Source organism: Mus caroli, unplaced genomic scaffold (assembly GCF_978045245.1).
Source record: "Mus caroli unplaced genomic scaffold, Mus_caroli_1 scaffold_10, whole genome shotgun sequence".
Lineage (NCBI taxonomy): Eukaryota > Metazoa > Chordata > Mammalia > Rodentia > Muridae > Mus > Mus caroli.
This window is the reverse complement of record NW_028227265.1, coordinates 109180009-109251827: the sequence shown is the minus strand read 5'-3', so window position 1 is coordinate 109251827 and position 71819 is coordinate 109180009. Positions and strand designations below refer to the sequence as shown.

Here is a 71819-nt window from a genome sequence, read left to right as displayed (position 1 = left end):
ATTTCACCACAGCTATCCTTGTCAAAACCGCAGGAAGTTGGCCCAGAGGAACTGGAGCTCCAGCCTGTGGGGAGCATGCCCTTTTCCTTCTTGCCCGTGTTGGTACTGTTGCCTGAGGATCTCTGCTGTCCAGGCACTTTGGGTCCCCAGAGCTGCTCTCCCAGTGCGGATCTACCTACAGGCTCCTGGGTTGTCGCTCATGTTCACCTTACCAGGCACATCAGTGCGTCCTCCAGTTCACCTGACCCCGCCTCCCCCAGCAGTTTCAATCTGGATCCTTTTCCTGTGTTGTTTTATCTTTTAGTGAGATCAGCCAGACCTATTTACGTAATGTTTTCATTGGAGAATGATATTTACTGTCACTAGGAGCTACTGAGCCTTCAGTGCTGGCCCTGCCTTGGTGGCAGGCGATGGGGTGGGGGTGGAGGCTGCTGTGATGGTCTGGTGGTTTCCCGTTGCTGCCGGGTTCCTCATTCTTAGACCCACTGCCATTTATCCTCTTCCTCCAGATGCTTGACTCCAGCATCCCAAGCTGGCAGGTCTTCCTTTAATTGTGAAGCCTCGCTCACTCGTAACCTTCAGATCTTTGCCCATTTTACACTTGCTGCACGCCACCAGCTACGGCTGCCCTGCCTTGTGTGTGTTTCACATGACGGTTAATGTATCAGTGGGTCCAAGATTTAGATCAAACACAATGGAGGTTTATTCCTTGCCTGGGGCACAGCCCCACGGGGCCTTCGGGGTCTGTAGTGGTCCTGGCTCCCTCCGACTTGCCTTCCAGACTGGTCTAGAGAAGACAGCCTGTGGGGGCGGGGAGCAAGTGCTTCCAAGGGTTGGGCTTTGAGACTGCACATCACTTGCTCAAGAGCGTGTGCAAGCACATGAAGCCTTGGCAGCCATAAGGATGGATGGGAACTGCAGGCTCCAGCATTTTCTAGTTACGGCATGTTCTGAGTAATGACAAAGTGACTGGAAAAGGAAGATGGTCGCTGTTCTCTTCTGCCTGGATCTGTCCGTCTGTCCGGATCCATCTGTCCTTGGCACGCTCTTGCTTGGCCTCTGTGTTGCTGAACAATTTCCATTTCTTTTCACAAAGAAAAGAGAGGAAGGAAGGAAGGAAGGGAGGGAGGGAGGGAGGGAGGAAGGAGAGGGAGGGAGGGAGGGAGCGAGCAAGGAAGGAGAGCGAATGGAGAACTCTAGAGCACCAGTTTCTAGAGAAAGCCATTAGTTGGACTCTTCATTTCTGCCTTCTAGGAGAATAGAAAGGACCTGTGGCAGTGTTCCTTCTGGGAGGCGACAAAGGGAGGTTGGGGGATGGCAAGGAGGAAGACCAGCAGTCACTGAGCAAGGCCTGCGTCCTCGGGAGCACCTCTTTAACTACCTGAGTCTCCGGACTCCCCTCTGACTGCGGTGTGACAACAGTGAGTCTCTGTGACAGCCTGTGGGTGCTGCTCCTGCTCCAGGCAACCTTTGAGATGTCGAAGCCTGAGCTACTGATCTGCCCCTTACACTCAGTACAGAATGTCTATAAGTGACACGCAGGCCTGGGCTTTGAGAACAGCCATTTGATTGTTCCCACCCCAAGCCTCCGTGACATGCTGGTTATCTGGTCACAGCCTGTTTTTGTTTAGTCTCTTCGTTCCAGGTTGAGGGCTCAGAGCAAATCCGAGGGACTCTGATAACCCTCTTTAATAACTCAATAGAAAGCAATCTCTTTCACAGACGGCATCTCTGCTCCAGAGTACAGAGTAAGTGCTTGCTGTGGGCTGTGGGGCTTATCTGCATTCTTAGCCAGCTAAACTCTGTGAGTTACCAACATGGCTGCCATTTTCTCTCTCTCTTTCTCTCTCTCCTCCCCTCCCCTCCCCTCCCCTCCCCTCCTCTCTCCCTCTCCCTCTCCCTCTCCCTCTCCCTCTCCCTCTCCCTCCTCTCCCTCTCCCATGTTACCTGTGGTATAGAGTTCCATTCACAGAGCAATTCTGTTTGATCGCTTTCCAAGGAAGTATCTCTACAGCCTTATAACTATCTCTGTGCGGATGGATGCCCTTACTCTGACCGTTGTGGTCTTACCAGTGCCCTGTAATATGGGATTTGGAGACGCTTGTTATGACTTGGGGGCTGCCCACTTCCACCTTCACCCATAGCCATCCAGTGCTCTGTATGTTACAGGATGTACCTGAAGTCTGCCGTCTTGTGGGTTATTATTGGTATGTCTGTGTATTTGGTCCTTCCTGATCTCTGTTATGTGGGTGGTAATCTTTTTGTTGGCCTGATCAGGGCTGTGGTAAGAGGCATAATAATTACTGCTTTGTTTCCATACAACAGCCTGAGAGGACAGGTGATACCCTCGTGTGAGGGAGTCACACTGTGTCCCTCAGTTCTGTTTTCCAGGCTCCCAGTTCTCTGCAGTGAGCCGACCTGTTCATCTCCCAGAGACATTGTGAACACAGGAGCTATCCACAGAATCCCCCCTTCCCCATGTGTGTGTATGTGTCTTTCTGTCCATCTATCTGTCCGTCTTATACATACACACCCCCCACAAACATGAGTGCAGGAAACAGAAGACTTTTGGGTGCCCTCTCTGTCGGGCATTTCACTGTGTTCTCACCCAGACACGGGTGTATGTGTTTGTGTTTCTCGTGGTTTATCTCAGTGGACAGGAGCCTGGGAGCACGCCCTCATGTGCTGCCCCTGGCTCTGTGAGGTCATTTGGAGGTCCATGCCACTCTGCAGCTTTTTCTTCTCGAATGTTGCGAGTCTCGTGAAAACTCTCCTGTAGCCTGATACTCTGGTTCTGATAAAAAGGCCTTGGGTTTGGTTTCACTGATGACCTAGAATCCTAAATTTCTCCAGAATACCAGTTTCTCTCTAACCTGAGTGTTTTAGCTTAAGATATTCTGAGTTCCAAATTCATAACTTGGGTCATCTCTCCGTATCATGATGAAACAGCCTACCTGGGTAGGTGGCACAGCCCGCCCATGGTCTAAACATTGCTCCACAGTGGCAATCCTATCTACATTGATCATGGAGAAGAACAGCGTGTTGACAGCTCTTGATGACATCCAGGAAAGTCTCTGGGAAGGCTTGCTTCTGCTCCCACCAGCCAGATCACTGCCTGCTGTGGGAACCCTTTCCCTGGGAATAGATAAACAGACATCGACCTCCTACTAGTGTATCAACAAGCCAAAGTGCAGTTTTATCAGCGTCCACCCTGGGGAGCCAGTGAGTTTATTGAGCTCAGTTAGAGGCATGGGTGACTCCAGAGCAGCAGCCTCAGCAAGGATGATGGCTTCCCAGTAGCTGCCTAGGTGAGTCCCCTCAGTTAGCTCTCTACGTTCTATATATTTCAGCACTTTGGAAGACTGAGGCTATGTACAGTTAGAATCACATAGAGCTGAGTGGGAGGTGCAGGCCGGAGAGGCCAAGATCTCAAGTGAGCGTCCCTGCAAGGACTTTCTTGACCCTCCTCTTCCTCGTGAGAAAGAGTCCACCCTTAAGAGGCTTGGTCTGAGGGTCCCTTGCCTAGTCAGGGCTGCTTTGATGAAAGTCACGGCTGCCCTGCTTGAAGGAGGATGCCCCACACATGCCCAGGCAGCAGGTCTCTTACTGCGCTACCACAAAGCTGCAAGACGCATTTCTATCCCCTCCTTGCAGATAAGATGCCAGCCAGCCTTGGGCCTTGTATAGGAAAGTCTGGAGTTGGGAGGAGCCCCAGCAGGATGTGGTCTCGGGCAGCTTTAGCCCCATCCACATGAGGAACTGTGGCGTGCTCGTGGCTGTGGGACCAGCGCGTCCTTTGGAGGTATATGAACAGTGACCCCTTCATCTGTCTGTCTGTCCGTCTTTGGGGGATTCCCAAGACGTCCAGCAGATGCCTAGAATAAAGCTTAATATGCACAGCGGATACAGTAAGAGATGGGCATCTACCTGAAGGAAAATAGAAACATAAACGCTACTCTGCCCCGAGCTCTGGGGAACCCAGAGGTTTGTGTTCAAAACATTGATGTTGTAGTGGGAGCAGAGGGTAGGAAAGGTGGCACAGTTTGGAAAGCCAGGTTAGTAGTGTTGAGTGTGTGTGTGTGTGTGTGAGTATATGTGAGTGTATGTGAGTGTGTCTGTGTGTGTTTGTGAGTGTGTGAGTGTGCAGTGTGTTTTTTGTCGGGGTGGGGTAGGGTAGGAGGACTGACTCCTCTTGAGTCCTGGCTGGCTTTGTACTTGCTGCATAGCTCAGGTTGGCCTGGAAGTGTGTGAGTGTGCTGTGTGTGTGTGTGTGTGTGTGAGTGTATGTGAGTGTATGTGAGTGTGCAGTGTGTATGTGAGTGTGCAGCGTGTGTATCTCTGTGTGTGTGAGTGTGCAGTGTGTCTATGTGTGTCTGTGTGTGTGTAAGTACATGTGAGAGTGCAGTGTGTCTGTGTGTGTCTGAGTGTATGTGAGTGTGCAGTGTGTATGTGTGTGTCTGTGTGCAGTGTGTGAGTGAGTGAGTGAGTGAGTGTGTGTGTCAGGGGTGGGGTGGGGGGCGGGGTCTGACTCCTCTTGAGTCCTGGCTGGCTTAGTACTTGCTGCATAGCTCAGGTTGGCCTGGAACTCATTGCTTTCCTGTCTCAGCCTCCCTCAGAGTCTGTCTTGAAGCTCTCTTGGGCATTTCCCTGTGTCCTGTGCTCCTGATGTCCCCTGCGACCTGTGGAATTTCCCCCGGGGCTCTTCTGCATACTTGACAAGCCCTTCGGCCTCACCACTCCAGTGAGAGTCCTGGGTAGCTGAGGCACTTCTCCCCACACACACACACCAGCTTATTTACTGAAGAACTGGGGAAAGAGCAGTTTGTCATTAGTCTGACAGAACTCTCTCTCCCTGTCTGTAGCTTCCCTCTCCTTGCCCTATTAGCCTTCGCTGTCACTGGTTTACTCACATGGGTTTTCCGATTTGCAGCTGCTTCTTAGGTTTGTCATGTCTTCCCTAAAGGGTAGCTAAAGGGCAGAGAGCTCAGAAGGAAATTTCTTAGAGGCCCACACAGTGGAGGGTGTACGTTCACCCCACAGAAGAGGAGGTGAGCCCCACCTCAGGTCCATATCTCCCGCCCCTGAACTATTAACATCTTCCAATACAACAAACAAGGCCTGCTTTTACCAGTCCTGCGGGATGCTCCTGTGAGGTTTTCTCTGAGTGAAACGCAGGGGCAGTCCCCCAGAGAGGAGCCATCTGGGCTCACTCAGCATGGCCTTCCAGGACCACTGAGGCAGTCCAGGCTGCATTTTTCTGATCAAGGACACTGTAGGGAGAAGGGTCACGATCCATCACCTCAGAGCCCTCCCTGGGCCCTGTGTAGGACAATCACAGGACAGAGTAGGGCCTTGGTGGCCAAGTTGACTCACAGAACACACAGTGACTATAGCAGGGATTTGGGTACAGGGCACTGATGTGAACATAAGCTGATTCACAGAACACAATGTCCAAGGGATGGCATTGCCTGGAGCACCCGAAGAACAGGGCTGTTACCTGTGACAGATGCGATTGGTGCTACAAATGAGGTGTTGTATGCTGGACAGAGACTGGAGAGTTAGTGTCTCAGCTCTCATGATCTACAGGGGATCCTGAAACTTCTGCACCACAGTAGTGGGGTGACCCGGAAGGATGAAAGAGCGCCTCTTCACGCATCTCTCCACTCCCCGGAGAAGCTGTTCTGCAGCTCTCCACCAGGGAGTCAGAAGGGCTGCCCTGCAGAAATGCTGAGTATAGTGTAGTTCGAGCCAAAAACTTGTAGCACAGCACTTTAGTGTGGGCTGTGCTGCATGCAGCTCAGAAACCTTGGTGGTGGCTTCATATGCCATACGTATAAGGAAGTCAGCCTCTGGATTGGTGGTGGGACCAGACTTTGCTCCTTGAGGGAAGGATGTGCCCTGCACGGGGACCTGGGAACATCAGTGCCTTGTTAGCTTTGTGTAAGTTTTATATAAGTTCTCGTCTGCTGTGTTTGATGGTGTTTGATGCGTTAATGTATAGACAGAGCTTCTCATTGGGCAGCGTAGGTAGGACACAGCCGCAAGCTTTGTGCATACCCCTTGCTGGGATGTCTTCTATTCCTGATGCCTAGGACACTCATTTGCCCAGTGTCCTCAGGTCCAGGGCATTCATGTGGCTTTAGCCTCAGGGTCAGTCTTCCCAGAGACTTTCAATGACTAGTATCTAACATTTTATATTTATTTAAGGTCCAATGCACGAAGTAGATGGAGCCCTCAGGCTGGCTGCTATGGGGTCTCCAAGAACTAGAACTAACTTACAGGGAAAACACCAGCACCAAGTCCTGGAGTCTTTTTTTGCCCCCCAATCCAGTAAAACATAAACTTAACAAACCTTGATAACTCCCTCAGTCTGAGCAGAATTGACACCACACAGGATTTGCCAGCTAACTGTTGGAAAGAATGTTCATCGTGAAAGGACCCAGAGAATAGAAAGCCCAAATTCCCTAGGACTTTTGGGCATTTTGACTGAGAGATGGAAAAAACCGTGACTAGGTTTTTCTAATATGCGTAGTGTTGACCAATGCAAGTGCTAACAGGCCAGGGGAAGCAAGAGGGGACTCTGGCCTGGAAACCAGTCCAGTGTGACATCAGCCATTCTGTTCTGCATGTATGTGAGTGTATGTGCCCCCTTGGCTTGATGCACACTTGAAGTCACACCAGAGGGCTCGGCTCGGCTGCCTGGCTCTTAGGAAACGCCAGCAGGTGATTACGGGGTGGACAGGAACATGGGAGACACAGCCGCCCACAGCCTGATAAGCCTATCTATATCAATGGTCTCATCACACCTCCAATACCCTGACTCTGACGGAGGTGCGTCCATCTGTCTGTCCTGAAAAGTGCCTTTCCCACTCACTTTGCATCCAGGAAGTTTTCCTCTTTGGTACATTTTCCCTTCCTTTGTTCATTTTCCCCCTCAGGGCTCTTTGTTTAAATCCCATTTACTGCAGACTGCCGCATCTTCTTCCTAAACAAGGTGTGGGTGGCATTCAGAGCTCCTGAGTCTCCCCTCTGCTGGCTTGTCTTACAGAGCCAACTGGCTCCCTGGCAACAGTGGTCAGGGATCATGGAATGCGCAGCCCCCGCTGGGGAGGAGCAGGCAAGATGGGTATTTTTGCTTTGTGATATCTGCACTGGAGGGTCTGGGCGTGGTAAACATCATAACCCCCCCAAAAATACCTTGGCTCCAGCTCCCCGTATCTGTGGATGCTGCTTCAGTCGAGTGCCTTGAGGCCTCACAGTCTGTACCCTCACAGGGAGTCACAGTTTGTTTTGTGGGTCTCTGTCTCCATTCCAGAGACTCTGGGGACAGTTTCTCCGTGCTGGCCACACAGTCTCAGTGGATCAGACCTAGACTGCCCCTGAGCAGCACTGGTGTGACTTGTGTTGCTTGGTGGGTATCTTTCAGGCACCCAGAATGGTAAACTCGCATCTCATAGCCAAGTTTTTGTTTTTGCTGCAATGACTTCTTTGGTGTGGGTACATCACTTAGGATTTAACACGGGGGCGGGGGGTGTTGATGGAGGGCCTGACAGTTGGAGACAGACCTCTGCCCAGAGTGGATTCCTAAAGTCCAGACTGACATGGGACAAAAAGATCAAGCCTGGTTCCTGGGCATGTTGGATTTTCCATTGCCCTGGTGGGTTTGCTGAAAATATATATTATATTGTCCCTTATCAGAGGCTTCTACCACCTCTCAGGTCCATTTTTATGACTCTCTTTTTGTTTTGTTTTGTTTTGTTTTGTTTTGTTTTATTTAACACCTCAAAGTACAACCTTGCTCTGTGATAGTTCCCTTCAAGCAAAACCTCAGATGCTGATATAGGGGGTATAAAATTAGATTTCCAGGGTCTCTCCATATTCCTTTCTGCTTACTAAGATACTTAATGATCTACAGTGACATTCATTGTAAGATCTTGATTTCATAAGTGAGGTTGCATAAAATGGTTTTCCAGAATCAACAAAACACCTTCTTTCTTCTTCATCTTTGTGGAGGTTGGGTAGGCATTGCCATCCCTGCAAGATGCTGGAGCCTAGGGGTAGTGCAGAACCTGTAAACAGCCTCCCAAGTCCAAAGGGCGACTCCTGAGCAGCCGTCTTGAGAGAGCGACATCACCAGGGATGCAAAGAGCTTGCTGGTACCAGGTCCAATTCCTTCCTGTTTGGTGACCTTTACTGGACTGGACTGAGCTTTAATGTGACTTTCCACAAGTACAACGTACTTGGCTAGTATGTTACAAGATGTAGTTTCCCCAGAGCATAGATGCGCGGGTAAGATATATTTTGTGTAGATATGGAAGGGTCTGGGATGTGCTCGACCTCAGACATTTCTGTCAACATGTCCATGAGATTATAATGGGACTGGAAATGCCCTTGGCCAACCATGTCATAGCCATTGACACCAGCACAGTCCATTCCTTCCATGAAAGCACAGAATGCACGTACACTTGTGCTTGTCACATAGCACCTGGACATGTAAGGTGTCGCCTGTTATCTGTTTCCCTGCTCAGTGCCTACACCATGTGACAGCCAAAGTGTGTCATAGATTATACCGTTGAGGTGTGAGTCAGCCACTTTTATGATATTAACAGTGATAAAGTCGCCTGGTGCTACATCTTCCAAGCTGTGCCACCATCTATGGACTCGTTGGCATAGGACACATCTATGCACTGTGGCATCAGCTCTGACCCTCTCTTTACCTTTCACTGATGCAGGGAGCAAGTCTCAGAGGTTGGAAAGAAGCAACTTCTCTGTTTAATAAAGATGATGAAGAACATCTCCTCGAGACTTCCAGATCTCCTAAGTCCAAAGGGTGAGTCGGAAGCAGCCGTCTTGAGAAGGTGACACCAACAGGGACGCAGAGATTGCCGTGGTATAAGGAGAGGGGTTATTATACCCACCATTGCCTCCGGAGAGCCCTCTGCTGCCCCAGGCTGCAGATTCAGACAAACTTTGAGATATGAGATGGGAAACCACAAAAGATTCTAGGTGCCCGTTGGTCTGGACACCTGTGTCCTAGTGTCTCCAACAGTGTCTGAGTGATGCTAATAGCCAGCGAGCCACGATACTGACAACGACACTGACAATGCGTTCTTTGTATCACTCTTTTCCTTTTCTTTCTTTCTCTCCACCCCATCCCCTATCCCCCACGTCCCACACACACATCCCAACTCGGCTTGGTTTTTCCAGACAGGGTTTCTCTGTATAGTCCTTGCTGTCCTGGAACTCACTCTGTAGACCAGGCTGGCCTTGAAATCAGAGATCTGCCTGCCTCTGCCTCCTGAGTACTGGGATCAAAGCTGCGCACTCGACTGCCTGGCTAGTCATTTCCTTTCCATGAGAGAAGTTTTGAGTCACTTTTTTCTGGAGTAAACCACCTACTAAATGTTTAAGAGAAGTTTGTTATATGAGCCACCCTACTGAAAACCCACTTACTGAATAGAATTCCCCCTTTCTTATAACCTAACCTGGACCTTGGTTTTCCATGTCTGGTTTGCTCAAATGTCCACAAACTCCTTCCTGTGGCCTCTGAGAGTTGGTTCCTTGTGGCAGTAGCGTCCAGTCTCCTGTCTAAGACCTGGTGCTTGGCCCACACTGCATGGCTTCTACAGGCTTATGCTCGCGAAGTTTCCACTGTTGTTTTTAATTTTTATTTCAAAGTTATGCACAGGTTTCCATTGGCTTTCTAAGCAAGTTAAAATTTTTAGGAAAAAAAAAACTTTATTAAACTGACACATTATGAGATCACTGTGTGACCAAAACTAAACTGTTTCATCTACAGAACTAACCAACGACTAAAAGAAGAGCTGAAGGCAGAGAAGAAATCAGGATTTTGGGACGCCTTGGTTTTGAAACAGAATACCCAGCCTAAAAAACCAGATCAGATCGAAGGTTGGGAGCCTCCCAAACTTACTGCTGAAGACGTGGTCGCCGACCATACCAAGGATGATATAAGTGGCTGCCCACCCTGGTCTGCCTGGGAGGACGATACCAAGGGCTCTACCAAGTACACCAGCCTGGCCAACTCTGCCAGCAGCTCCCGCTGGAGCCTCCGGTCAGCGGGAAAGCTGGTGAGCATCAGGCGACAGAGCAAAGGCCACCTGACAGAGACCTGTGAGGAAGTAGAATGAACTGAAGGCGCTTCCCAGGGACATCACATTGCTTTTATGGTTGGCAAGCCCACCAGCTGCCTACTAGTGCACCATTAATTCTTGAGCCCTCTCATACCCAGGGAAGGAACCCACTGAGTTGCTAGTGTTTCATGCTCAGTGACCCCCACACACCATGGCTTCCGGGTGACATCTGGTTGCCTTGCTGCAGAAACATCCACCCACTGGGTGCATATATGCTGAATGGATGTGTGCGCTGTAGACACTGTCCTGTGAGCCAGTCTCCTCTAAGGTTCATGCCAGCCTCAGTCACTTGAGTTTTTAGGACGTTCCCATCTTGTCTCTGCATGCAACATGAGTGTTGTGGCTATCTGAACATGGCCTCTGTGGCACCCTCTCCCCTTGTCAGAACACAAGAAGCATCTTCCAAAGGTTACAGTAATTCAGTGTAACAATAGATTCATTTTTCCTTATTCAGTTAAAAACAGCAAAATCTAGATGCTGGAAGCAACTGAAGGTGGTTTGAGGTAGGGTGTCAGGACATCGTGAGGGGCGCATCTGCTGAGGAGGAGTGGCCTGCAGTGTGGGCCTGGGTGGCGAGTAGTTCTTTTATGGAATTCTATTTTTACTTTTGAACGTTTAAATACAGATCTTTATTTTCTTCAAATAAATGTTGATTTTTAAACTTAAAGATGGAAGAAATACTAGGAATAAATTTTAGTCACCCAGTAATCTTAACTTTGCTCAGAAAACATTAACTTGCTCACTGTAGCGTTAAACTGTAGATAAAACACTGAAGTGCCTCGTTTCTATTCTCAGATGTTTAGTTTTTCAAAATGAGAAACTTTTATGATTGATGTGAAGTCTATAAGAAGTGTATCTACCCCCTAGTTCTGCCTGTCTCACACTGCTGACTGTCCTCGCTGTGGTCCCGTGTATTGACCGGGTTGTGCTCTCAGTAGGGAATGTTTATGTGGTGCGCATGTTTGCCTTGTTTTCCAGTTACAGTGCTTGGACAGGGGAGCCGTGGTTCTCTTTGTTTTGGTTAAGAATGAAAAGCCTCCAGTCACACTGTCCTCAAGTCTCCGCAGTGTAAGCAGTGTGCTTTGTGTACCTGGGTGTCCCACGCAATGTTCTGTGGCACAGCTGAGTGGCCCGGGTTTACTAGATCTACCTGTCATTCACAGCTACCTGTCTGTCCACCACCCAGCTTGCCAGCCATCCGTACCCATCCAGCTGTCCACACATCAGTCTGTCCACCCATAAACCAAGCTGTTAATCTTCTAACAATAGAACAATAAGTTTACTTAGTGAGCTTTGAGAGGAGGGTTCAAATAAAAAATTGTTAACACCTGGAAATTGTGAAATTATGGATATTTTGATTCATAATGCAAAGCATGTAATTTTTACTGTAACATGTGAGTGTGAAAACCTCTATCCTCAGGTAACCGGTTGAGTGCATGAGCTCTGACTTTGAAACGAGGTAACTGTAGGATCGGAAGGAAGAGCAGGCTTATGCTGTCGCCCACAGCAGGACCCAACTGGTGTGTCTGGCTAACCACCTGTGGCCCAGGAATACAAACCCAGCCTTGAGAATGTAGGGAAGGAGCTCTTGAACACACAGCCTCTGTCTGTGCTCACTGGGCCTGTGCTGAGTGCTAAGTGCCTGTAGCTCACTGCACCCGTGTGCCCGAGATGCAGTGTTGCACATTGACACAGGGACTTTTACCCTGTCTCCTCTCAGGAGGTGAAGATGCACTGTAAACCAGAAAGATTAATTACAAATGATTTTTTTCTTCTGTTGTATCAAATTAAAATATCTTGTGTTCGAGATTCTTTAGTGTGTATATTTATTGGTGTGCTTTCAGAAGAACATCTCTTCAAAGGCTTCCTGCGAACTCCTCTATCAGAAGCAGTTTTCGATGTCGCTGTGATTCTGCGGCTGGCAGAGGGGGCTGTACCCAGAACTCCGTTCTGTGCCTTTCTGGGAGGAGCAGAGTCCTCCTTAAAGCTAAGAATTAAAGAAAACAAAAAGAAATATGTCTTCCCCACCCCAAACAGTGACCTTTATTAAGATTAACACGCATAGGAACTGGACCCCGAGAAAGGTCCCAAAAGCCTACCTGTGTCCCTTTCTAGCTATAGAGATGCCTTAAAGAGGAGGCAGGTACTGAGCTTCACCCTATTCCTCACCATCCACGTACCTGATCCTGGTCAGACTTCGTCAGATCACTGCAGCCCTGTTGTTGGTTCATTCGGGCGTACGCTCCCAGAGCTGCCTCAGCATGGCCCTTGTTGCCTCCTGGCCGGTGACCCAGGAGACTCTCCCTGCTGGCTTCTGTTGACTTACTCCTTGCTTCTCTGGCCCTTAGTCATTCATCAACTGGGAGGAGATTGTCAGAATCACCAGAAGACAGTGTGAGGAGGAAAGGCGGCCTCTTTAATTCTGGCCAGCTCTTTGAAACATTCACAGATAGTCCTCGGGTTTGAGGAAGAACCCCAAGAAGTCACTTGAATGGGAGAGTATGATAGAATGCACACATCCGGTGTGCCCAGAGCACAGCCTGGCCTTTTCCGGCAGGATGTGAGCACCAAGCCACCAGTCCACCTACTTGAACTTACCTACCCAGGCTGCTGCAGACCTAAGGTTTCCACCTATAACTATGTGGAGTGGAGCAGAGGCTCTACCGTAAGTGCTGGCCAGGGGGCTGTTCTGGTCTCTGCGTTCATTTCAGGTAAGGGGCTCCTGTTTCACAGAGCTGCTGCAAGGCTTCCGTGGTATGGTGATCCAGCAAGTGTCCATCCTTACTGCTCTGATGGAGCTACTGAATCTTGTGTCCCTGATTTCTTGAACCTTCCGTTTCCCTGTGACCACTCAGAGCCAGGCAAATACATCACTCAAATGGAACCTTCTACCCTGTTATCAAGCTCTCAGGAGGAAGAGGCTCACATTGTTATGAACTAGGGAAAGCAAATCCATTCTACTGGCGGTTAGCTCTGTTAGCATGTGCAGTGGAGAACATCTGTCCAGTGGCGCTCAGGGACCAGAGCTTGAGATCAAGGAGCCGGGCTGAGGCGGCATGTACAGGCTTGCAAGGCGGACGCTGTGAACCTAAGGGTGATCAAGCCATGAGATAATGACTGTTCCTGGCTTTCATCATAAATTAATCTTAATGAGAGCCAGTGGTGGTGTCCACTAAATAGGACAGCATGGGGGAGTTGGGGTAAGTTGTAACTTGGTTAGGTTCAAGTTAAATCTGCAGGTCAACTGTTGAAGCCTGTGTTCTCCTTGTGGCCATGTGTGGAGATGCCAGCCACAAACAGGAGTAGTGATGAGGTCCTAAGCCAGTCATCCTTTGGGAAATCAGTAGCAGGTTAGCCATAGCCAGCCCTACGCTTTCTGTGGGTGTGCTGACTGCAGGGAGTTGTCTGAGTGGTGTACATCCGTAATCCCAGAAACTTGACAGTCTGAGACATGGGGATTATGAGTTCAAGGCCAGCCTGTGCTGGTTTGTCCCTGGGACTCAGGGGACAGTGATGGGTGTTAAACATTTATAGTGGGCTCTGTGGGCTTGCAACCTTGTTCTTCTCACACCATCAGGTAATGGCTGCTGTATTTGACAAAGTCAGATGTGTGGCAGGATTTTCCCTGTCCAATCTACTTAAATATTAGTGCAGCAGGAGGTCTGTGATTGGACAGGGAAAAGGGAGGCGGAGCCAAGAGTTGAAGAGACAGAGAGCAGCTCAGGAGTGGAGAAGCCAAGATAGGGGCGGATAGACAGGAAGAAGATCCTGATCCTGCGTGGGTTTAAATAGCCACAGGTAGTTATAAATATCATATAGGAATAGAATAATTGGGATAACTTGTCTGATCTAGGTGGGCAGCTTGTATCATCAATTGGCTCTGAAATTATTGTGTGGGCATCTTGTGAATTGATAATTTATTGATACATAAATCTGACTTGTTAATTATAAGCTTCTACAGTCTTGTTTCTACCAGGTTGCTGGGTGTTGTGGCGGCTGACTGCAGAGTGGATGGCCGTTTCATGGGCCTGCCATGGCAGCGATCCTCCAAGAGAACTGGAGAGCTCCGGTCCAGAGAGACCAGGAGTTGAGATCACCCAACACAGATACAAGGCTTACCTTGAACACCTCTCCTCCCCCCGCCCCCAAAAAAACAACACACACACAAGGCTAGGGTCACCATCTTCCTAAGACCCATAGATATTCCACAGTCTATACGCAGAGCTCCAATACACACTGGCCACGCCCTGGGTTCTGCTTGGTGTCTTGATGTGTGTTGGGAATCTCTGCTGGTTTCCCCACGGGCATTTAGAGTCTCCACAGATCTGGCTTGGTTTCGCCCTTCCCAGTTCATGGCTGTGAGCCATCAATCTGGAGGGATCGGCTTCTGCAATTAGAAATTAATGTCTTCGCATGATTTTTCAGAGCTGCAGAGATGTTCTTAGTCATAGAAACAGGGTAGAATTTTAGCTTTCGAAACAAATGGTTGTACTGGCTCCTTTGGAACAGTATTTAACAGTTAATTTCCTTACAAAGCCAAAATCAGTATTACAGTTTTAGGAAATGCTTTTATTTTTTTTAAATGTAGAAATGTAGATATTTCAACTATTTTCAAAGAAACCAAGGCAGTTGTGTTAGTCAGGGCTCTCTACAGGAACAGTATGGATGTGATGGGGAGGGGGTGGGGAAACAAAGTAATTTGCTAAATCAGCTTACTTTAAAATAGTAAGCGCTGAGTCACACCTGGGGGCTGAGACCCAGTCAGGGCTTCGTTGGAGCCTCAGCAGTAGGAGGAACTCCCATGGCAGCTGTCTCTCAGTGGGGAGCCTGACAACCCATGGTTGCTCAATCCACAAAGCTGGGTGCCTCAGCGGACCCAATTTGGCACCAAAAACCTGCCAGGTTCCCGGAGAGTCACTGGTTTTTAGCTAAGGAAGCCTGGAAGCAATCCTCTGTGCTGCAAGAAAAATCTCTTGACTGTGAGCCCCTATAGAGTAAAAGTAACAAAACCAAATCACAAACTTAGAGTAGATAATACATAGATTAAAATTCCCAGGCTAGCGGGCTGGAGAGATGGCTCAGCGGTTAAGAGCACTGACTTCTCTTTCAGAGGTCCTGAGTTCAATTCCCAGCACATAGACGGTGACTCACAACCATCCGTAATGGGATCCGATGCCCTCTTCTGGTGTGTCTGAAGACAGCTACAGTGTACTCATATACATAAAATAAATAATTATTTAAAAAAATTTCCCAGGCTAAAAGGGAGGAATGGAACCCAGCAAGGAAGGTTTAGACCAAAACAAAACCCAAATCCAGCAGGGTAAACAGTAAACCCTACAGCCCCACATCCAGCATCTGGGACTCATGGTGGCACCATGCAGGTCCAAAGGGCTAGTAGGCAGAGATGTGCCTGTCCAGCTCTGTTGCCTATAGCAACCATGGCCTGTCTCTTGGGCTGGCTTCCATGGCGACTACAGCCTTCCCCAGCTACCATCTCTAACACACTAGCACGCATGCCCACTAGCTCTTAGGCTTCACCTTCACAGCCTGCTCCAGTGCTCCTTGCATGGAATCTGACCCCGCTACACATCTCTCGGCTTCAACAGCCTCCAGAAACCTTGTGGAAAGCCTGATCCTATAATCTTTGCATTTTGTGTGCCTGAAAGACATGCGCTGCCAGAACAAGGCCAAGCAGAGATACAGTTAGAGCCCCCTATTAGAGCCCGCTATGGCAGCTCTATGTGCCTTCTAGGCTAACCTAGAAAAGCACCTCCCTAGGTGTCTCTGCTAAAGCAGGATTCCCTTGAAGATCTCTGTCCAGTCACTCTTCTCTTGTTCTGCTTTTGAAAAGCATTTTGTTTTTATGTGTATGGGTGTTCTGCCTGCGTGTATGTCTGCACTGTGTGTGCTTGGTGCCTCTAGAGGTCAGTAGAGAGGGTAAGATCCCCTTGGAACTGGAGCTACAGACAGATGTGAGCTTCCAAGTAGGTGCTGGGACTTGAACCTCAGTCCTCTGTGAATGAGTTCGTGTTTTAATACCCTGGAGCTCAACGGGCAGGGCCTTGGCAGCATTCCCCAGCTTTCCCATTGGCCTGGGCACTGGTGTGATTTCAATTGCGTCGATCCTGTCGTCAGCATAAGCACCGCGTTCTCGTTCTCCTATCCCGCTCATGACTCCTTCCTCCTCGCTGAGTGTCTTTTCACACCTTCCACCTTTCTCTGACTGTGACTCCACATAAGAGCAGCGACACAGCTTACGTGTTATGCCATCTTAAAATTTCCTATGAAGAAACAACTCAGTCCATTATTTGCAAATTTAGTCTCACTTAAAAAAGTTCAGGGTAGGCCGGGCGTGGTGGTGCACGCCTTTAATCCCAGCACTCGGGAGGCAGAGGCAGGCGGATTTCTGAGTTCAAGGCCAGCCTGGTCTACAAAGTGAGTTCCAGGACAGCCAGGGCTATACAGAGAAACCCTGTCTCGAAAAAAAAAAAAAAAAAAAAAAAAAAAAGTTCAGGGTATGAGCAGAATACAGATTGTTCAGCAGAATATGACACAAATGGCCTCTAGCCCAACACCTGATGATAGGGTCCTCATTTCCTGATGTCTTCTGAGCCTGGCCTTTGCTCTCTTGTTTCTATCAGAATTCTCATCTTCTGCTCAGCTACCAGAATGGCTTGGTAAGGTCTGTGACAGCATTCGGGGGGGAGGGGGGGTTAGCCTAAAGCTCCACCCTTCCACAATCTTCTTACAAATCAGTCCAAAGACCCACAAACTTCAAGGTCAGGCTTATCATAGTAATAATCCCATTCCTATGCATCAAAATATATATTTGGCAGAGTACTGTAGAGGAACAGAACCAACTCTGTGTGTGTGTGTGTGTGTGTGTGTGTGTGTTACAGTGACTTTGTTAGACCAGCTTATATGATAGCTGAGTTGTCCAGATATCATCTACACACTGGAGAGGCAGAGAATGCTGGTAAGCTGCTGACTACAAGAAGCTGGATGCTTCAACAGTCTTAATATAACAGTGAGACTTTCGATGCTTCCCAGAAATTTGCTGCTATTGAATCAACATTTGAAAAGCCAAAGAAGCTGGAGTTGTGTATCAGCGGAGGATCCCAGCAGCCGAGACAGGCACACTCACTCAGGAAAAAGACACAGCATGGGCCTTTTTCCTCGGATTATGTTGAGCCACTCAGTGGAAGTCACAGCTCACACTGGAGTTGGGCCTTTCACTTTTAATCCTCTCTGGGGATACTCCACAGGAACAGGTACATTTATTGTCAGTCCAGTGAAGCCAACCAAGACTAGGCATTGCAGTAGATTTGCAAATAACGTGGTTTAATATTGAAAAGCTCAGGTTTCACACACAAAACAAATGATTAAATGAATGAATAAATTTGCAGGATACAAATCATGAAAAAAATTAATTGTGCTTTTTATTCAATAATCAAAATTCATTTAGAATAGTTAAAGGATGAAATACTTGGGAAATGTATTAGAAGGCTTTGGCAAGATATCCTTTCCACCCAAAGCAACCTACAAATATTTTTGTTGTTGTTGTTTTTGCTTCTCAAGACAGGGTTTCTCTGTGTAGCCTTGGCTGGGCCCTGAACTCACTCTGTAGACCAGGTTGGCCTTGAACTCAGATTCACCTGCCTCTGCTTCCCAAGTGCCAGCACTCTCAGCTCACAATTTACAAATTTAATACAACCTGCATCAAAATTCCAGGGGGATGTTTTACTGAAATAGAAAAATCTGTTCTAAAGACATATGAAATTAGGACCTTGTCAAATAACCAAAGCAATGTTGAACACAGAGTACAGGCCTCTCCCTTCTCTCCAGAATAGACTAAAATGGTGACATCATCAACTGTGATGCTGTCATGAAGACTGGGACCAGCTGAATAAAGAGCCAACAAATAAACTCAACCTTGTGTGACCAAGAGATGGTCAACAAAGAAGTCAAGACTGCGCTTTCGGGACTGGAGAGATGGCTCAGCAGTTAAGAGCACTGACTGCTCTTTCAGAGGTCCTGATTTCCAGTCCCAGCAACCCCATGGTGACTCACAGCCATCTGTAATGGGATCCGATGCCCTCTTCTGGTGTGTCTGAAGACAGCGACATTGTACTCACATATAAAGAATACAATCTCACATACAATCTTTTCCAGCTGTGCTAGGAAACTGACAACCCACTTGCAAGGGATTAAGTTGGTCCATTTCTTTCTATCACATGTAAAAGAATTTAAAACATAAAAAAAGCTTTTTTAAGAACCATGGTGGCCCATGCGCTCAGGAGGCAGAGGCAGGCCAATCTCAGAGTTCAAGGCCAGCCTGGTCTACACAGAGAAACCCTGTCTTGAAAAAACAAATGTTGCAGTAACTCTCCAACTACAACAAGCCTTTGCAAAAACGCACAAGTCAACTGTAATATTCACAAGCTGCACTCCTAGATCGGGCAGATTTACCATTACACTGCTCTACTCCTCAGCTATGAGATCCCTTGCTAATTGTGGCTTCTCTGGGCCATAAGGTTCTGCTCCATCTTCTTTCTGCCTCTCTTTTCACTGTAAGATAGATAGATAGTGTCTTCACTGCCTCTCTTTTCACTGTAAGATGATAGTGTCTTCACTGCCTCTCTTTTCACGGTAAGATAGTGTCTTCACTGCCTCTCTTTTCACTGTAAGATAGTGTCTTCGCTGCCTCTCTTTTCACCGTAAGTTCACTTCTCAGAGGCAACGAATAGATGACTTCAGATTTTTTGTTCAGGCCACAAATCTGTGTCTTCTGATTGGAGCACTGGGACCATCAGTATTCAGGCACTACTGAGCTGTGTGCATTGACTAGTACTTTGCTGGTGCTACAAAGCCATTCTAACAGGGCCAAGTCTTTCCTGTGGCCTACGATCTAAAGGATCAAGCCTCTTCTTTAACACTGGCTCAGGGGCTGTTTTCATCATGGGATGTGTTTGTTCCTCCTTTAATTAAGACAAATGGCCCTGTGTAGTAGTCTGGGTTTGCAGTACCTTTCAGAACTTGAACAACAATGTTGGGCCTTCCTGACATTTAAAGCTTCAAGGACAAGTATCCTGTTATTCTGATGGGTGTATCTTCACGTGTGACTTGATGTTCTTGTGTCACTCTCAATATACTTTCTTTGCTCTGTATAGTCATCATTAATTTTACCATGGTGAAGACAGGCTCTCCTCCTGAGCTCACCTGTTGGGTGTCCTAAAATGCTTCCTGTGTCTGGATTGCTATATTTCTAACTTTGGGAATTGTTTTTAATGCTTTCTTATGCCAAGTGAGCTTATTCTTGTATGCTCGCTGACTTTTATAGTGTTATCTTGACATTTCCACGTGTACCCCGTCTTTGTCCTTGCCTGGTTTCAACCCCACTATTTTGCCCTCAAGCTCAGTTTTTCTGACCTATCTGGATCTATCCGATTAAGACTTTCCATGTATGTTGGATAGATTTTTGTTTCCGGCATTCCAGATGGGTTTTTCTTCAGTGATCCTGTGGTTTTATTGAATTCCTCTTTCTTATCTTGTAACATTTTCCTTACATCATTCAGCTGTTTGTGTTCTCACTTAGAAGCTTATCTTTGCCAGGCATGGCAGAGTGTACATCATTAACATCAACATTTGGGAGCAGAGACAGGCAGATCTCTGAAACTTTGAGGTCAGCTTGGCTACATAGTGTACTGGCTGGATTTGTGTGTCAACTTGACACAAGCTGGAGTTATCCCAGAGAAAGGAGCCTCCCTTGAGGAAATGCCTCCATGAGATCCAGCTGTAAGGCATTTTCTCAATTAGTGATCAAGGGGAGGGAGGGCCTAGTTCATGGTGGGCGGTACTATCCTTGGGCGGGTAGTCCTGGGTTCTATAAGAAAGCAAGCTTAACAAGCCATGGGAAGCAAGCCAGTAAGCAGCACTCCTCCATGGCCTCTGCATCAGCTCCTTCCTCCAAGTTCCTGCTCTGTGTGAGTTCCTGTCCTGACTTCCTTTGGTGATGAACAGCAGTGTGGAAGTGTAAGCTGAATAAACCCTTTCCTCCCCAACTTGCTTCTTGGCCATGATGTTTTGTGCAGGAATACAAACCCTAAGTCACATAGTGTCTTCCATGTCCACCAGAGTGACCTACGATGGTGAGATCCTGTCTCCTAAAAAGAAAAGAAGGAAGGAAGGAAGGAAGGAAGGAAGGAAGGAAGGAAGGAAAGAGAGATAGAGAAAGAAAAAGAATCTTACCTTCTTTGACCACAATTACAGCCATTTTTTTTCCAAGTCCTGTCTGGAATGTCATCTAGTTCGCTTTTACTGGGTGCCATTATCATAGGATGAGTAATCTTTGGAGGAGTTAAGATTGGCTTGCTTTTCTGTCCTCTTATATTACTGCAGTGGATTAAAATGTACAACATCAGGGATTATTTGTGTTAATTATTTAATCAGCTATATTCTTTTCAGTTGAAGTACTCAACATGGAACTTGGGTGAGATATAGTTGAAATACATATTTCAGGAAAAATATTCCCCATGTAGGTGCTCAGGGTGCCTGGTGAAACCGCTATATTCCCTGAGTAGACTATTTCCCACAGCCTCTGGACATCCCTACCCTGTAAATGTTGCACTAGTCAATGAGCAACAGTGGCACCTTGGACTTCAGTAGTGCTGGGAACTAAAACAAGGACAGGGAAGGGGGAGAGCTGGAAGGTGACAGAACAAAACAAGTATGAAAGTCAAACTCTCATTAAGAAACAAAATATGAAGTTTATATTTATTTTGCCTCAAACATGATGGCATTTGATGAACCTTGTCTTACTGCTCTATTGCTGTGAAGAGATGCTATAACCAAGACAACTCATAAAGGGAAGCATTTGATTGGGGGCTTACTTTACAGATGCAGAGGGTTAGTCCATGATCTTCAAGGCCGGGGGCAGGCAGAGCAAAAGAGACTGGGCCTGGTGGGGGCTTCTGAAACCTCATAGTCCACCCCCAGTGGCTTATCCTCTCCAACAAGGCCACACCTCCTAATCCTTCCCAAACAATTCCACTAACTAGAGCCATTCAAAAGCAGGAGCCTCTGAGAGCCATTCTCATTCAAACCACCAGGAACCTCTCTTCTCACTGGAAGTTGTGTATTGAAAAGCATGTGTTCTCTCAACTTTTTGCTTCAATTATACTGAAGATTCTTAAGGTGGTGAGATTATAAAATATTTTTAAACACAAGGTAGAGGCATGCTGCATCCAAATCTGAGTCTGTGTGGTTATGTGCAAAGGTAATTTAATTTAAAACTATCAACTTTGTAGATATTTACGCTAATGAATAACAGTGTTTTATCACAATCAAATCCTGCGTGTGGCCTGTGTGTTCAACAGCTGAAATTTAGTACTAGCAATCAGGGAAAGAGTGTGAAAATTATGCTAATAAAGTACACACTTCTTTATTAATGTGGATTTTTGTTTGTTTGTTTTGTTTTGTTTTGTTTTTCAAGACAGGGTTTCTCTGTATAGCCCTGGCTGTCCTGAAACTCACTTTGTAGACCAGGTTGGCCTCGAACTCAGAAATCCGCCTGTCTCTGCCTCCCAAGTGCTGGGAACAAAGGCGTGCACCACCATGCCCGGCTAGTAATACTTTTTAAAATGCTGGCACCATGTTTATTTAAGGAAGCGAAAGCAATGCACAGCTGGTCGAAGCAGAGAGTGTCAGTGTGGATGGAGAACTCACGCACAGGTGGGGATACCCGTGTCACAGTCCTCAGCTCTGCAGAGGAGGCAGCATGACTGTTAAGGCCCGAGGGCAGGGAGGACTGGCGCCAAACAGAGGTTCTGAACTGGGCAAGAAGAACCGCAGCGCTCACGAACCCACCACAGAGGTGGTTTTCTGCACAAGAGCAAGGCTGTTAGCACGCAGTGGGGAGGGGTTCATGAGCCTCCACCCCTACCTGAGGAACTATAGTACGTTGGCTTGTGGGTAGTCGGCTTTCTTTAAGGGCGTGGCTCCTAGTAAGTTGATCAAGCTCCGTGGACAGCCTCGTTCATACCAGGGGTATATGAGCATCACAAACTGAAGCGATGGGCTGTTACAAATAGGGAAACAAAGTTGGAGTGTTGTGGGGAGCTGGGGGTGCGGCTGGAGAGCAGGAACGAATGGGATCAAATACACTGCATGAAGCTCTCCAAGAACTGGTCCTGTTGTAAAAGAGGAAGCAAGCAGAACTCCTGCACACCTCACTGTGCTTCCTGCCTGCCCGCCTGCCATTAGCCGTCTCCTGGGCCTCAGTGGATCGTACCCCCAAAACCGTGAATCCAAGCAGCCCTCTCTTCCCCATGCTGCCTGTCACATGTGCCCACACTAATAAAAGGAAGTATGAACCCTTTAAAAACTAATATAATAAAGAGCAAGTCCCCAAAGCAACAGACGGGACACGGGAAACAGCCAAGAAACACACTGAAGGTATGCTTGGTTGGTTTACAAACACACCCAGCCTGCTGTGCATGCGCTGCTCCATCCACGTGATTCTGTGAGGTCAATGGAAACCAGGACCTTAGTACCTAGTCCTCTGGTTGTGAATGGCTGGCAGCTTGTTTATAGTCTAAAGAAATGCTGACTTTAGTGTGCACGAGGAGGCCGGGTGTCTGTACTGTGTCAAAGAGACTCAGGTGGCAATTATAAATGTTGTTCTTGGCTGTTGTGTCAGTTGAGGACAGAGTGTAAGACTGGAAAATGAAATGTTTTATCTTTATAACTATGCAGTTACTCTGTGTCTATAACTATGCAGTTACTCTGTGTCTATAACTATGCAGTTACTCTGTGTCTATAACTATGCAGTTACTCTGTGTCTATAACTATGCAGTTACTCTGTGTCTATAACTATGCAGTTACTCTGTGTCTATAACTATGCAGTTACTCTGTGTCTATAACTATGCCCGTTAGAAATTGTAATGTGCTTAGGAAGTTTAAAGAGATGATGAGTTTAGGGCTTCTGACTCTAGGGTTCCTTAGATGATGGAGGACACAGCTGAACATCACTTTAGCAAGCACAGTTATCGTTACAGAAGAATTATATAACTTTCTTTCATGTATCTTTATTTTCAAAAATTTCTAAAGTGCACATGCATTATTTTTAAAATAAAACAGCACATTTTAAAGACACCACCATTCAGTTAGATGCGAATTTGATGAAGCTGATCAGTAGATAAACATGGCTCATCACTTTACCCAGAAAAGGAATTTCTACAAGAGAACTTCAGCCTCACTGGGCTGTCTCCAACTCCTTGGCAGAGGCTCTATTCTGGTTTGGAGCCCACATCCCGAGTCTGGATCTATGATGGCCTCATGGCATGGGTTCCTGAAAACATGGGGACATTGCTGCTAGCTATGGCCAGTGCATCCAGTTCACAGCCCCACGCGAGTTCCTAGCTCCATCTTGTGTTCAATGAGGACTCATTTGGCCACAGCCACTGGGGTTGTGAAAATACATTTTAAGAAAAATAAATATTCTGCATAATGTATTTACAAGGATCAACTGTTTTGTTCTTCATCCCAGTTACTGTAGGATGGAAAACTGTCGTTTGACAACCAAGACGGACATTCTCGGTTGTTCATGTCAGTTCAGCACAAAATATGGGGCTGAGTATCCAAGACTCTTTTTGATCCATATTTAAAAATATACAAAATTGCAAATTTTATAAGCTGAGAAGAGTTTCAAGAAAGAAGTACAAATGGAGTCGGGGTCTCTCTCCCTCACTGACGGTGCACAACTGCCCGCACATCTTCAGCATCCTGTCAGGTTCTCCAAGGAGCAAGCGAGGGTCGCACAGGTACAGGCAGTCACTGAGCCTGTCGTCACTTGTGTCACAGAATACTCACACCAACTACACGACACAGAAAGCACAAGGGACAGCTGTAGACAAGGGCACGGGGCTGAGTGCATCATCAGAACTTGAAGAGGTCAATGAAGTGCTCCGGGGACACAGGAGTGAAGCAGCTGTCGGGGTCAGCTGCGGTGCAGGGGTGTCCCGAGTCCTGAGGAGAGAGCCGGGGGACAGGTAAGAGCACGGGCTGCAATAGCTACAGGAACAATCTGCACTTTGCTGAGTGGATCCCAGTCCCTCTCACTGCCACACAAATGACGTGACTTTGCTGGGAATCAGCTCCTGGGTGGCCCCAGGCACATCTACTAACAGGTGACAATGTTCTGTAGTCGCCCGGTAAGGCACAGAAGCTGCTCCTCCTGCCCCGCCTCCCATGCTGCCTCCTGATTCCTTCTTCCCTTTGCAGTCTCAGGGGGTGGGGTGGCTAAGTGGTCTCCCTCACACACAGAAATGGAGGCACACCACAAGCACTGTCTTGAGAGTAGGTGTGTGGAGTTGGTACTATCCAAAACCAAGGAGCTGTGATTATTTTTTGTTGAAGTAACAAGAGAAAGAGCTCGCACCCACACCACCTGGGAAGGCTCAGCGTGGCGGGAGCTGCTTCTCTGGCCTGCAGCAGACCGACCACCCTGAGGTGCAGGGATGGTTCTTCAGTCTGCTTCTGGGAGAAGTCTAGCTTGTTGATAGGGCGAGGACAGTGCACAGGATGGAACAGCACACAGGAAGTACCTTCAACAACCAAGCAAGGTGGTAGTCCTTTGACACCGTGCAGAGTCAGCAAGGAAGCAGCAAAGAGAGGAAAGGAAGGAGAAGTCAGGGTTAGACGGAGCTGCGTGTGCTCGGCCTGAGGCGGGAGGCTACATCTGTGAGGAGAACTAAGACATTACACAACTAAGTCGGAGCAATATAAAACATTCTGAAAGGATACCCCATATTTATACAATTAGAAAGATACTCTAGCAAGGTATGATATGAAAAGATACAAAGCCAGGTATGCAGCCAGTGCCATTGATCCAGTGCCTCACAACACCTGGAAGGCTGGGTCTCATGAATTAAGGCTAGCCTGGCCTACACGAAGGAGGAGCTTCAGGCCAGGGCCACATAATAAAAAACCTGTCTCGAGAAATAAATACAAATAAAAAGGAAAGAAGAAAGCCCAGGGCAAGAGAAACAGCTCCACTTCCTTTTAAGGACCTTCCTTTTAAGGTCCCCACACCGACCATCTGCAAGGCCTCATATTCCTACGGGGGAAACAGATTGTTTGGGGAAAGCCACCCATCTTTTTTGTTGTCCTAGGGGTCTGCTCTGTGAATAACAGTGTAGCTAACTGCAAACTGCATGCACCCCAAGGTCAGACATCCATTTTGGATGCTTAATTTCTTGCAGCCCACCAACATCTGCTGTTGCTTGTGTGAGGTGGGCAGCCCTGTACTGGCTGCTCCTGTGAGCTCTAACAGAAGAGTCTGTTGTTCCCTGCTCAGGAGTGTATGGCACTTCATCTCTGCTCACAGGGGGCCAGTTCACAAAGACGGGCCAAAAAGAGGGTCTGAGATCTCTGCCGTGTGACTGCTTCAGTCTGCTTCTCCTGCCTACAGAGACCTCAGCATCACTGGAAGTGTCCAGCTACAGAAATACTGAGACAAGAAAGGGACGCAGAAAGGCTACATCTCCATCAGAGCTTCCCTTACCCTCTCGGCCTAGTTTCTGACAGGCTTCACCCAGTCAGGAAGCTGAGTAGGGACAGAGAGAGACATGCGCACACCGACTGGCGGCCTCTATGTGCTGGTAACCTGGGTGGGAACAAATGGTTCAGTGTTGCACAGCACTGGGAAATGAAGAAGCATTGTCCCAGTGCAGCAGGAGAGCGATGGGAGACCAGCCTGGGAGAAGGCACAGCGTCCCCATAAGGACAGGTGGTCACTGTGGAACTCGCCAGGCACAAGACAAGACACGCTCAGCCATAGTGTGGATCTTGACCATATACAGGGCCAGGTAAGGACTTGCCACCCGACTTCCACATTCCTAACAGGCTTCAAGTCCCCTGTGTGTGTCTCAGTCAGCAGTGTTCCCTTAAGAGCAGGCACCATTCCAAAGCCACAACACTGTAGCTCTCCGGTCACCTGGGCCTGGCTGCCTGTCCCCCATGCTCTCCCATGAAGCATGCTTCCCGACAGTGGCAGACACTGGCAAAGGAGCCATTTAACAGCTTCGGGGGTTAAGAAAGGTGGTCCTCCTTACACTTCACACTTAAGGCTTGAAAACAACCCTCAAAGGAGCCTCTGGACAGATGGCAGGTGGGAGAACTGTGCCAACACCTCATCCTGCTGGGCCTGGTACCACCGACCGCCATTTGTCTCCCAGACCAGCAGGAGTCTGCATTTTCATGACCTGGTCTCAATTGTGATCACTATGGCAAGTGAGGCCAGTTAAATGTAGGAATCCGCAGGCCAATTTTCTGGAAAACTGAAGGTCATCTTCCAGTTAAAGATGAGGCCCAGAGCCTGCATGTTTCCTGGAACGTGTGCAGCACACACATTTTACACTCCCCACAGAGATGGCACAGAGAAGGCAGACATCTTTCTTTGCGCTGTTTCCTTTAGCAGATAGGAAAAGCACCAAATGTTTTAAGATACTAGTCCAAGAAAAACTGGGATCACATATACAACTATAAGCCTTCTTCCTCCATACAAGTATCCATACATCTAATATTTCTATAGTATAAAATAATCTCAGGAAAAAAATGAAAAGCTCTTTCTAGGAGGTGTGTTACTTCACACTGAACAGTACCAGTCTCACCTCTGCGGACTGGGACATACTCAGGTCCTCATCTCCCAGAGCATCCAGTGAGACAGGGATGCTCGCTACATGAGACTCCTGGGAGGGGCTGCTGAGCACACACAGAATCCTGATGGATTCGGGGCCACCATGGGGCTCCCTTCCCAGCCTGTGTCTGGGGAAGATGGAACACTAGCGGGCTGTCGTTTGTGTACATATAATCTCAGCGGGGAACTGAGGCCAAACTGAACCTAAGAAGACCCTGCTCTCAAGAGAGTTCTAGAGAACGGCCCGCCTGCTGCAGAGGCACTTCACACACATTTTTAAATTTCAGAAAGAAAAGAACCAAGGTCGGAGAGGACAAACTCTTCCTCGGCTGTCCTTGCCGGAGACAGCAGCAACATCTACAGCTGCACTCCTCGGCTTGGCTCCGGACATCAGAATAAAAGGCTAGGCGGTTATAAATGGAGTTTGAAATGAACAAAATTTTTATACAGTTGTCCACTGCCAACAATTAAGAGCTTGCCTTGTGGGCTGAAGAGATGGCTCAGCGGTTAAGAGCACTGACTGCTCTTCCAAAGGTCCTGAGTTCAATTCCCAGCAACCACATGGTGGCTCATAACCATCTGTAATGGGATCTGCTGTGTCTGAAGACAGCTACAGTGTACTCATATACATAAAATAAATAAGTAAATCTTAAAAGGGGGGGGGCTGGAGAGATGGCTCAGCAGCTAAGAGCACCCACCAACTGCTCTTCCAAACGTCCTGAGTTCAAATTCCAGCAACCACATGGTGGCTCACAACTACCCGTAATGAGATCTGATGCCCTCTTCTGGTGTGTCTGGAGACAGCTACAGTGTCTTATGTATAATAATAAATAAATCTTTAAAAGAAAAAAAAGAGCTTGCCTTGTGTCCCCAATTTAGATAAATGTAAAGCAAAACCATGTGAGCACATTATAGTGGCCACCAGGGGAGGAAGGGACACGAGGACTCTCCTCTGGTTACGGGAAACACACTATTGTAACTAGAGACAAAACGGGTGGTGAGATTTTAAAACAGCATGATGGGATGAAGGACTCCTGGTTTACTGTTCAGATATGAAAATTACTGCTAGGGACATTTAAGGTTTCCGTAAAGGATCAGTCTTTGCGGGTAAAAAGTTTCAGTCTTGTTAAGTGTGCACATTTCCTCTGAAGCCTGTGCTTCCACGGCCCTTCTGCCTACCGAAGAACTGGGCTCTGAGAGAAGAGGCTAAAGGCTGCCCTGATCCCCTGCGGGCAGTGGGCCTGACTTCCAGGTCTGCCGAGAGGGTGTGGGCAGACAAGTGCAAGTTCTTTATTTAGGCCAGGTGTGAGGCGCTGCTCGGGGTGGGTGCTCAGAGCAGGCTACATCTGCGGCAAGGACAGTGAGTGCCTCCACTTAGAAGTGTGCAGCACTAAGCTTTCAGCCCTGATGGCCTTCCAACACGAGTATACCTGTGTGGACCCCCCACCTCCGCTCCCAGTGTCTAGCAGAACGCTTTCAGTAAGGTTCCCGTGGCGGGTACTCTTTCCCATCTTCTCACCTCTCTGTTTACAATGCGGATGAACAGTTTGTCCTCACAGTCCCAGTCCACCTCAAGTCCTTACCTTCCAGAAGAGGATGCTGCAGTGACGGCAGAAGTGTAACGTGTCTCCATACTGCTCTTTGGTCGGGTAATACTTCTGAAGTGTGAAATACATCAGCTTCCACTCGATATGACCTTTTTCTGAAAGGATCAAATGTCTACAAAACTGAAAAAGAGACAGACAGTTCTGTTCAGAATTATCTGATGGTTTTTAATGGGTGCATTTTTCTTTAAGGCAGAGCAGTGCACGAAACACTTTAAGATTGAAATTAAACTTGGATTAAATCAATGAGGAACAAGTGAAGCAAATCACGGTGTTCCTGCACAGTGCCAGCAGCAGCCGTGAGACAGGCAGAAGACGGCTTGGGAGGAGCTCTGTGACAGCTGAGCATTTAGAAAGAGACTTGGATGCAGGATGAATAAAGCACACTCACTTCTTAAGAATGGAGAATGGACTTGGAGAAGCATTTCTACGGCCAAGACCCACACATAGCCAATGTCCTCATGAAGACATGGCATCCACCCGAGGCAGAGGATATGCCACCTCGGACCGACGGGGGTGGCACTAACTAGAAAGTCAGGCAACAGCAAGTGCTGGGGACGCTGTAGGGAGTCAAAAGCCTGGTATACTTCTGGTAGGGATGCAAATGGCATGGGGTTAAATGCAGCAAGTGAATTGTAATTCCACCACTGATAAGTTACTTCAGAAAAATGAAAAACGCATCTGCACCGAAACCCATCAATGGATGTCACAGCAACAATCCTACTACTTACAAGGTGTGAGGAAATCCAGTGTCCCGACCAGATGAATGTGTAGCAAAACAAGGCGCGCACGCGTGAGCACACACACACACACACTGGACTCTGTAGTCCCCAAAGGAATGAAGCTTTACTTCCTGCTACAGATAAATCATGAAGGGCATTATGGGAGTGGAGCACGGTTACAAAAGCCTTACTGGTGAATATTCTGCTCACACCACACATCCAAACCGGGAATTTCAGTCAGAAAGCAGATGAGGGGTTGCTTCGGGCTGGAGGGAGGCTGAGAGGACAGCCAACGGGCACAAGGTCCCTGAGGCAACAATGGTGTCCCAATACCAAGCACAGTGACAGAGACACAAACCGGGTAGCATCTGAGTGAGGTGTTACCAAAGGGTGTGGGCAATGTAACTTGGGCCATGAGAAAACAAGGCCCACGCTAGATCAGGTCTGCATGCATAGGAACTACGACGCCAACAGGCACGTCCTCGATCATTTAGGAAAAGATGCCCTTGTCTAAGTGTGTTATGGGAGCCAATGAGGGACTCTGATTTCTACGACAGCCTGAAGAGCAGAGGGGCCGTCACAGGCCTGGCTGGAGCGCTCTCCGTGTCCTTTAAGCACCATGGAAACATGAGCTAGAGACAAAAATACCTCTGCCTTCCCTCCTCACGGCTCCATGCCCACAGTGTTCTCAGGAGGAACGCCCACATGCCCGGATGTTTCTCCTCTGCATAAGAACCTGGGGTCTTTTTGTTACTCACATCTCACATCTACGTCAGCTGCTCACATCACACACATCTTGCCAGTGGCTCCTGCTGCTGTCACTACGGACAGCTGACCCAGGACCTACACAGCCTTCAGCTTCATTGAGTTGCTTCCTAGCCTGCACTGCTGGCCGGACCCTGCCCTGGCTGTAAGCTACTGCTGATCCTGAGAAACCAGGAGTCTGCTGCTGTTAGTCACTCGTGAAGAACTGGTAACATCGCACAGTTCAGTTTTGTGATTCAATCAAGAAAATATGCACCAAAAGATGCACTCACAGGTGCTAACGGATAATTCTACTCTAAGTTCTTATAGAAGGTGAACATTGTTGTAAACAGACCTTTAACCTCTACAGTCTTTCATCAAGGAACTTCCAGGACTCACAAACCAACAGTCAGCCGATTTCCTGAAGGAAGTGTGACATCTGGATATTTAACGCCTGCCAGGGGTTCTGGTGGCCCAGCCCGAGCCCTGGCCTTGCCCTATGGTATCCTTGGAGGTAGGTCCCAGAGCAATGTGTGATGTACAGGGCCCATCCCAGACAGACATTTATTCATCATTCTATCCATGGCTCTAAATATTTCCTCCAAAAGATTAACCGCTCTCTCCTGCATTTCTGATGCCAACTCAAATCCAATCTCAAAAAGGAGGGGCGGAAACACAGTTGCCGCCGAGAAAGAGGTAAGAGGAGAGGAGGAAGAGTCAGGATGGCTAAGGATCCAGGGAGCAATGGACGTCCTCTCCCACTCAGATGGAGTAGCTACGCCTCTTGCTAGGTGGGCTAGCTGCCTACCGAGCCATTCTCAGGCCCAGCCTCTGCACAACCCAGTCCCATGCTCACCCATCTGCAGGATCCTGGCTGCACTGCTCCATGCCTGAGAACCCAGAGCTTCCTGTGCTCTCACGGGCTCTCTCTGGGTCTGGGTGTCTCCTCAGGGCTCTGCTTAGGACTCTCCTAGGGTCCTGGCTGGGCACGTACATCACCCCTGACCTTTGATGTCCACACCAATGTTTCTCTCAAGCTGAGAGCCATATAAAAGGTGCCCTGTGTTCCAGGTGCTTTGCTGGACTTTTTAAGCTGGATGTAATCTCAGATGTGGCTAAGACTCCTGATTCCTTCTTCTGATGGGACCTTTCTACTCTGCCCACATCTGCCATGAACCAGGCACACTCTTACCCCCCCCCCCCCCCCCCCGTCACAATGCTCCAACATCTCAGTTATGTCCACATCCATAAGACAGACAATGCATCACTTGCTGCTTCCTATCTTGAATGAAACAGGCACTGCTTGATGCAGTGAGCCAGGGATGCCTACATGCTGCAGAAACGCAGAGGTGGGGATTTCACTCTGGAGCAAGAGAATCAACTAGCAAGACACAGGACCTCAAGATGGTGCCACCAAGTGGGAAGCATGGGAACTGCAAGGACAACGGGCTGACAGGAGGGGGCAGAGCCAGAGTGTGACTCCTCAGGGAAAGGGACCACTCTGACCTTTCCCAGGAGGCAGGACACAACTCAGCTAGTTAAGTAATTTGGTACTAGGACATTTTTAGAATCATGATTCCTTTTCAATATGAAAAATGAGCCTTGTAATTGATACAATTCAGAAGCAACTTTGGTATGCTCTAGTTGCTATCAAGTCCTCCCCATCTTCATTCGAGGGCAAAGCATGGTGGCCAGCTGACCTGACTCAGGGACTGAACTGCACACTTTAGTTAGATTTTGGTTTCTTTAAAAACCACAGGAATATTGTGGGACTAGGGTTTTGTTTTAACCCAGGTGTGGGAACAGGGCTGCTTCAGACTGTCCACAGCAGCTGACTGTGACTTGCCTCATGCTCTAGCAGGGATGACTTTACTAGCTGTAGATAGTTTCTGCAACCGTGTAAGGTCTGGAATTCTAGGGGTTTTTCAGAGGGTATAAGTGCTAGGGCCAAGTCAAGAAGCCTTGGGGGTGGAGGGATTGGGTTGGTTTGTTGGTTGAACAATGGTGGGTGGGTGGTTGTTACTGGGTTACCATTTGTTAAACCGTTGTGCTCAAAAAAGAAACAAGAAGGAGAAATCAGATATCCTGACGGTGAAGATCACACTTGCCCCACGGAACCGGACACTCCTACTCATCAGGAAGTAGTCTAACAATAATGTCACTCCCTTTCCAACCCGACCTCATTCAGTCTCTTTCCATTTCTCTCTATCCTTTCTTCCTCCTTATCTAGTGTTAGAGGGTTGGAAGGTGGAGAAGGATGGAAGAAAGAAGAACCCAGAAGCAGCAAGGCCAGCTGCCCGCACTCACCTGCTGCTCAGCAAAGTGGTACTGACACAGTCTCTTCCACAGTCGCCTGTCTTCGCTGAGCATGTACAGGGTTGGTGTTACCTGGCCCAGGGTGACAATGTCCCAGCCATCTGAGAAACGGTACAGGATGTTGTTCAGCATGTGCAGGGGCAGGTCACTGAGTGTGAGGCCAGTGTTTACCTGCTGAAAGGAAGCACAGCGGTGTCACGTGGAGAAAACACAGGGGCTTCCTTCAACAAAACACAATGGCCATGCTGTAGAGACAGCTTCAGCACGACTACAGCGAAGAGGCCATGTGCTCTGACAGTCACTTCAGTCTTCTTCACTGCTCTGCAGGGTGGTCTCATGGGGGCTACCACATAGCATGGTCTCATGGGGCTGGCACATAGCCATTTCCCTGTGCTCAGGAAGTTATCCTTGGACATGTCTGCCCCTGCTCTATCTTAACTAGAAAAATATCTAGAAAACGGTGGATCTGAAATGTGGAACTGCTGATGACATCGACCCTGCTTCATGGCAGCAAGTGAAGTGAAGGTCCTGACGTGGGCTGCGCTGCGGTTTACCCAGGGATAGGCCCGGTGTCTATGCGGTCTCCCAGCTCTATCTGTATCTACTGTTAAATCTAAGCTTCCACCTCACTGACCACTGATCGTGTTTATGATATACAACATGGTTAACACAAAGCAAGCAAGCTTCTGTAGCACAGGGAGGGGGGAAAGACGCCCAACATGGAGGGCGAGAACAGTTGCCAGCTGTTTGTATGATAGGTTAATGTACAGATGCTAGGGAACTGCAGGACTCAGGGAAGGGGGAATTAGCTGGATGACGGCTTCCAGAGGATATGCAGACACCCAACACCACCAATCTAATCATGAGAGATGCCGGTGCAGGGGAAGTCTCAGGACTGTTGGCAGATGGGTGTGAATAAGCAAAGAGAAGAGCTGTGGGGAGGCTCCTGAGACAACAGAAACAGAACGGCCATGTGACCCACAATGCTGTAAGCATCCATCCAAGGGAACTGAAGCCTCACGCTTAGAGTAGCAGGATTCATGGTAGCCAAGACCTGGGGGCAGCCTAGTGCCCACGGACGTGACTTAATAGAGAAAGTATGTTATATATTCTTCAGTCACAGAGGTAATGAAATACTGCCATCTTCTGCAGCATGAACGGAACCATGGGTTATCCTGCTCTATGCAAGAAGTCAAGAAGAGTAAAACAAAATACCGCATGTTCTAAGTTACATGCTAGAAAGAAAAAAACTGGTCTCAAAGAAGTAGAGTGTGAAACAGTGGTAGCCAGAATCTGGGGAAAGACGGACAGAAAACGGTAGAGAATACATGGCTAATGGGCCCAGGATAGGAGAGATGACTTCTACTGTTCATTAGCACAGTGGCATATCACCACTAACATCAACTCACTGAAAACCTCAGAGAGCTGATGAATACACGAGGTGATGGCTGCCAACTGCCCTGACGTAGTCTTTACACATCACAGATCTATAAAGCATCACATTGCATCTCCTATGTACATACAATTTTTGTGTCAAATAAAAATAAATTTAGGTCAGGTGTGACGGGGTTCACCTTTAATCTCAACACTCCACAGGCAGAGGCAGGTGGATCTCTGAGTTCAAGGCCAGCTTGGTTTATAAAGCTAGTCAGAGATACATAGCAAGATCCTGTCTCCAGAAAAAAGAAAGAAAAGAAAAGAAAAGAAAAGAAAAGAAAAGAAAAGAAAAGAAAAGGAAAGGAAAGGAAAGGAAAGGAAAGGAAAGGAAAGGAAAGGAAAGGAAAGGAAAGGAAAGGAAAAAGAGAGAGTAGGAAAAGAAAAGAGAGACAAGGAAAAGAAAAGAAAAACCCCAAAACCAAACAAAGAAAAGAAACCTACCTTCGTCATCTGGAGGTTCTGCAGCTGCTGCTGCCAGCTGAGAACCGTCTCCAAGCGGCAGATCCAGATGTTGATGTTCCCGACTAACACTGATTTCCCCACCCCTCTCACAAGGATGCAAAGGGTGGAACTCAAGTCTTGGAGAAGGTCTTTGATTAGGCGAGGATTCTGGTGGTCATCAAGAACTGAAAAACCAAAAACAAGCAAGGACTACTGCTAACAATTGTCTACGTTTATAACCCAAACGTCTATCGCCAGAAGAAGAAATAGCAAAACGTGATCCCTTCACGCACTGGGATATTACTCAAGCTAAGAGGTGAAGGAAATCCTGACTGGTATGTGTCATGAGCTCAAACAAGAAGTATGATGTGGGAAGGACACTGTATAACTCCGTGTACACCAGTTCCTCAGCCAGCAGGCACAGATGCAATGATGGGGTAGGAGGAGGGACTGGCCAGGGGAAAGTGGTGGGGGCAGGGTGTCAGGTACAGAGAAGCCATTCTGGACATAGCAGTGGCTGCGATGTACATGCATGCAGCGCTATTGAACAGTATGCTGAAAATTGTTGAAAGTGATATATTTTATGCCATATGTATTTTATCATATTAAAAAACAAGGAGCTCACTTCATGGCAGTTAAAAATTGGCATCATTTTTATAACATATAACAACTGTTAATAATAAGAATTTTAAAAGGTTTAAAATGCTACCTGACTAAATTTTTGGTTGGGTCTACAATTTTGCCTGTGAAGTAGTCAGTGTACGTTTTCTTTTATACTTAGGATAAGGAGAATATTTAAACAGCTCATATACACTAGCGTATACACAGAGAGTACAGTTCCTTTTACTTATGGTCACTAACAGGTAAAGGTGTGTTAAATGAAAGGGAAAGTATGACTCACACGGTGCCTAAGTCACAAAGCTGCAATCTTAGAGATTACGGAACCCAAGGGTTGAATGAACCATGAAAGGACAAGGATCTTTGTAGGACTGGGTCTCTCTGGGATTACCTCTTTCCTTGGAGCACAAGGTTTAGCTGCTGGAGAGACCCATCTTCTAGCCTGGTGTCAGAAAAAGCCCCTTGCCCTGCACCAAGTTTCCAGTTAAGATTTAGACTTCAAAGTTCTGGTGCTGCAGGTGCAATAATGGCATGGGGGGAGGGGCAACCAACTCCTTCCTGATTGACTGGATTGCAGTGTTTGCTCTGGGTGGGGACAACTAACTCCTTTCTGACTAATTGGATTTCAGAGTTTGCTCCATGGCAGGAGATGTCAGTCTGGCACTGTAAACCTGCTCACAAGCCTGTGGCTGGAGAGACAACAGGCCCTGGGGTGGGCTGGCAGGATGGACTTATGACTACAGCTTTGCTGGACGGACACGTTAAACTGTTTCCAGTATTGACTTTTATAGTCACAGCCCAGTGCCGCTCTGAGCCTGGGCAGAGCAGCCTATCTCTGCGCTGAGTGGTGGCTGATACAGAGATGCTTCACTAGTCCAGGTGATGGGGAGGTGACCACTTAGTGCTCACATATAAATGAAAAGACTGTAAGACCCCAATGGACAGGTAGGAGTGCGACGAAATGCCGCCTTCTAAACACACCATGGCCACTGCAGTCACAGGCACATGGCTGCCTGCCTAAGTAGCAGGGGGACCAGGGGGAGAAGGGGGCGAGGAAGCATCTTAGTTACTACTGCCGTGATAAAACACCATGATCAAGCCGGGCGTGGTGGCGCACGCCTTTAATCCCAGCACTCGGGAGGCAAAGGCAGGTGGATTTCTGGGTTCGAGGCCAGCCTGGTCTACAGAGTGAGTTCCAGGACAGCCAGGGCTATACAGAGAAACCCTGTCTCAAAAAAACAAAACAAAAAACAAAACAAACAAAAAACCACCATGATCAAAGCAACCTGGGGAGGAAAGGGTTTATTCAGCTCACACTTCTACATTACTGTTCACCACCCAAGGAAGCAGACATGGCAGGCACCTGGAGGCAGGAGCTGACACAGAGGCCATGGAGGGGTGTTGCTCACTGGCTTGCTCCTCATGGCTTGCTCAGCCTGTTTCCTTATAGCACCCAATCCCATCAGCCCAGGGATGGTACCACCCACAATGGGTTGGGCCCTCCCCCATAAATCGCTAATTTAGAAAACGCTGCAGAGGCTTGCCTACCTGATCCTATGACATGTAACTGTCAGAAATGTTATAAAATTAAAATCAGCAGTGGCTTCCCAATCCTATGAATATGCTGCATTAAGAACTAATGAATGTGTAAATGGCCAGGTTGTATACTCTGTGAATCATTAATCAATAAATATTTTATTTTAAAAAAGACAACAAATATTCCAGTAATAATCATACCCTTTTGGACGATTTTATCCAAAATGTTGAAGTAGTTCTTCTGTGCCACTCCACTCAGTGAGGTTAACTGGGACTTCGCAATTAGCTGCAGTAGCTTGAAGAAAAAAGAGAAACGTTAAGCCGCCTGTGAATCTGTTAGCTATGGAAACCCCGTGGTCACCCAGTGGAGCTCGGTGTGAGATGCACTGATATGAACACTCCGGTAAGGTAGCTTCAGGGAAGGACTGCTATCTGTGTATGGTGGGGACAACTCCAGCTCCTGAGGTAAGGAAACCTGCTTTCTGTGCTGCTTAAGAATCTCCACAGGTCCGCTATGGGCCGGTGAGATAAATAAACACTCGGCCTCCTAGCTGCAGAGGGTCCTAGTCACTAGCAGACTCTCCACACGCTCCTTCATGCTCTGACCCACTGTCAAAGCTTCCTTCTAAGTTGAGATTTAAAAAGATTGTCACACCCAAGCTCTTCAGGTGCCACTTCAAACACTGTAGAAAATCAGGGAACCAAGAAAGATCGCTGTGAGGATATAAGCGACGACAACCATGATGGAAAGACAAGGGCTCATCCTGCCGCCTGTGCCTCCCGAAGCCGCACAACCATCTAGTACACACAACTTCAGGCACAACCAACCGTCTGTTACACACTGAGCCGTCTGTTACACACTGAGCTGCCTGTTACACACTGAGCCGCCTGTTACACACTGAGCCGCCTGTTACACACTGAGCCGCCTGTTACACACTGAGCCGCCTGTTACACACTGAGCCGTCTGTTACACACTGAGCCGTCTGTTACACACTGAGCCGTCTGTTACACACTGAACCGTCTGTTACACACTGAACCGTCTGTTACACATTGAGCCTTGCTGGCACTGCACAGGAGCTGCTGTGTCCTCCCTGCTCCCTGTTCCTCTCCAATTTTACTTGTGTCTTCCCACTATCTTTCACAACTTCAGGCTCCTACATCCTGGGTGTTTACTATGCATAACTTAGAGCTGGGATACTTTTTCACCCAAACTAGAAACATTCACTTCACCAACTTGTTAGCGTCTACTGATACAGTAAAGGTTTGGCCTTAATTCTGACATGTCTTTATAACTTATAGAAACTCCTTCTCAGGAGGGCTTCCATTCTTCTGTTCTAAAGGCACTTCTGTAATATAACTCTACATGACTCTCTTGCCCTCTCGGGCTGCAGAGGAAACATCCAGCTATGTCAGTTGCCTGTTCCAAGTTACAACAAACCTGTCACCTTCTTGTCTCTCCTCCCTTCCACAGCTCTGTGGCATGGGATAACATCTGGACCATAGTTTGCTCTCATCTTAGCCCGAGAATGCCTCACAGCACAACGGACCCTCAACAGAGCTGTGGTGAACAGCAAGACTAAGGCAGTGTGACAGGGTTCCCAAGGAAACACCCTGGGCCACACAGCTCTGCCGCTGAGTGCTACCACACATGTAAAGAACCAATACCACTTCTTCTCAAAATATTCCAGAAGGCAAGGACGTCTTCCAAATGCACACCATGAGACTTGCATATTTGGTATTGACCAAAAGCAAATTTGAAGACAAAATCAACAAACCACTACAGGACAAAACCCTATTTAAAAAAAAAAAAATCAAACCAACAAACAAACCATGCTAAAATCTGCTCCCTTGCCCAATGCCAGGACACAGAAACCAGCTGCACAGCAAGCCTTTCACCACCACTCAGGACTCCTGAAATGAAGGGAGCCATTTCTCATGGGAAACCAGTCAGCCGAATGCACATTAACAGTGTGGGAAAACTCACAATCCTCTCAATAAACACAGAAAGAGCATTTGCTCAAACCCAACAACCTCTTACCATAACAAACAAGTGTAGAAGGAACCAAAGGGCTAAGAACACACGAGCCAGCCCAGGGCTGCTGCCACTGAGAACACAGGAGCCAGCCCAGGGCTGCCGCCACTGAGAACACAGGAGCCAGCCCAGGGCTGCCGCCACTGAGAACACAGGAGCCAGCCCAGGGCTGCCACCACTGAGAACACAGGAGCCAGCCCAGGGCTGCCGCCACTGAGGACACAGGAGCCAGCCTAGGGCTGTCACCACAGTGAGTGGCACACCAAAGCTTCCTGTGATCTGAAACAAGACCCTTCATCCCTCATGTTGCTTTTTGTCAGAGTATTTCATCACAGCACCAGGAAGCTGACACCCAGCGAGCAGGGCGGGGTTAATTATATTCTGAATAGGCATAAGTACTGACTCTTTTAAGAAAACTTATTTAGAAACAAAATAAGTCACTTCTACTTTTTTTGGTTTTGTTTTATTTTTAAAGATTTATTTATTTTATATTTTATGTATGTAAGTACACTGTCACTGTCTTCAGACACACCAGGAGAGGGCATCAGATCCCATTACAGATGGTTGTGAGCCACCATGTGGTTGCTGGGAATTGAACTCTGGAAGAGCAGTCGGTGCTCTTAACCACTGAGCCGTCTCCCCAGCCCCTGTCACTGTCACTTCTACTTTGTAAAAAGGATTATTTACAGAAGTCTTTTAGAGCTGGTAGCACTGGTACTGTGAGAGCTGGCCTGTGTCCTCCCTGGGTGCTTAACTCCTCCACTCTTAAACAAACTCCATCAATAGGACAGGGGACTTGGATGCTCTGCAGGAGGTCAGGGGTCACTGCCCTGTGTACACTGGACACCAGAAGATGCTGTGGCTGCCTCTCCTGCACCCACCAGTGCTGTCTAGAATCACACACTACATATCACACTAGCTGAGGCCAAGAGCCATCCAGTGTCACATCTCTGTCCTGCAGCAACACTTCTAACCGCCTAGGAGACAGTGAGAGTCTTCTGGCAGCACTGGGAACGGGCTGGCCGGTGTGAAGCCTGACTGATGCTTTACCCACAATGCAGTGAAGTGGATGAGCCACAGACAAAAGCAAACTGCATGAGAACTATCACAGCAAAGACCTCTCCCTTCTGAAGATCGCCCAAGGCAGAAACTCCTCAAAAGCCGTCAGTACTGCAGGGAGCCTTTCTGGAGTTCTAGTCCTTATGAAATTCTCTTGTCTATTGGCCAGTGGTTCCTGTGTATACAACAAGGCTCATTCTGGGTGAACAAGAGAAGTGGAACATGCATGTGGAACCATCAGGCGTCCTCATGAGCTCAAACATGGGAGGTGTTTCCAAGAAAAGGACCCTGCAATGTCTTAGTTCCTGTGGCCTCTGGGACTTGCAACTGTGACCTAAGTGTTGCAACCCCCCTCCATGTCTTCTCCTGAGCTGTCCCTTTCCTTTCTGTACATAGACAGGTGACCCGTTATATAATCTCATACCTGTAACCTTCAAACTAGTCATTCGGGAGTCCTCAAAGCTGCTTCCGCAAGAACCACTTACTTTGACCACGTAAGTGAACCTCCTGATGTCCTGAATGGCACTTGAGAAGTCTAGCCGGTTGAAGGCTTCTCCCAGGGTGCAGTAGCCATGCCTCTACAAGACATCAGACAAGCAGGGACGTCAGCCAGCTAAGGAAAATCAGCCAACATCTGACGCCGGCTAGGGCATAAAAGCCTCTAGTGAAAGGTATTTGTATTAGTTCTAAAACCCATGTCAGATATAAATGAGAACAGAGCAAAAGACAGCAATGCTAAACATAAGCCAACTGTGTGTTACTGAGACACGAGGCACGGCAGTTTTTCACATTGCTGGTACAGTGAGTACTAGTGAAACACCACTCTGCTTTCTGTTGCTGGGGACAAGGTAGCGGAGCAAGGGACAGGAGGCCTCCGGATCTGGTGCTGTACAAGCTCAGGGAGCATTTCTCTGCAGGGAATTCTCACTGCTCTGCTGGAAATGTGTTCAACCACCAAGGAGTGAGCCTTACGGGGGCCACTGGCAACTGGAGGCATCTCTGAAAAACAGGTGTGAGCAGGCCTGAGGGTATATGACCCAAGCTGGGATCATGTGAGCTGAGCACCCCAAAAGTCAACTACTACAATGAGATACAGAGGTCTGGGAATCAAGGATGAAATATAAGTAAACTATTGGCATTCTGTCTGAAATCTCTTTTGTTTTCTGTATCGGTCTGTATGGATTTCACCTCAGGTCAGGACAGATCTTAAAACCGTCCTTCTGCAGCATCTGAAATACGTACACTACACACAGGTTTCCAGTTGAGAGTTTTGGGGGCAGGTGAGCTAGAGGGCAGTAAGGAACCACAGGCGACTCTGAGTGAAAGGTTGTCAGGGCTGCTGAGGAGCAGTGGAGACAGCGACGATCTGCTGATCGCGTGGGGAGACGACACAGCTCTAAGAACAGCCCTAATGTGTACAACCCAACCACACACTCACACAAAACACTGAGACCCGCATTTTCTCAGTGTGTGTGACACACCAAGCACTGCTGTGGAGTTGTGGGGAGCAAAGGGCAGAGCACGGCGTATAATCTGAGGTACCTCTCACTTTAAGGAGAAACCTTATGGTGGTGAGGACATCTCTCTGCAGTGACGACTCGCTCACACAGAACAAGGTTAGCATGCACTCAGGAGCATCTGTCTGCAATGACATCCCTGGGTCACTACAGGGATGAAGGATGACACAGGATGCCCTGGCAGTCTCCTAACAACCTCCCCTTGTTGCTTTTCCCAGATGGAATCCACACGACTCACAAAGTAGGGGATATTCAATTGAGCTTGGCTTTGTACAATTAGGTTAGCTCTGACAGGCTTTCAGTAGTATGTATGTCAAGGACTGGACTCATTCGACAACCACTTAAGGACAGTAACCATCACCAAGTAAGCTTTCTTTTCCACAATCAAGTATCTTCTAGGAAGCTGAGACAGTTTAAAGACATCATTGGGAAGGTGCCTGCCACAAAGTCTAACAACTGGAGTTCAAGTCCCAGGACCTACAGTAGAAGGAGAAAGTTGACGCCTACAAGTTCTCCTACAAGTAGACCTTCCCATCCCTACCATAACAGGTAAGCACCCACACCCACCCACACACACGCGCACACACACGCACACTCTGAATAAATAAATGTGATAAATTAAAAAATAAGATATTAACATTTCTGGAACATTTAACTAACCCTAACCTCATACGCGTGTAATGTAAAACTGCACCCTTAGAGTAACTCAGCTTAGCAATCACATACAGATAAAAGTCCACAGCGTTCTGCAGAGCCAGCCTCGATGTAGCTTCCCATGAGCCACTTTGCATTGCTGAAGGAGGGGCTCATGGCACTTGTGGTGACCTCATGTTGCTAATGAATATAATTATGAATTATAACATGACTAATCCCTGTGGCATACTCAACAGAAACAATACATTGCACACTCCTCTAATGCACACTTCCCTCCTTACATTGCACACTCCTCTAATGCACACTTCCTTCCTTACATTGCACACTCCTCTAATGCACACTTACTCACTTACTTACATTGCACACTCCTCTAATGCACACTTCCTTCCTTACATTGCACACTCCTCTAATGCACACTTACTCACTTACTTACATTACACACTCCTCTAATGCACACTTACTTCCTTACTTACATTACACACTCCTCTAATGCACACTTACTTCCTTACTTACATTGCACACTCCTCTAATACACACTTACTTCCTTACTTACATTGCACACTCCTCTAATGCACACTTACTTCCTTACTTACATTGCACACTCCTCTAATGCACACTTACTCACTTCCTTACATTGCACACTCCTCTAATGCACACTTACTCACTTACTTACATTACACACTCCTCTAATGCACACTTACTTCCTTACTTACATTACACACTCCTCTAATGCACACTTATTTCCTTACTTACATTACACACTCCTCTAATGCACACTTACTTCCTTACTTACATTACACACTCCTCTAATGCACACTTACTTCCTTACTTACATTACACACTCCTCTAATGCACACTTACTTCCTTACTTACATTGCACACTCCTCTAATGCACACTTACTTCCTTACTTACATTACACACTCCTCTAATGCACACTTACTCACTTACTTACATTACACACTCCTCTAATGCACACTTACTCACTTACTTACATTTCACACTCCTCTAATGCACACTTACTTCCTTACTTACATTACACACTCCTCTAATGCACACTTACTCACTTACTTACATTACACACTCCTCTAATGCACACTTACTTCCTTTGTGCTTTCCTTATGGACGTAGATCCATTTTTCACGATAAAAACCTAGAACAAAGATGAAAATGTCTTTAAAACCTGGCAAGTCATCTCAACCTCAGTAATTTAGGGACACTCTGATGACAGGACATGCTAACATTAACTCCCTGTTCCAGCTAGGAGATGCCTCTGCTTGGATAAGTGTTAAAATGCACTTTATTCCCTAATATCATGGAAGTGCTTAGACTCCTGTACATGAAAAGTTATTAATTTTGACACTACCATATCTTATTAGCTTAGAAGAAAATTGCTATTTTTATACCAAAGTATAAATGCTTAAGAAATCCTACCTTATCTCTGTGTCATTGTATACCAACTAGAAAGGTCCTGGTCTTACTGCCTGTGACAGCCATACATGGTGCATATGAGTAAGCCATGAAGCTGCTTCACACGATTCCACCTTCTTCTCACCTTAACAGGCACTCATGCCATGTACCAAGGTGGGCAGAGCTGTGACAGAACTTCCTCAAGCCCGTCTACCTGTCCACCACTACCCTCTGTGCCAGCTCTGCCCAGCGCTGGCTCCTGTGCTCGCTCTCCATGTTCCCACATCTAGACAATCCCTCCTAGGGGCCTTCCTGCTCAGAAAGAGACTCAGCACAGGGCCACACCTGGCCACTCAGAAGCAGACATGAGCCTCAGGCTTGACAGGTTTGATGTATAAACCTTACCAAGCACACAGCTGAGCTGCCAGCAGTCTGCCCCAGACAGATGGGCAGCACTGAGCACAGTGTGTGAGTGCACACCTCCACCCCTGTACCTCACAGAGCACTGCCGTGCAATTCATTGTGGTAGCAAATACATTAAATATGTACAAGACTAGACTTATCATGAAAACACTCTTACTGTGAGCAGCTGTGTCATTTCCAAAATGTTCCTTCTTCCTCTTTTTGGCTGCGTATTCACACTCATTGTTGAACATTTCTTCTTCACCACTATTTAAGATACTGAGATAAAGATGCTTCATTAGTTAAGGTTTTCATGGAAAAATTCATTTGCCACGTCTTTCCTAAGGGAGTGTCTGATTGGTAATTTGGGGGATCAAAATAAAGTTCCCACTAACCCCTGACGAGCACTCTCTAAACTGCAAGGAAGTCGAGAGCTGGAAACTCACGGGGCATACCCTATGTTCATATTTTTCATTTGGAAGGAACTAAGATTTATTCTTATTTCTTTTAAAAAACATTACTCCAGAAAGGGAAATGGGCTTTAGAATCTCCCAAACATCAAAGACTTTAAGACCTAAGCATTTATAAACAACCATAAAAGCCATGAACAGAATCCTAGTAGCAATATGACTATGACATTAAAATTGCTATGTCCCCAATGGAAGCTGAGTAAACATTCTGTTCTTGTTTATCATCCACATTTTTCAAATATTGGGCTGATACTAACTACTGCTGTGCTGATGTAAACTACTGCTGCACTGACCCTGCCTGCTGCACTGACCCTGCCTGCTGCACTGACCCTGACTGCTGCTGCACTGACCCTGCCTGCTGCTGCACTGACCCTGACTGCTGCTGCACTGACCCTGACTGCTGCACTGACCTGACTGCTGCTGCACTGACCCTGCCTGCTGCTGCACTGACCCTGACTGCTGCACTGACCCTGCCTGCTGCTGCACTGACCCTGCCTGCTGCACTGACCCTGCCTGCTGCTGCACTGACCCTGCCTGCTGCTGCACTGACCCTGCCTGCTGCTGCACTGACCCTGCCTGCTGCTGCACTAACCTGACTGCTGCTGCACTGACCCTGCCTGCTGCTGCACTGACCCTGCCTGCTGCTGCACTGACCCTGACTGCTGCTGCACTGACCCTGCCTGCTGCTGCACTGACCCTGCCTGCTGCTTCACTAACCTGACTGCTGCTGCACTGACCTGACTGCTGCTGCACTGACCCTGCCTGCTGCTGCACTGACCCTGCCTGCTGCTGCACTGACCCTGACTGCTGCTGCACTGACCCTGCCTGCTGCTGCACTGACCCTGCCTGCTGCTTCACTAACCTGACTGCTGCTGCACTGACCTGACTGCTGCTGCACTGACCCTGCCTGCTGCTGCACTGACCCTGACTGCTGCTGCACTGACCCTGCCTGCTGCTGCACTGACCCTGCCTGCTGCTTCACTAACCTGACTGCTGCTGCACTGACCTGACTGCTGCTGCACTGACCCTTACTGCTGCTGTGCTATGCATTTTCTCTATAAGCATCTATCAAATATTTCAAAGTACTTAATAGAACCAGACGGATCAACGTTACCTTTATGATATTTAAATACATTTAAAATATTTTAGCATTTTCCTTTTTTATGAAACTTCAAGTCAAGTCATGACAATGCAAACATCTTTTCTTTAAAACGAAGTTTTCTCCTTGTAATAATTAAAACTACACCAGCCCAGTCTACAGAATGAGTTCCATGACAGCCAGGTCTACACAATGAAACCCTGCCTCAAACAAACAAACAAACAAACAAACAAACAAACAAACAAAAAGTATAACAGCAATCCACACCATGAAAACTAAAATCCCATTTTTTTGGACACGCTGCAGTTAATTTTTGGTCTAAAGCAGGGAAGAAAGGACCGTGGATCCAGGCTGGCTGGTGAAGCCTGTGTATAATGGCACTGGAAATCACCAATCTAACAGCGCTCGCTCATTTCCCTGTCACTGCTCCTGATGTGAAAGCCACGCTTCTCCCACCACAGTGTGCACTTTTAATCAAACAGCTGAGTTTGCCATATTAAGTCTATCTGTTCCTGTCAGTAAGGAAACAGCGCAGACAATGGAAGCCAATCACCAGGCAGCCAGAGAGCACCTCAAACACACAACTACATCCTGTCACAGCCGAGTCATGACACCCACTCCAGAGCACACATAGGACCTTGAATCCGATGATCTTATACTTACTCTAGTGCTGGTCTATTCGCACCGATTCAAACACTAGATCGTTTTGAATCTGAAAAAGCTTTCTAAATAAAGTCACAAACTTATCAAAGGAAAAATGATTGGCTACTGCTCTTCTGAAGCAGTGTCACAGAAATGGGAGGCCACAGAAGAGGACATCCAGTCAGCTTCCTAGGCTGGAGCGCCATGTGCAGGAGCTGTAGGCTATTTAACATGCCATGGTCAGGTGCAGGGAACACTCATTTCCACTGAGTCACACACAGGCTGTGGCAGCCCCCACACCTGGCTGTGGCCCCACACCTGCAGCAGCCCCACACCTGCAGCAGCCCCACACCTGACTGTGGCAGCCCCACACCTGGCTGTGGCAGCCCCCACACCTGACTGTGGCAGCCCCACACCTGGCTGTGGCAGCCCCCACACCACTGACGTTTCTGGCACAATGGCCACTGCTGAGTGCTTCTGCTGCCGCCCAGTGTTGGATGGGAATCAGAGGACTTGGAAATGGAGCCATGGGAGACCCAGAGGTCAGGATAAAGAACAATGCCTACGCTGAGGAAATTATTAACCAGCTGCTATTTTTATAATGCATTTTGAGGTAGAAAGGTCACACTTTTTGGTGATGGTTTTTTACGGCCAGGTTTATGAAAATCTAAAAGTGAAGAAAAAATGCTTCCAGGATTAAAATTTAATGTGTATAAGTGTTAATAAAATTATTTATAGTGTACAAGCCTTTCAGCTTTTTCGTGTATATAAACTATCAGTTAATTGCATCTTAGAGCAGACACTCCCTATTCTTACAACCCTTGGTCATATGACTAAGACGAATGTCCCTTATCCAGCTTTTTTTTTTTTTTTTAAAAACAAAAAGGAGAAGGAAGAGGAGGGAGGGCTGGAGAGATGGCTCAGCAGTTAAGAGCACTGACTGCTTTCCCAGAGGTCCTGAGTTCAATTCCCAGCAACCACATAGTGGCTCACAACCATCTGTAATGGGATCTGTAATGCCCTTTTCTGGTGTGTCTGAAGACAGTAGCAGTGTACTCACATATATAAAATAAATAAATAAAGGAAGGAAGGGAGAGAGAGAGAGAGAGAGAGAGAGAGAGAAAGGAAGAAAGAAACAAAGAAACAAAGGAAGAAAGAGAGAGAGAATTTCAACAATAAATCCCCTTAGGGCAGGCAGAAAACTTTACTATTTCTCCAAGGAAGCAATGCAAACAGAAGAACACACGAACATGTGGGCAGCATCATTCTCAAGGAAATCAGATTAAAATGCCATGATCCCTGACCTCCATTAAGATGGCTCCTATACTGTCCACAAGTGCAGCAAGTGAGCTTTGGGGAGGATGCAGAGAGCCAGAGTCTTTAAGCACCAGTGCTGGAAACATAACGGTACAGCCAGCATGGAACAGCACACCCAGGCCCTTATAACACTGAGTGAGTTACCATCTCAACCAAAGGGACTGAAAGCACAGTCTTGAGATGTCCACACTCCCACACTCCTAACAGCTCTAGTGACAACTGTGACATGTCCGGGCATTCCCCACAGCTACCAAAACAGCCCACATGAACAAAAGTGACTGATCCGCACAAGGAAACAGCCTTAAGCAACAAAGGAACGCCACCAGACCACACTAAGCGCATGTACAAGCAGGAAGACTGAGGTCAAATCCTCAGCACCCACGTGCAAGCTGGGTATGACTGGCGACTCCTTTAACTGTCGTGGACTAGACATGCCTAGACAGAAAGGTGGGCAAAGCGGTACATGACCGCGCTCTGCCGTGAGCTGACAAATGCAGAGGCTGACAGCAGGGACAAGGCCTCACGGGGACTCACATGCTGTGGTTGATGGTATACTGGCTGTCCTCGCTCCTGAGCTCGTGGCTACAGGGGTCACACCTTTTCCACCCATCCTCGGTTTTAATCCAGCTCCATCCAGGGGACCTCCAGTCCTGACCCAGAAACGGCATCGTGCTCCTGTAAGATAGAAAATTAAAAAACAAAATCAGTTTTCATTAAAAGTTATACACAGGGACTAGAGAGATGGCTCAGTGGTTAAGAGCACTGACTGCTCTCCCAGAGGTCCTGAGTTCAAATCCCAGCAACCACATGGTGGCTCACAACCATCTGCAATGGGACCTGATGACCTCTTCTGGTGTCTGAAGACAGCGACAGTGTACTCACATACATAAAAATAAATAAATCATTTTTTTAAAAGTTGCATACACATAAAAAACACAATTTTTTCTCATTTGGAACTCTTTACATGTGAATGCATGTGACTCAGCACTGGCTAGGCGTGGCAAGCAAGCAGTGAGGGTTGTATAGTACTCTGTACTGAAGTGGTAACTGGGTTGAGCACAGGTGGTTGCACTGGCAGATGATGTGTCCTGAGCCAGCTGAGGAATTCCATTCTAAACAGTGGTCCCCACCCCTTCCACCCCTGTACAGTGGTATGTGGCAACCAACTGAATCAATCCCCCCTTACTCCAGACATCAGAGACAGAACGTCGGAGTGGACTATGGTCAGGAAGTCAGACAAGGCATGAGGCCAGAAGAAGGAAGGAGCCTGGCTTCATTCTAAGAAAACCAGAGCCAGGCAGCTGGAAGGCAAATGATCTGATCAGGCCTGTGCTTTACACTGAGTCAAGGGCAGCGGACTGAGTACTAAGGTCCAAAGGTGACTCGCATACATACTGAATGTAAAAATAGCCCCAGCCAGTCATGCTTACATATTCAAGATGCAGTCTCCCTACAGAGGCTTAGCTGGTCTCTTCATGCAAACAAGTCCCTTGCACATCTCCACCCGCTTCATCAGTCTCTGCCACTGTCACCTGAAATCATTTATCTTCTCCTCCAAGAGAATGCAATGTCTTGCTTAGTGTTCTACCCAATTACCAAAGCAATGTCAGGCACAGCCAGAGTTCAGTAAACATTTGTTTATTGAATGGATGACTGTACAGACCCATATCTCAGAAGCGCAAAGAAATGGGCATGGCATCCTATGACTCAGCAGCATGGGAAAAACGAAGGTGGCAGAGGAAGGAGTTCTAAAGAACACAGATGGGCTGGAGAGATGGCTCAGCGGGTAAGAGCACTGACCGCTCTTCCAGAGGTCCTGAGTTCAATTCAGCAACCACATGGAGGCCCACAACCATCTGTAGTGGGATCCGATGCCCTCTTCTGGTGAGTCTGAAGACAGCTACAGTGTACTTACATAAATAAAATAAATCTTTAGAAAAAAAGAAAGAACACAACAGGTGACGGGAAATGGATGGAGACAAGCCAGGGAAGGGACCTGGGAAGAAGACTGAGGCTGTGGAGAGAAAGGTGGGAGCCAACAAAAGAGCACATTTAGAGAAAGGAATGACAAGAGAAATATTATCAAGAAGCCATACAACACTGGAGTTCACGGGTGGACAGTTTTTAGTTTAGTTATAGAGAGGATGCTTAGATTTGCACAGAACATCAGCAGAGCAGCCTGCATCCTCAAACACACAGTATTTACATCAGAACGGAGGTCCCTATCCCGTTCGCAGGTAAGTGGCAGGGCATCTACCTAATAAGGATGAGGTTCTCAGTTTAATATCCTCAGCACTGAAAAGACAGAACAAGCAAAGCAGGCATTTCATCGCTTTGAGTACTTGGGAGATCTAGAACTCTATTTACATTAACCAGCAAAGGCCAGGTTACCAATAGGCATTTATACTATATTATAGGAAACTATGCAGATTTCAACACTACCCACGTATTATCTTCAAGAAGTCCTGGCCTAGTATGTGAAATGCATGCTAAACTCGTTTTGTTTTTGTTTTTTATACCAAAAGGAATGCAAACCCCTTCTAACCTGCTTTACACTCAGAACACGTCTTCTTCTCTTGTGTAGCGATTAAAATCCTGCATCGGGGGTGCATCACAAAATGTTCTTTAGATTTTAAACCTTTTATATTACAAACCTATTTCATAGCTACCACTAATCTCAAAATGCAAAGTTCACCGCCACATCCCGTCAATCCAGACTTATCGGATTGTCAACAACGTTCAGGATTGGGGCAGAGAACACACAGATTGGGGCAGGAGACGTGAGGGAAACTACATGGAAACCTCAGCCTAAGCACACCCTATAGCAACATGGCTCTCACAAGCAACTCTCCTAACTGCAATTTCACAGAGAAAAGGTCCAGAGCAAAAGAAACCAACCCTGGAAGTCCTTAAAGTTCCTGACTAGATGAAGGGCTGTTTCAACACTAACCACTGGACATAGACTAAGTAATGAGATGTCGCACCTGCCTATGGGAAGCAGCCCAGCACAGGAACTAAAATAGTAAGATGAGAACATTCAAAGACAATTCACATACATGAGTTATGAAGTACGTGTACACACACAGACTAGAGTATGAATACCATGCGTGATAAGGAGAGAAACTAGAGAGAAAGGCAGCATAGCTAGGAAGGTCCTGACAACAGGACATGGCTACACATGTATGTATGTATGTATGTGTGTATGCATGCAAATAAATGGAGACTCGAGCTTGAGCAACAGCAGTGACAGGCATCTGGGGAGAAGATGAAGGCTGGAACGTAGGGCCCAGCTTTGACACACTGTGTTGTGCTGTGTATGTCTGGTTGTGCTGACGTCCTAGAACTGTGACTAGGACCGTGAGAGACTCCGACCTCTTAGACTTCATTTTTGAGCAATGTGCTCATATGAAGAGTATGCTTAGAAAGACAATGTTCTAGGGTCTGTAGCACAAAATGAAAAGGAAGAACAAAACAGGAAAAAACAAAACAGAACAAAACAAAAAGCCTCCTGAACCAACAGTTCGTCATCTTTGTCTTAGGTAAACCCGTGTCCACAGCTAACAAATTACCTTAAGCTTCATAACATGCAAACATTGCACTAATCTAGGCAGCCACTACCTCTTAGGTATACTTACCTTTTAGCTTCAAAAAAAAAAAAAAAAAAAATAACTGTATTTATAAAGAGCCACTGTGGCATTTCCAACCATATTTTGATTACTGCCAACTGTGATTCTCTAAACAACTTAATGAGGAAATAGTTGGTATAACCACTTCATCAGCTAAGTGTTTCGATTTTTAAAGGACTGGCACGGCACCCAGTAAACCGTAGAAATAAAACCCTTATGTCCCTGACTTCCCAACCTACAGGAAAATATTTGTTCTCTTAACAATTTACTTCACAGACTTGTCATGACGCGGTCTTGTGACTGCAGTATCAGTCCACTAGCTTAAAATTCAGTCTCTATAGTTCATAACCTAAGGCGAATTCTGGGAGCAAATGTATTGATAAACAATAACAAAAGGCCGCCCGGATCCGGGGCTATAGACCGGTAGGTAGCACATTGCTTGCGAAGTTGCTCAAAAGGCCCTGGGTTCAAGCCCAAGCGCCACTAAAAACAAACAAACAAACAAACAAAAACACCACTGGGGCTAGGTATGGGCGACATACACAAGCACACTTGTAATCCTAGCACTCAGGTACCTGAGGCAGGAGTTCAAGACCAACCTGGGCTCTGGACAAAGACCCTTTCTCATAAAACAAAAGACACGTAATTTAAAAGATTCATACCTGTTATGGAGCGTCTGATCAGGAAATAACGTTACTAAAAGATTTTAAATGATGACAACCCACATTTTATGGAAATCTATCTACTTGATTAGAAGACATGAACTGCCAGAATTTTCATTAATGTATTTAAATTAAAACCACCTTTGTTTGGAGAATTTGCAAAGGCTCAGACAGTCTAGCTTCTTTTCTGTTGCAGAGATAAAACATTCTGACTAAAACCTTTGTTGGGGTGTGGGGTCTCCTGGGGAGATGGCTCAGCGGGTAAGAGCACTGACTGCTCTTCCAAAGGTCCTGAGTTCAAATCCCAGCAACCACATGGTGACTCACAACCATCTGTAATGAGATATGACGCCCTCTTCTGGTGCGTTTGAAGACAGTTACAGCATACATTATGTATAATGTTAAATAAAGCTTTGGGCCGGAGCAAGCAGGGCCAACGGGGTTGATGCAGCAAGCAGAGGTCCTAAAATTCAATTCCTAACAACCACATGAAGGCTCACAACCATATGTACAGCTACAGCGTACTCACATACATTAAATAAATCTTAAAAAAAAAAAAAGAAATGGAAATGGTTTAAGGTTAATGGTTTAATGGTTAAGAAAATGGTTTATTTCATTCCACAGGTTACAGTCCACACCCTCTGTGCAAGTCAGGCAGAAATGCATGCAGAAACCAACCACAGAATACTTCTAACTGGCTCATGACTGTGGCTTGCCACAGTATTTTCTTCATATAGCTCAGACCCTCCTGCACAGGGCTGTATAACCCCAAGTACACTGGGTCACCATATGACACTTACCAATCAAGAAAACAGCCAATAAATAGGCCACAGGCCAGTGGCTCTCAACCTGTGGGTCTCGACCCCTTTGGGGTGGGGGGCACATATCCTGCATATCAGATATTTATATCACAATTCACAACAGCAGCGAAATTACAGTTATGAACTAGCAACAAAAATAATTTTATGGTTGGGGGTTCACTACAGCACGAGGGACTGTCTTAAAGGGTTAGGAAGCATTAGGAAGGCTGAGAGCCACTGCCAGAGGGCAACATCACTGAGTTAATTAAGGTTCCCTATTCCCAGGTGTGTCAAGTTGGCAACCAAGTCTAACCATCATATAAAGTAAAATCCAGAAATCATTTCTGAAAATTTATATGTATGAGTAATGTCTGAGTCTACTCAGCTGTGACACAGCTTATACAATCTGTCCTTTTAAAATATATACATATTTATTTTTATTTTATGTGTATGAGTGCTTTGCTTGCATGCGTGTGAGTGTAGTACCACATCCATGGATGCCCAGTAGATCGGACAAAGACATCCTACCCTCCTGGAACTGCAGTTCTGTCCCATTGGGAGCCACCATGTGGGTGCTGGGAACTTAATCTAGTCCTCTGCAAGAGCAGCAAGCGTTCTTAACCACTGAGCCATCTCTCCTGCCCTTATATGCACTAGAACTTAAGCACAAGAATGTCAAGCTAATGCCAAAAGTCACTTAGGGCCGAAGATCTTAAGGTCTTTTCTGAGTTTCTATTTCCCATGGTGGGACATGACTGTGGGGTATTTCAGAAGAGCAGGATGATTTCTTCAAATTCATGTCCTAGGAGAAACTAACACTAAAGATCTTGAACTAAGCAAAATATACTTTCTTCTTGTTGTTGTTGTTCTTCTTCTTGTTGTTCTTGTTGTTGTTGTTCTTCTTCTTCAACAAGCACACGTTCTCCTAATGAAAACAGTTACAGCAAACACTAGAACTCAGAATGGGCCAGGCATTAACGCTGAATAATTCACTGAATTGCACTGAGTTTAGCCCTCACACTAACCTGTAAAGTAGAAAACAGCCACACTTTGCAAATATAATTCTCTATTTGAAGGCTCAGCTCGAGCTTAGCATATTCAAGGGGCTATGTTTGTTCAACCACCAGCATCATAACACAACACTCTCTATTTATCCACGAGAGTACAGAGGCAAAGAATCCCATAGGACAGGATTCAAAATTATGGACTCTCACTCCATAAGCCATGCTCTTAGGCACTATATTTATAGTAATCATAACAGCCTATTAAACAGGTTCCAAGAAATTACAGGTTTCAGTGGTTTGCGTTTTTGTTCTTTGTCTTCTATTTTTGGCTTTATATGTATATCTATTTGTAAATTACACAAAAAAATAATCGGATTGTACATCAATGGTCTTCACCTTTAAAACAAACTCTTTGAGTATATAGCAGGAGCATTATAATAAAACAGTTTATAACAAAAATAGCAAGGCAGGTTCACTTTTGGAGAAAAAAGCTTCACCCTTATTTTTTCAGTTAAAATTTGGAGAACGATAATCTCCATTGTTCTAGAGTAAGAAAGAATGTATAGCCTGGGCCGGAGAGATGGTCAGGGGGTTAAGAGCTCACTCACTGTAACTGCTCTTGCAGAAGACCCCGCCCTTGGTTCCCAGCAGCCAAGTCAGGCAGCTCACACTGTAACTCCAGCCCATCAGGATCGAAGCCTCTGGTCTCCCCAAGCACTCGTGCATGTGCCCACACACAGGCTCACTCATAATTAACAGTAGCAAACCCCTTTTAAAAATGAAGCCTGTCTTCAACCTAGTAAGCATTTGATTTTTCCGCTGCTCTAGCTTTCTTACAAGATTTTCAAGTAAATTAAATTCCAACAACTTGGATCAAATGTGAAGAGTTTGTATAGGTGGGTAAATTTGATTGTGAAAGATCATACAAAAAAAACCCAAACAAACAAATCCACTGTATATTTCAGGCTGAATGTCTGAAATGGGGTTTACTCCAAGGAGTCCAGAGAGATCATCACAGATGCTTCGTAGTAGGACAACATGCCCAGGAACGAAGGAAAACGGAATGTGAAGGAAATGGGGGATCTTTTCTGATAATGGTGGGAAATCAAGCCTTGGCGCTGCAGGTAAAGGGGGGGGGGGGCTTCACAGGGACAGTTCTCCAGACGCCTGAGTTCTGAGGAGTTTGAATAGGCCCAGGGATGGAGATGGAACTGCACTGGAACAGAGGCAGAAAGGAGCTGTGAGGACAAAGATGCAAATTTCGCGTGTCTCGCGGCGAGCGCACACGCCGGCCTGAAGGATGGTGCACACACAGGTGTGCACGGGAGGCCGCACGGACCCGCAGGGGACAGGCCGGCGGCGGTGGGGGGCGGACGCCTGCATCTACCGAGGTTGGACGAGCCCACAGCCCGCTCGGGGCCCCCGGGGCAGCACGGCGGACATCGGAGGGCGAGCCCGGGACGTCCTGCCCGACTGCCCCTCCCCGTCCTGAGGCCCTTCTCACCTGCCGGTCCCTTCCAGACGAGACAGCCACCAACCACACCGAGCCGCAGCGTCCAATTATTGCCGGAAGCCGTCCGCCTCCCGCCGAGGGCCACCGCTGGACGCTCCGCCTCGGCGTCCCGCTGATTGGCCGGCGAGGAGCCACGTGATTCGTGTTGCTACCCGAACTCGGAGGCCTCGGGGCGCGCGTGCTCAGTGAGCACAAGCCCCACCCACCCATCCTAGGCGCCCCAGGGTCGGTTGTGGTGGTTTTTTGACCCGCCTTGTTGGCATCGCCCAAGTCGTCTGGCGGAACCCATGTGGTTAGCCTCAGTCTCCAGACGTCCTCTCCGGACCTACAGACCTCCCTGGCGCCGGGCTGGGGCTAGCAAGGACACCGCCGGTCTACACTCGCGTCCCTCACCTCTCTATCCCATTTACCTGCCTGCCTAGCTAGGCATCTGTGAATGCAAGGTTCTGGTTCGGACTGCCCCAATCTCCTACACGCCAGAGTCTTCTTGCTCGTAGCCCTGGGGCTCAAAGACAGTCTTGCTGACCTGCAGCCTAGAATGGCTTTCAGTTCCTAGAAAGCTGGAAAAGCAGTGTTAACAGGTGGAATGTTTTCCAAATAGGTAGTATGGGGTCTGTAGAAAGGAGAGGGAAACTGGACCACTGCAGGTTGTGGAGCTCTTCTGCCTTGATAGCAAAACGGAACTAGGAATGGTTCTTACCCGAGTAAACAAAAATATTTTAAAGTGTCTAGTGTGTAATGAACAAAAACATACATATTCAGTTTAGTCTTTTACATTTTTAAATAGCAGGTATTCATTTTTGGAATGTATTATGTAAATAATTTCTGACGTGCTTTTATTCTAATAATGTTTTGCGCTATACTCTTTAAAAATACTAGACCAATTATGGGTGGAAATCAGCATTATTCCATCCACACACCTAATCTAGGCGTGTGGCTCTCGATTCTAAACCATGCCCAGTGGCTCTGTGCTTTTGTTTATTGAACTTGTAGAAGTGTGTTTGCAAGCAAAGGATAATCTTAATTCAGACTGTTTGAAGTTTTTGTCGCTGTTACCAAGCCAAGATAATAAGAGAACAGAGACAATAAGATAGAGCTGTCCAGCTTCCAGTGGGGTTTGTCCTGATAAACCCATGCAAGATGAAAACACTAAGTCCGAAGTGCACCTAATACACCCAGCATAGGTTATACCCAGCCTGCCACAAACCCTCAGAACATAGATAAACCTATGATCAGGTGAAAGTATTTAACAAGGTCTACTTAAAACTGAGTTTAGAGCCAGTGAGATGTCTCAGTGGTGACAATGCTTCCTGTGGAACCCTGGAGATCTGAGTTTAACCCTGGGATCCCATTTGGTGGAAGGAAAGCACTGACTCCCATGATTGTCCTTTATGCACCTTGCCTGATCAAAAGGAAATTTAAAAGCTATTTTTAAGTATGTTAAATATGTTGTGTGGCTAGGTATTTCCTCTGAATTGAAATCTTCCCTCCTGGAGACAGGAATAGGGCACCCAAGACTCAGAGGCAAAGGAAACCTAAAGAGGTGGGGAAGCCCCTGAAAGAAGATTCACAAAATCCCCACCCAAGATTAAATAAACAGTAGCAATCTGCAGCGAGTTCCAGAGGCAAATCTTCAGCCTGATGTGAGCTTTTCTGTGATGTAGTCTTTGAGTCCACCCATGCTTCTATGAGTCACCCTAGTCATTAAACCCATTGGTTCACTAAGCCAAATATGGGTGAAATTATTTCTTTGGTCTGACGTTGCTGTTATAACTAGGGTGAATAAGTATTTGGTTACATATCTCCAGGGAAAAATCACTCATCAAATGATTTATTGAATAATGTGCTAAAAGTGAGAACATCTGTATTAATTTAATCTAATTTAGTAGCATCCACATCGTTCCCTTAAAAGGAGTTTTGCCAATTATATTAAGAAGAGTCAAGTGCCGGGAGGTGGTGGCACACGGCTTTAATCCCAGCACTTGGAAGGCAGAGGCAGGCAGATTTCTGAGTTCAAGGCCAGCCTGGTCTACAAAGTGAGTTCCAAGACAGCTAGGGCTACACAGAGAAACCCTGTCTCGAAAAAGAAGAAGAAGAAGAAGAAGAAGAAGAAGAAGAAGAAGAAGAAGAAGAAGAGGAGGAGGAGGAGGAGGAGGAGGAGGAGGAGGAGGAGGAGGAGGAGGAGTCGTCAAGTGACTGCAGAAACTCGTAAAGAGGAGCCCATGAAGTAACACTAGAAATGCACAGGTTAATATGAGAAACTACAAAACAACAGTAGCCCACAGTACCACGGATGAGCAATAGGAGTAACAACAAACACTCATACTAGCACGAACGGCAGCGTGATCATTAGAGTCCAGAGAATCATGTACAGTGGCAATGCTTTGGTTTCAAATAAGTGACTTTATTAAGTACTCAGAAAACCAAAACAAGTAGAAGGTAGTCGGCAGAAACAACAGATATATAACAAAATATCATCACATCTGGTGCCCCAGCAATGACTGGAATAGTGTAATTCAGAGGCAACCAAAGGTATCATCAAGTCCTTGCAACATCCTGCAGAAATGGACTAAGGAAACAAACAGTTATGCTAGAGTTCCAAGTTGAAAACCTCCCCATGGAACAGCTTTCTACTTCCTGTTCCCACCGCAGGCATCATTAGAGCATTGGAACAAACTATCACAACCTCGGCTGGAAATGGTTTACTGTTTAACTGTTCCCAAGGATGCAATGTTTTAATGCCCTGAGTTGCTTCTGTGTTTCCCTCTCTCATCACAGAGCCAGGAGGCTGTTTTTCCTCTCCTCTCCTGAACCAGGTTGGGGTTTTGAAGAACATTGACATAGACCTGCTTGAGGCTAAGAAGTGGCTCCCATATTCAACTTTCAACAAGTTTAAATAGCACATGGGTATTCACATTGAATATTATACTATCCTGTGCTTCAATGTTATACAGCAGTAAAATAGAGTAACAACAGATGGCCACAATGTAACAGGATCCTACAGCAGGACAAGGATTCCACAAAGTAACAGCAGAAGTCCAAAAGATTAACAGCTGGTAGAGTGTCAGCTTGGGACCTCTAAGCAATCTCAGAAGACAGGAGTGACAGTAAGAAGGCAATACTTTTGTTTCTTTTGATTTTTACCCCAAGTGTAAACCCCAGTGCATATAAATGATGCATTTCAGCAGTGAAGACCCAGTGTGTAGGACCAGAGCAAAACAACAACAATAACATATGTGTGAACACATATACATACATGTACATATATACTCACATATATAAAATGTGACTTCTATGTTAGAATATTCTAGAACTTTTCCACTCTGATAAACTAAAGCAATTTTAGGCCAGGGGCCCCCCAAATAGCTGCATGTTTCATAGATATCACAGAAAAACTTTAAGGCAAGCCAACTTGGAGAACTCAGGAAGCTGACTTTTACACTTAGGTTAGGAAACTACTTAGACAAAATTCTGCTTAGATGCTAAGGACGTGATATCAGGCTATGCCCCAGTCCAAGTTACTCTATATTATGAAAACAAAACAAAACTGAGAGACTCCCTTTCACAAAAAGCCTTTGGCTCCATTCTGAGGATGGAGACCAAGCATACACCTGAGTGCACAGTTGCTCCAGGACCACCGAGGTAGCAGAGACTGATAAGTTACTTACATTTTAGGAGTAAAGAGGGTTCTATGCTACACATTTATCAAAGTAAATGAAGACTGTTTAAGACTACATGGGCATACTAAAGGTGTATCAGAGCCGGGCGTGGCTTTAATCCCAGCACTCAGGACGCAGAGGCAAGTGGATTTCTGAGTTCTCGGCCAGCCTGGTCTACAAAGTGAGTTCCAGAACAGCCAGGGCTACACAAAGAAACTCTGTCTCAGAAAAAAAAAAAAAAAAAAAAAAAAAAAAGAGGTGTATCAGGGAAGTTAGGCCCAAGCATTCATCACCCACATCAGATGAAAGACAATGTGTAACTCCCTCCCCTGGACCTCATAAAAAGGTGGGCATGCAGCACTGTGATGGTGACAGCCTTGACCTGTCATCTGATTGTCAGTATAACTCTTGTCAGCATTGGTTGACCTGTCTTGAGTGTCTCTGGAGGACCCTGCTATTGATACAGCCTATTCACCTACTGTTTGCCCTTCTTCCTATTATCCATCCATCCATCCATTCATCCATCCATCCATTAATCCGTCTATCTGTTCATCTATCCATCCATCCATCATCCATCCATCCACCCACCCATCCATCCATCCACCCACCCATCCATCCATCCGTCCACCCATCCATCCATCTGTCCATCCATCCATCCATCCATCTGTTCATTCATTTGGTCCAGATCCTTCCCTTTGATCTCTGCAGCTGATTAAACTTTATAGCTCCATTTTTAAACCTGTAGCCTGGGGCAGCCTGACTCCACAAGCACAGCTTCTTCACTGTGGCTGGTGTAGATTATTTTACTATCAATACAGACCCCATTCAACCTGCTTCTGAAACCACTTGAGACCTGACTGCAACCTTCTAAAATCTTTTGCATATATTGTGTAAAATGCACACATATACATACATCCACACATGATACATTTGCTGTGATATGTGATACAAGAGTTAACATTAAGAGCGGTATAAAATGACATGTGTTAGTGTTGAAGACCAGATTACCACGAAAAGCAGGATTAAGTGGCTGCCACTGAAGCTGTGGTACCTTGTGAATTTATTGTTATCCAATAAATTCTAATGTTGTTGAAAGAAGTGAACTGGAAATTTCTGGTTTCTTTGGAGATTCAATTGTGTCACGTGATGTTTTTCTGGAAGTTGTTTTATGAGAGTATCTTTTGCTAAAGCAGACACACGAGAGGATGCTTTACTGAGGTAGATACTCGAGAGGAAACATGATGTTTGGAAAGAGGACAAGTGGAACCCAACAGACAGTGAACAACACTCTTGCATTGGTTCACCTTGCAACGCTTTGCTGGCCTTTGCTGATCTTCTTTGTTGTCATGGCTTCATAGAGAGAAAAGCACTAAAGAACTTCTCATGGTTTTCCAGCTACTTCTTGCTGCTTCTGCAGACTCATGCTGATTTGGCAGAGCCTCGAGGTTTCTTCTGGATGGAGCCACTGCCACTGATTCATGTTTGGTGTTTGCCAATTGGACTGGACTGCTGCTATCCTGACAATGAAGATTGGAAACACCCCAAAGAACTATTTCTAGACAGCTCCACATCCCCTAGTCCCATTAACCATCTTTCTCCCCATCTTTGGTTGGTGGGCTAGAAGGGAGGTTGAAGCATTTAAGAACCCTTATTAAAGTAGGTTTTGAAGGATCTAAGCCAACACAGAGCATGTTTGTCTATATTTCTGACCGCACACTCAGGACAGGATTATGAAATGACTGTTGCTATTGCTGAGTGCCTACTGTGCCTCATGCATCTAAAGCCACTTGGATCAGCTACTGATGGAGGTGGCAGTTCCCTCTAGCCATGAGGGAGTAGATTTATCTGCCAAGATTTAACTATGTCTTACAGTTTCCTGATTTTTATTCCCAAATGATTTTGACAAACCATATTTACTCATGTTAAGAGAACTTGTTTAAGAAGAAAAAATGTATATGGCTGGGTCTGCTCAGGGCACTGATGTTACAGTATACTTTGTTCCCTGGCCATCTAAGAGGGAACTGTGCAGAGTGTTGAGGCCTTCTTGGGATCTTCTAATGGTCACCTTGAAATGGTCAAACATATATAACACAATGGTTCTGCATGAATGTGTAGATTGACTGTGAATATACCTATGATGATTTTAAAAGACAAAGAAATGGGAGAAGAAAGCCAGATTTTCTCCAGCTGAACTCCAGATCGGATTTCTTGGTGACAGGGTTGCTTCTGTATGACACAGTTCTACCTAAGCACTGAGAGAGGCCCTGTGCCTCCCTTACTGGGAGGGGACTCAGTGAGAATGCCAAAGTTTAGGACTGAGAAGAACAAACAAGATGCAATAAGGAATTGGACCTGGGAGCTCCCAAGTATGGGTAAAGCCTGGCCAACTACATGCCTGGGGGTTGGTTTGCTTCCTCGTGTTAACTTGCTCCTGTCTGGGAAGGTTTTAAGAATGAAAAATTATGCCTTTTATGTTGCTTTTCATTCTCTAAAGATTCTACTTCTCATAGCAGCGTGGCTACTCTGTCTCACCATGGGAGCCACATGATGTGATAGAAAGCAGAGGGGGAAGAAAGGAAGATGAATATTTCCAGATATCATCTTGACTTACTAAAAGAAAATCACATAGGTAGAATACATTCAGCCGCTATTGTGCCTCAGAGATGCACAGAGGAAACTGCAAATATTTTTTAATGGAGAAAATAACATACTTTGTATAGATATTTCTCCCTTGACTCAAGGGCAGTTGAGCTGTTAGAGCCAATGCACTTAGAAAGGGAGTTTTTAAGAAGGAGCCGCAGCTTGCTACAGTTCCTACAATTACAGTGACATGTTTTCCTGGGCTGCTGCCTTTCATCCTGTCGTGGAGGAAGACCCAGCAGCAGCTGCTCAGGCTCCTACGGAGAAACGCTAGTGTGGGGATGGGCCTTTTTCTTCTCCTTTCCCTCTTTCCCTGTGGAAGCTAAGGGAAAGTCTCCCTAGGCTCGCCTCAACTTAATCCCTCATGCCTTGGTCTCCAGAGTGCTAGGATTTCACGAGTACACCATCATGGCTGGCTCATGCGTGCCTCTGTAAGCCCATAAACTTTGCTCCAATGTTTAAGCTTTCAACTATTGTATAAAGAAAAGGAATAGTCCACAAGGGAATGGAGAGATTGGCATACTGGCTAAAAGTGCACACTGTTCTTGCAAAGAAGTTCAGTTCCCGACATCTACTTCAGGCGGGGCACAATGAACTACAGCTCCCAGGAATCCAAAGTGCTCTGCAGGCACTCGAACTCATGTGAACAGACAGACAGACAGGCAGGCAGACAGGCAGGCAGGCAGGCGCGCGAGTGCACGCAGGGAGAGGGAAAGAGAGAGAGAGAGAGAGAGAGAGAAGGGGGGACAGACAGACACAGATACAAGATTGAAAATAAAAATCTAAGAAAGGAAAACAAGGTGTGGAAGATGGCTGATCCAGGAAAGATTTGAGCCCTGCCAACACCCTCGTCTTAGAGGTTAGAGGTGAAGGTGTGTTCTGAGGCTGCCCACAGTTGAATCAGCATGTCCTAATGCAAAGCTTGGGCTGAGCTACAGACTTCCTGGAGCCCATACTCCATCTTAGTCTTTAATTTTACACTCCTCACAGAACTAGGAGAGGTGCTGGAGAGCGGGTAGGCAACGAACGCCAAGCACCCGGCATGAAAAAGGCTCACTCCAAGAGTCATCCAGTTCTAGAGCCCAAACAGGATGGTGCCAGGGCACACCAAGGACAGAATCTCACTGCTTTGGAGACAGTACCAGCTATTCCTTCAGTGCTGTGACAAGACATCGGGCAGGAAGGAAGGGTTATGTGGGTTCACAGTTTGAGAGAGCGTCTGGTCCATCACGCTGGGGTATCATGGCTCTGGTCCATCACACTGGGGGATCATGGTGGCAGGCGTGAGAAGCAGGTCACATCCATGGTCAGGAAGCAGAGAGAGAACCGCTGGGGCTCAACTTCCACCTCATAATCGAGGTCAGAACCAAAACCATCAACTAGTGACTCCTACATTCAGAATGTGTCTTCCCTCCTGAGTTAAACCTCTCTGGAGAAGCCCTTATAGACATGCTCAGAGATGTGTGGTTCTAAATACCATGGAGTGAACAGTGGGGATTAACCATCACAGCTAGACTCTATGCCCATTGTGTGTAAGACCCAGGACTCTCTCAACGATGTTAGCTTCCAGAGCAGAGAAGTGTACTTCCAGCAGATGCCACACATAACCCTGCCCACTCTCCGAGTCAGCTAAACAATGCCTGTCTCTGTGCTGACCCATAATAAGCTTCCAACCAAGAGGCCTTTCATTGTGGAAACAGGAAAGCAGTTGGGTGCTTTAGGTGGTGTTTTTATTGAGGAAGATGGAAGATCTCTACCACGGAGTGATATTGAGACACACCATCAGCATTCCGCCAGTCCTCCAGCGCTGGCCCAGTGTTCTGTCCTGTGGCTTTGGCTCTGATGTCACTAGAGTCCTTCTCCCTTCCCCAAGAAGAGATGAGCCCTGCTCAGTGAAATTGTACATGCTTATGCCAGTGAGGTCAAGACACAGCACCCATGGATGCATGAACAATGGGATGGCTCCTTATTCTGTCAAATGGAATACAGAGATCTAGGCCACACATTGAACTCTGCCCTTTTTAGGAGTAACCGAGTCCTAGCAGGGAACCAATGGGACATTCAAATTAGGGTGATTTATAAAAGGCTTTTTCAAGGATCGCAGGTAGGGCATGAGTGGAACTGTCAGGGGCTAGTCCTTGTAAGAAAACTCAGGCAGGAGCAGCCTGGGATGATGGGTGGGCCGGGCCGGGGATGGGGCAGGGTGGAACACGCCAAGGATGCTGCTGAGAGCCAGTGATACCTAGAAGAGGTGGGGTGAATTTGCTTACAGTTCTTTGCATGCCAAATGTGAACTTTGGTTCAATTTTTAAGGCTCTCACCTGGGCAATGTGCAGGATGTATAACCAGCAATTTAATCTTGAGTCAGAAGGGAGATCTTTGTACCCTGCACACATGCTCCATATAAGGAAGGCAGCTGCCCTGGAGATAAAGTGGCATATTTTTAGTATGTGAGTGTCAGGACAGTGTCTATCCTCCTGCATGGTCAGAATGTGCCCCTGGGGTTACCTTCCACGTATCCCAGATAAAGGCCTTCCAAGTGATGCCCAGCTCCTCTTCCCAGCTGGGGCAGAAAGAGGAAACGGCCTAGGGGTGACTTTGGCCAAAGCAGTGTGTTAATTAGGCTCTGCTGAACTGCTCTGTAGAAAGCAGCCCTAGCTAAGAACAAAGTCTGGTGCCATTCAGGGAGGGTTCCTCCCACTTCATGGAATGTGAAGGACTTTCCCTTCTATTTCCCACAAAAAGGTCAAGGATCAGGAGGAGGAATCAGGGTGGAATGTGACCCCTCTACAAAAATGTGAAATTGCTTCAGTAGTGCTTTAATGTTTTTATTTTAACCACTATAAACACCTCTTAGCACACTGTAGCACAGAAGTTTTATGTAGGTAGATGCACATGTAGGTTAGTTCCTTCCTTACCTGGCCTAGGAAACAGGGAATACTTAGCTGGCTTCCTGGTCCAGCACTGCCCCATGAAATGTGAGTGCTGGGCTGACATTTGAAGCATGGAGCATGTTCAAACAAAACCAATGCCTGAGCCGTCTCTTCCTCAAGCCCGTGGACTTGTGGTGACCGAGGGTTGAGTATAAAGTGACAGGGATGCGCCATGCTAATTACAAGTCTAGGACTCTTCATTCTCTATGCACAAACCTTCTTAAACCTGCAGGAGACCAGGGGGAGCAGCCAGATCATGCTCTAGCAACTCAGAGCTCGTTCATCATGTTAGCTTCTACGCCTCTTTAGCAACAGTGTTTTCAGAAACAACTGTATTTCTTAGAGAAGCTATAGTACATAGATATCGCTAATCTACATTTTCTTTTTTTTTTTTTTTTTTTTTTTTTTTGGTTTTTTTCGAGACAGGGTCTCTCTGTGTAGTCCTGGCTGTCCTGGCACTCACTTTGTAGACCAGGCTGGCCTTGAACTCAGAAATCCGCCTGCCTCTGCCTCCCGAGTGCTGGGATTAAAGGCGTGCGCCACCACGCCCGGCTGCTAATCTACATTTTCAGATGACAGAACCCCATGTGACAAAGCCAACAAAGTACCCTGGAAGAGGGAGGCTTAGGCGCTGCTCTCCTCATAGGACTGTGGTACCAACTTGCTTCCTCCCTGAAGCCGAGAGGTTTTGAGAAGAAAACTAAAATGCATATAATTCTGGCAAGCTGTGCTCTAGCGGGGGCTGGGGTTCGGGTTACAGTAGTGCTGAGGTTCGGGTTCGGGTTAGAAGTTAGGGTTGCAGTTAGAGTGGGATTGGGGTTATGGTTAGGGTTAAAGGTTAGGGTTGCAGTTAGAGTGGGATTGAGGTTATGGTTATGGTTAAAGATTAGAGTTAGGGTTATAGTGGGACTGTGGATTTGGTTAGGGTTAGTATTAGAGAGTGAGGGTTAGAGGTGGGAGTTAGGGTTGGGCTAGGGGTTAGGGTTAGGACTACAATAAGGGAGTAGTGTTTATGTTAAAGTTAGGACCATGATTGTGGTTTGAGCTAGATTCAGAGGGTAAAGTAAGGGTTAATTTTAAGTATTCACATATACATCTATATAAATATATATAAATAAGCACATAAACAGACACATGAATATACATAAACATCCATATATAGACACACAGGTACACATACAGGTGCATACACACATATAGATATAAACACACATCAATATACACCTGTAAACATATTAACATACACATGTACATACCCACAAACTTACCCATGTACACACATAAACATACACATGTATACACATAAATATACATATACACACAGAGAAACACATATGTAAACAAAAAAGATACCTATGTATTCACATACATATACATGTACACACATATATGTACAAAATACATGTACAAAAACATACACCTATATGCAAATAAATATATGCATGTACTCAGTTACACACATATACACACACAAATATATATGTATAAAGATAAAAATGCAAGTATACATAAATATACATACAAATACACATAAATATACACTTGTAAGATAACATTTACATGTATATATATCCACAGATAGATATGTGCATATACATATATATATGTATGCATGCATATTCAAATATACACACAAATATATATACATGTATAGAAACATAAATGTACACATGTTCACACAAATAAACATTTTTTCTCACAAACATATATATACATATGTGCACCTACATATATATGTACAAGACAAATATGCATGTGTATATACACATACATATATAAATGTTTACATGTGTGCAGACATATAGATTTGTATACACTTAGACACTACCATATGCATACACATAGATATACACATGTAGTCACATGTAAATATTTATATGTACATGTACACACATTTTAGTATACATGTAGTCACATATATAAACACATGCACACACATAATGATTTGCATGTGTAAATATAAACATGTACATATACATAAATATGTGCTCACAAACATAGACACATGTATACACACTCATGGAAACATCCACATTTCCACATTCATGAGCATATATACATGTCACACCGTATGTCTCGAGGTGCTCTAGGCATGCCGGAAGCTCTGGCCTGCCAGTGTTGTAGTTGAGGCCCAGGAGCTTGTTCACTCAAAGGCCCTGGGCAGCCATGCTTTTGAGAAGGCTGCTCCTGAAACCACATACATGTAAGATGATGCACTTGTATTTCATTCTCTTTAGGACATGTTTTAAGACTTTAATAAAAACTCATTTGGAATCTATTTGTCTTTTGAGAGAGAACCTTGGGGTGGCATTTCTCTCTCTCTCTCTCTCTCTCTCTCTCTCTCTCTCTCTCTCTCTCTCTCTGTATGTGGGTACACTGTCGCTGTCCTCAGACACACCAAAAGAGGGCATCAGATCCCATTACAGATGGTTGTGAGCCACCATGGGAATTGAACTCAGGACCTCTACAAAGAGCAATCAGATGCTCTTAATCACTGAGCCATCTCTCCAGCATCGTGGCATTTCTTATTAAGGGTCAAGATCTGAATAGCCTGTTTCTAATGCTTTACTAAATTATGCCAAACCTCCTAGTCTACGTAGAAAGCCTACAGTTCCTAATATGATATTATTCTCATCTGCCTCCACAACTGATCAGAAGCCTAAACTTTAAAAACACTTGTAAGCCTTAAGGAGTTGTTATAGATCTTTATGTAAGTGGGAGGAAAGTATAGAAGGTACGGTGGGGAAACATTTACAAGTCATTTATGCTTGCCTCTGAAAGAGCAAGCATGATCTAATCAGCCTGGGTTAGGTGCGTTATGGATTCCAGACAACAGAGATGACTGTGTGGCTGTAGGTCTGAGTGGTAGTGGGGCTTACTTGAAAGATCTATAACTGATGAAAACCGTAGTCACTGCCTCCCCACCAGGGTGGATCTAAGAACAGGATCAGGTGAGTGTCTCTCTGTGACTTGGCCAGAAGGCTGTGTTCTAACATGATGTTCCTGCAGGGCAATAAGAGTCCTCTCCTAATTAGCACAGATTAGAAGTGAATCTGTATTCACGCATCGATTATCTCAGAAGGAACCTGTCTTCCTAGGCATCCATCGCCAGCGCACTATGCTGAGCAGTTAATCTTCTGACATCGTAGGTTTTGAGCAGGTTCATCTATCCTTGAGATTTCTTGGGCAGGATGGAGTAACGAGACAAAAGCGATGTATAAAGCATAGGTTCCGGGTTCAGGGCCTCCTATAACAGGAACTCTGGGAATATCATCAGCAGATATTCCCAGAGCACCATCAAATGGACATGGTGGCTCTCTGGGAGGGCTTTACTATCTGTGAGTTTCTTTACAAAGCTTGTCTCCTTTTTTCTTTTAAGACAGAGCTCACTGTTGTCAATGCAGTAACTCTGACGGATAAATACTCAAACTGTATTTCTCAAATTGGTGGCTACAATAAGCACCAGAGCTGGCTTGAAAAAGGTACTCCCATTGAAACTGTTCCCAGTCCTTCTGCCTGTACTTGGCCCTTCAAGACCATATGCGCCATAAATATAGTATTGAGGAAATACTCTCAGAGACTCGCACTGCCAAACTGTGTTTCCTTGATGTTTCTTTTTATGAACAATACAAGCCATTCATTGCTGTTGATCACTGGAATCCCATCAAGAAGAAAGATGCTGCTATGTCATTTGAGATGTGTCTTATAGAGTTGAGATTATATCACAATCACAGTTTGCATTTGTGGATCAACACTTGCCTGCCCTTCCCCCTTCGGTAAGAATTCCAATAAACAATTACGGCTGCCCTGGCTCACACCTGTAATTCCAGTACTAGAGAGGCTGGAGGTGGGGTGGGGGGAGAGTTTTGTGAGTTCAAAGCCAGCCTAAGCAGTTTCAGGCCAGCCTGAACTACAGAATAAACTCCTACCACAAGAACAAACCCAAAATCACTTATTAAACCTAAGTCACATGGAATCATACCGTGACACACACCTTCAGTCGCAGATACCAGCTACTTGGTAGAAAGCAGCATCAGAATTGTTTAAATCCAGGAGTTGGAGAAAGCTTGGCTGATATTGTGAGATCATGTGCCTTAGACAATGACAACAACAACAACAAACAGCTGTATGGCTTAACATGCTGTGAATGTGTGTAGCTTCTTTGTACACAGTAGGTAGAAATACTATTTGTCCATTTGGAGATTGGCTACTAGAATATATTCTTTGAAATAGAATTGTTGGTCTCCAAAGCACCCTGAAATGTAATTGGATTAAGATTTTAAATAACCCCGAAGTCCTGAGTTCAAATCCCAGCAACCACATGGTGGCTCACAATCATCTATGATAGGATCTGATGCCCTCTTCTGGCATGCAGGTGTATGTACAGATAGAGTACTCAAACATAAAATAAATAAATAAATAAATAAATAAATAAATAAATAAATAAATCTAAAGGGCAAGAAGATCAGGAAGAGAAGTAAACAGACCATAATTCAGGGGTGGCTAATGTCACTAAATGTTGACTGAGACGGGAATAAAAAACTGTCAGTCTCCACTTCTTGTATTGATTTGCAGCTGTGTCCTCATTAAACTGCTATAGAGGCGCTGGCCTGGGTGTCTGCTTACACTTACAAGATGCAATAGGCTTTCTGTCCTTGTAGAAGAAGACATTTCATCCTTTTTAGTTTACAGGACAATTATCCATCTTTTTGTCTTTTTTTTTTTCAGTAAAATTATGTTGCTCAAAAAGGAGCAAGTACGTTATATAAGCATGTCTTGTCTGGGAAGATGGATTTGTAGTTTCTAAGTCATGGCAGTGAGTGCTATTTTTAAAGCTTGTTATCATTCGGTGCAGATTTCTCTTTCAGTCAGAGTGTGGTGGCTCACACGTGTAATCTCTGCACTTGGAAAGCTGAGACAGACAGGAAGATCTCGATTTCTAATTGAACTTGGGCTGTATAGCAAGACTCCTGTTCAAAACAAAGTTAGAAGGTAAATATTTCTGATTCCTTTCCCCAAGCTGCGTGGGGATAGCAATCATGCAGTGGGAAGCTGGTATCTCCTGGAGAACAGGTTAGTCAAGTGTGTGCGTGTGTGTGTGAAAGCTATTTGTGTATGTGTGTGAACGTGTGTGTATATGTGCGAGAAATGTATGTGTGTATGTGTGTGTGAGAAATATATGTGTGAACGTGTGTGAATGTGTGTGCGCGAATGTGTTGTGTGTGAACATTCATGTGTATGTGTGTATGTGTGAGAAATGTGTGTATGTGTGAATGTGTGTGTGTGTGTGTGTGTGTGAATGTACCTAAATACAATCTGCTCAGTCTATACAATGTTACTTGTATGTGTAGGGTTTCCAGGGCAGACCATTGGGTACTGAATAACCAACCACTGAATAATGGATAACCAACCACTGGGTACTGGATAACCAACAGTACTCTTCCCTGGGGAAGGGTATCTCTCCCACTCTCTGCAATCCTTAGTTGCCTATAGTTCTGTGTGTAGGGTTGAGGCTTTGTGAGCCAATTAGCATGTCTACTGGTGTCTTAGTCAGGGTTTCTATTCCTGCACAAACATCATGACCAAGAAGCAAGTTGGGAAGGAAAGGGTTTATTCGGCTTACACTTCCATGCTGCTGTTCATCACCAAAGAAGTCAGGACTGGAACTCAAGCAGGTCAGGAAGCAGGAGCTGATGCAGAGGCCATGGAGGGATGTTCTTTATTGGCTTGCCTTCTCTGGCTTGCTCAGCCTGCTCTCTTATAGAACCCAGGACTACCAGCCCAGAGATGGTCCCACCCACAAGGGGCCTTTCCCCCTTGATCACTAATTGAGAAAATGCCTTACAGTTGGATCTCAAGGAGGCATTTCCTCAACTGGAGCTCCTGTCTCTGTGATAACTCCAGCTGTGTCAAGTTGACACAAAAATAGCCAGTACAATTGACCCCTTATCAACTTGACACACAAACACATCACTAGTAAGCCTCAACCCTTACATTCTTACTCATCCCCAAGATCTAAATAACTTTAAAAGTCCCACAGTCTTTACATATTCTTAAAATTTCAATCTCTTTAAAATACCCATCTCTTTTAAAATTCAAAGTCTTTTTACAATTAAAAGACTCTTAACTGTGGGCTCCACTAAAACAGTTTCTTCCTTCAAGAGGGAAAATATCAGGGCACAGTCACATCAAAAGCAAAAATCAATCTCCAACCGTCCAATGTCTGGGATCCAACTCATGATCTTCTGGGCTCCTCCAAGGGCTTGGGTCTCTTCTCCAGCCATGCCCTTTGTAGCACATGCATCGTCCTCTAGGCTCCAGATGCCTGTACTCCACTGCTGCTGCTGCTCTTGGTGGTCATCTCATGGTACCAGCATTTCCAAAACACTGCGTGACCCCTTCAGTCCTGGGCCTTCAATTGCAACTGAGGCTGCACCTTCACCAATGGCCTTCCATGCCCTCTCACAGTGCCGAGCCTCAGCTGCTCTGCATGACCCCTTCTCATGCCTTCAAAACCAGTACTACCTGGGTGACCCTTACATATTACCAAGTCCCGCTGCAGCAGGAGTACAACCTTGGCTATCTCTGGAACACAATCTCTTTGTGCTTTCAGAAAACACTTCCCAGAAGATGTCACCTCAATGATGCTGGTCTCTTCTAAATCACCGCTAATTTCTTAGCTCCAGCTAACCAGCATCAATAGTCCCAGTAATGCAAAGTTTTGCTTTAGTAGTTCTGGTATCTTGTTAATCACAGCTGATTCTTCAGCCCCAGCTAACCAGAACTACAGAATCTTAACAATCCAAACAGCAATGGCCCTGAAAAGAGTCTTTAATTTTCCCTCTGAAATTTCACAAGCCAGGCCTCCATCTTCTGCACTGTTCTCAACATTATCTTCCAAGCTCCTACAAAACATCTGACAGAGCTCTTAACAATGAATGGATATTCAAGCCCAACATTCCAAAGTCCTTCCACAGTCCTCCCCAAAACATGGTCAGGTTGTCACTGGAATACCCCACTCTGCTGGTACTAATTTGTCTTAGTCAGGGTTTCTATTCCTGCACAAACATCATGACCAAGAAGCAAGTTGGGAAGGAAAGGGTTTATTTGGCTTACACTTCCATGCTGCTGTTCATCACCAAAGAAGTCAGGACTGGAACTCAAGCAGGTCAGGAAGCAGGAGCTGATGCAGAGGCCATGGAGGGATGTTCTTTATTGGCTTGCCTTCTCTGGCTTGCTCAGCCTGTTCTCTTATAGAACCCAAGACTACCAGCCCAGAGATGGTCCCACCCACAAGGTGGGATCCCCCTTGATCACTAATTGAGAAAATGCCTTACAGTTGGATCTCATGGAGGCATTTCCTCAACTGGAGCTCCTTTCTCTGTGATAACTCCAGCTGTGTCAAGTTGACACAAAACCAGCCAGTACAACTGGTATCATCTTTGTCCAGTTCCTGTTTCAGTAGTCATGTGGGCAAAACTTTTTAGCTGTGGTCTCTGACACTCCTAAGAGACACAATTGCATGGAAAACTCTGTTTCTTCGGCTCTTACACCGTCTCCACTCCCTCTTGTGAAGTGGTCCCTGAGCCGTAGGTGTGGGAGTTGTGTTGTAGATGCATCAGTTGGGATGGGGCTCCGCACCTCTGCATTTGGATTGGGTGTGGTTTTCTGTAATGATCTCCATCTGTTACAAAGAGTTTCCTTGATGAGGGCTGACACCGTACTTTCCTCTGGGTATGAGGACAAATATTTAGTGTGAAGTTAAGTATCATGCTGGTTAATAAAGTGGGGGTTGTTGGTTTCCTTCCAAGAGCCACGGCTTCACTAACGCTGAGCAGTTGGCTAGGTTTCTGGTACTGAGCGTGACTGCCTGCCCTCTTGTTGAGCAGGTCTTAGGTCCGATTAGAAAGCTGTTGGTTCCTGCCAAGCATACACACCAATACTGCTCCGTGTGGGTTACTGTGCCCTGCTGGCCACTGTTGTGCCTCACGGGCTTCCTAGCTAGGTAGAGCTGCCTGTTGTTTTCCTCCTTTGGAAGCTTGCATAGCATCGTCTGATATCATGGAAGCTGGTCCTCATGGAGGAGGCTTTCAGGTCAGTTCCAGCTCAGGGGCCCT

At 46.3% G+C, this 71819-nt stretch overlaps 2 protein-coding genes across 4 annotated transcripts in view; one reads left to right on the top strand and one right to left on the bottom strand.

Annotated features, from left to right (window-relative positions):
* Tdrp (testis development related protein) overlaps positions 1–11960 on the top strand; it is a 22296-nt gene extending 10336 nt beyond the window's left edge. Inside the window, 2 exon segments of the mRNA XM_085844122.1 lie at positions 8733–8830; positions 9800–11960. Coding sequence (XP_085700248.1) covers positions 8733–8830; positions 9800–10148 — 447 coding nt within the window. The 3' untranslated portion in view covers positions 10149–11960.
* An 11256-nt stretch (positions 11961–23216) lies between these two features.
* Positions 23217–54573, bottom strand: Fbxo25 (F-box protein 25). 3 transcript variants are annotated; one of them, XM_085844120.1, is made up of 11 exons: positions 54462–54573; positions 47400–47540; positions 43516–43616; positions 42629–42678; positions 39842–39934; positions 36467–36560; positions 34112–34296; positions 32225–32404; positions 28431–28574; positions 24755–24781; positions 23217–24176 (listed from the first exon to the last, which is right to left on the bottom strand). In XM_085844120.1, the coding sequence occupies exons 2-11, from the start codon at positions 47531–47533 to the stop codon at positions 24087–24089; spliced, it is 1098 nt and encodes a 365-aa protein (XP_085700246.1). In that variant the 5' UTR covers positions 47534–47540; positions 54462–54573; the 3' UTR covers positions 23217–24086. The 3 variants fall into 3 exon arrangements, with proteins under 3 accessions (XP_085700246.1, XP_085700245.1, XP_085700247.1); XM_085844119.1 differs by having other exon boundaries at positions 23218–24176; positions 32225–32407; XM_085844121.1 differs by lacking the exon at positions 24755–24781 and having other exon boundaries at positions 23218–24176; positions 32225–32407.
* Positions 54574–71819: the final 17246 nt, after the last annotated feature.

What these genes read in the sequence shown, in the direction of transcription:
- Fbxo25 (XM_085844119.1), bottom strand. Translation starts at nt 47,533, where the DNA reads ATGCCGTTTCTGGGTCAGGACTGGAGGTCCCCTGGATGGAGCTGGATT. An exon ending in GGTTCACTTACGTGGTCAAA is followed by an intron (nt 36,561 to 39,841) that starts GTAAGTGGTTCT and finishes TTTTTCTTCAAG; the next exon opens with CTACTGCAGCTAATTGCGAA. An exon ending in GGATAAAATCGTCCAAAAGG is followed by an intron (nt 34,297 to 36,466) that starts GTATGATTATTA and finishes TTGGTTTTTCAG; the next exon opens with TTCTTGATGACCACCAGAAT.